The 72,089-nt window shown below is 43.0% G+C and overlaps 2 protein-coding genes, 1 long non-coding RNA gene and 1 pseudogene across 6 annotated transcripts; 3 read left to right on the forward strand and 1 right to left on the reverse strand.

The window, feature by feature from the left end:
- Positions 1–282: 282 nt before the first annotated feature.
- LOC115191549 (uncharacterized) lies at positions 283–971 on the reverse strand. Its single transcript, XR_003877734.1, has 2 exons — positions 750–971; positions 283–490 (listed from the first exon to the last, which is right to left on the reverse strand). It is a non-coding gene; the product is annotated as an uncharacterized LOC115191549 (long non-coding RNA).
- Positions 972–1,672: 701 nt separating this feature from the next.
- Positions 1,673–29,289, forward strand: LOC115192618 (histone-lysine N-methyltransferase, H3 lysine-79 specific). Of its 4 annotated transcripts, none has more exons than XM_029751335.1 (29): positions 1,673–2,010; positions 13,046–13,089; positions 13,205–13,279; positions 13,694–13,757; positions 13,960–14,188; positions 14,291–14,385; positions 14,478–14,540; positions 14,636–14,691; positions 14,846–14,928; positions 15,337–15,405; positions 15,512–15,618; positions 18,625–18,666; positions 18,826–18,909; positions 19,057–19,279; positions 19,402–19,515; positions 19,613–19,704; positions 19,908–20,009; positions 20,115–20,252; positions 20,425–20,550; positions 21,654–22,102; positions 22,203–22,305; positions 22,452–22,577; positions 22,681–22,723; positions 22,831–23,390; positions 23,554–23,756; positions 23,854–23,927; positions 26,395–27,072; positions 27,878–28,579; positions 28,747–29,289. In XM_029751335.1, exons 1-28 carry the CDS (start codon positions 1,930–1,932, stop codon positions 28,462–28,464), a joined length of 4,710 nt encoding a protein of 1,569 aa, XP_029607195.1. In that variant the 5' UTR covers positions 1,673–1,929; the 3' UTR covers positions 28,465–28,579; positions 28,747–29,289. The 4 variants fall into 4 exon arrangements, with proteins under 4 accessions (XP_029607195.1, XP_029607196.1, XP_029607197.1 ...); XM_029751336.1 differs by having other exon boundaries at positions 14,849–14,928; XM_029751337.1 differs by lacking the exon at positions 27,878–28,579.
- Positions 29,290–35,181: 5,892 nt separating this feature from the next.
- LOC115193048 (uncharacterized) lies at positions 35,182–37,543 on the forward strand (annotated as a pseudogene).
- Positions 37,544–47,580: 10,037 nt separating this feature from the next.
- Positions 47,581–61,136, forward strand: LOC115192620 (ornithine decarboxylase antizyme 1-like). The gene is given in 6 exon segments (XM_029751339.1): positions 47,581–47,796; positions 58,364–58,421; positions 58,423–58,509; positions 58,608–58,783; positions 60,384–60,469; positions 60,551–61,136. Coding segments are annotated over 6 exon segments (657 nt in total). The 5' UTR covers positions 47,581–47,677; the 3' UTR covers positions 60,682–61,136.
- The last annotated feature ends 10,953 nt before the right edge of the window (positions 61,137–72,089 follow it).

A 72,089-nucleotide genomic window follows, 5' to 3' on the forward strand; every position in this document is an offset into this window, starting at 1 on the left:
ATTTATATATTCCTTAATTCCCTTTTAGGTTTGTATGTATTGTTGAGAATTATATATTACTGCATTGTTGGAGCTAGAAAACAAGCATTTCGCTACACCCGCAATAACATCTGCTAAACATGTGTATGTGACCAACTTCCTTTTGATTTGAAGGCCGACTGGGGTACTCCAGGCTGCAATTAGCAACTAAATTATCATTATTACTTTTTCTGTGTGCGATTTTAAAATAATTGGTTCCAGGAAATACATCTGGTCTATTAGAAGCAATTATTGGTAACATGATTATCTTCAACATTTTTATTTACAAGATTGACCACGAAGATCGCCATGTTTCGATTCACAATAATGGGGGATCCTGTTTTCTAACAATGCCGCAGTACCATGGTTGGCCTTGAACTCCCTGGCTTCAATGATAGGGGGTAGTCGTTCACCCCTGCTTGAGTTCAAGGGCCCAGGGTTCGACTGCTCCTACAGTTTTTCTTCGGTACTGCTGTTTAACACAGAGCAGTAGGATTTGAACATTGCTAATAAGACACATTAAGCATCACCTTTGTGCTCAAAACATCCATTGAATTATTCAATTTTTCTATCACTCACAGCCGAGATCAACATTTCTATTCATACAATGTCTGCCATGTTTTTGGATGACGTGTTGACGTTGTGCGCATTTTACGTTGGTCCATATAAACCGGATGCAACCCGGATATAGCCGGTCCATGAATCGCCGTATACGAACGTGAGTAGATTACCTTGAAAACAATGGTCAGATATCTTGGGTGCATTCTCCAGTTGTTCTTATACCGCGGTGCTTAAATTAGTCAATGCGAGGGGGCAGCGCTGACCTAGCCTGTAACGTCACTTCCTGGAGCAGCTCAAACGGTGCACGTTATGGGTGCGTTCCTCTGCCCACTCATTGCTGACACATGCCATCTCATGTTAAAGTATTATCTTAGTCGATGACGTGGCATGCAACCATTGGTTGATGTATGCAATGTTTGAGCAGGGGACACAATCTTTGTCTCCATGAGAAACCATTTTTAGGGGCATATCTAGCTGGGATACAGCTTTTGTCAAAGTGCATATATATATATTTTTTTGGGGGGGGATTTTAGATCATCCTAACCCGCTGCGTTAATTCTCATGACCTGCTGCACAAATGATCCTAAGCCTGCTTCAAAAAGTTAATTTTGACAAAAGCTGTAACCCTTCTAGACAACTCATTTTAATCGACTTAATTTGGCATCAATGGCTATTGAGTCTAAACATAGGAATGAATGGTGTCACGTGATCAATGTCCATTCATATTATATACAGCCATTGGTTCCTTGATAAACACACTTTACGTAAATTGAGGAAAGCAAACGACCTCGGTCTGCTCCATCCAAAACATTGTTTTTATTGTTCATTGTCATCACATGCAGTGAGTAGTCGAGTAAAATGGTATCTCCCGCCAGTTGTCCGTTATTGGTCCCGGGAAATTCTAATTCAAACTGTTGTATACAGAGGAGAATGGTTGGTTGTTTTCGTCATACTCATCTTTCGAAAAGTAACAATCCGGTTGTACAGCCCCGGTAACCGTTGATACTTCCCATGCTCCGACTGCCGCCCCCCCACATAGACATTAAAACAGGTTCCCCCTCCCTGGCGTTTCTGTCCCTTTGGTAGTGACCGATTTTCACGCCGGGCAAGATGGCGGCTGTACTGCCGAGGTGTAGGAGCCGCTCGGCATGAAGTCATTTTTTAATAAATTGATTAAAATCAAACAAATATTTGAACACCGGCCTACAGGGAGCGTGTACAACTTACCACTCTTAACTTTCATCGACGTCTAATTTTATATGTTGTGATAAGGATTTTTTTCTGACAAAATGATAATTGTAGTAGCTCGCTAAACTAGCTAACGTTAGCAAACGCCGGAGAAAGTGTAGAATGGGAGAAAAGCTAGAACTCAAGCTGAAGTCGCCAGTTGGAGCCGAAGCTGCTGGCTACTCGTGGCCATTACCAGTATACGTGAGTATTTAATTAAATCAACCAAGTTGTCAGCTATAACTTGGCCAAGTGAGGATTAGATGTAGCTATTCATCTCGTAATGTACCTACCTAGCTGTTGTTAGCTAGCTATGTGTATAGCTACTAGCTTGTGTGTTGGCTAAGGTTACATGCATACAGGCCAGACAGACGGTCCACCACAGGGCTAGCCAGAAGCTGTTGGAAGTGGGTAGCGTTAACGTTATATCCACCGATTCTCAGTGGAGTGTATAGCCAACAATGTGGCTACTGACTGTGCGGAACACCTTACTTGTAACTAGATAACTAACGGATTAAAGTACACACATCGTTAGATGGATCATGACAAATTACACACGAGAAGCGCTGCACACTTGGCTAGCTAACTACACTACAGTCAGTATGTTAGCTAGTTATAGGTCCCGGTAACTCTGTCTAGAAGAAGCTCTCCACCATTTGGCTTCTGTTGGGTCAGTAAGTTAACTTAGCTAGGTACTGTAGCTAACTAGTTAAGGTTCAACCACAGAAACGGTTAGTTATTAATATATTTGGTAAAACTCGGCTAGCTAGCGTTCTTAACGGCTTTCTTTGATTCGCATTATAGTTATGAGTAACGTTAAGCATTTATTTAGCTAATTTCGAACGCTAGCTCGCTAACTTTTTATTTTATGCACCTATCCATGATTTAATGTAACTAGCTACCATGCCAGCGTTTTGAAGTGAGTCAGAGCGATGTTTTAACACCACTTTCATTTGCAATACGTGTAATTCGACTCATGCATGCAAGGAATTTTGCCAGAACCTAAACAATATATCAAATATTGTACAATATGTTTTGCAAAATATTTTGCTGAAACATTATTACTACAGTAGCTGGACTTCAAATGGCTCTCTGCCTGGTGGTCGCTGCCTTTATCTACTGTTACTGTTATTGCACAGAAAGATTGTTGCATACTCCAGTCTGACTGAATCTAGGGTATAGCTGCCAGCTGGAATTGCTCCTAAAATCCTGCACTAATGATGCAATCCTGCACTCATGCCAATAGGGTACAATCTGAAGGTATAATTTGCGTTAACATAGCAGGAACACTACAATTCCCCACAACTCTAGACCCTTATATGGATATATAAGTTGCTTTTCCACTAGGTCCAAGTAAACAAATAAATAGGGCTTCTGGAAACTACCATCCCATATGACTCACATGTGTCTCACATGGTTTGACCAGTTATCCATCCCACTTCTAAAACCAGTTCCACAAATTCAGTGGATTAGCTGACAGACTTGAAACCTAGTTTCAACCACAAATGTGAACATCCAATACTGTTTTGCAGTATGTAGCTTACTCAAAACATGTTTTAGTTAGTGCAGAGGAGATTGCTAACAGCCAACTGAAAGGGTGTTAGACAGAAGCCTAATTACAACTATTTTGGGATCCAGAAGATAGCCTGTATACCTTGAAAAATCTTTGGAGGACTAGCCTACGTTTTGTTTGTTCGACGCACATGCCACTGAATAAACCAGTAGTGTGGGTTGACTGTGGGCAAAGGCCTACTGAATTCCACTTCATTTTTTGGTTTTTACTTTTGCATGCACGTCATGTGTAGATTAAAAACAGTGAATCATTGCTGTGTATTATGACCAAGCTTCTCGATCTTCCATAGATTGCTTTTTTGTTGTTGCATGCACACACTATGATGCTGTAGTATTTTAACCTATGTGGATCTTTCTAGATATGTTTTTACATATAGCCTATTTGCCTAGTTAGGCCCTAATGTGTTAAGGCAGAGTTGATTGTGTTTGCACCTTGAGTGTGTGCAGCATGCTTTGAACATATATATTTTTTTAGCTGAAGTTCATGCTATAATTTGCCAGATTGTACAAAGGGGAACGGAAATGGAAGCAGATGAAATAATTGTGGTTTCTCTGGTAGCTTCAAGTGTGTTTCAGCTGTTTTACTCATTTATAGTAAATTGTGGTAAGACGGTACTGGGGGGGACTACCTGAAAGTGTATTTCTCAGAACGGCGGAGTGTTGTCTGTGGCGCGTCTAGTGTTCTGTCACACTGGGTAATACCCCTTAACGTCAGAGTTCAGGAACTAAGCAGTGCTGCTGCTGACACAATCCTCTACAGTTGGCCTTGGCTGACTTCACTCCCATTACACCAGAGACTGATAACCGGACTGTTGCATGACTGGAATCCTCAGAAAAAGGCAACGCAAACAAATCAATCATATTTTATGTCACATGCTTCATAAACCGTTGTAGACTAACAGGGAAATGCTTGCTTACAGGCCCGTCCCAACAAAACAGAGAATAGTAGAAAATTAATAACACAATCAATATGTACTGGTTTGGTGCTGGAGCTGCCTCACAACTGCTTCTGTGTAATACCATGGCATTGTTGAATACTCGTTTCTAATTGACTTGAAGGGCATTATAGAGCGTGCATTATTTAAGTGATAATGCCTGAGAAACTGGTGTTTGGAGGATATATTGGCATGAGACTGCTTCGAGGGCATTATCACTTTTACACAATGGGTTACCAACATATTCAAATAATGATTGCCATATTTTCATAAACTTTATTTTGATGAATTCATTCATACTATTTCATCCTTTCACAAGATACAGTCCCGACAAATATAGGGTTGCTACCTAAGCCGGCTGGTCGTCCATTCTATCGTTTCGGTTGCCAGGGACGCGTACCAGTTTTTGTTATAAATCTATGGACGTGACCAGATTGTTTGTTCTAAATGTTTCGTTTCCATGATGCTGGCACCATTTATATCCCTTTCTAGCTAGCCAACTTTGGCTAACACAGTCATGTCAAACAGTGCAACCAGAATAACAGCGAAGTAGCTGCAGTTGCATTTATTGTAGCAATATGTAACTTTTTGGGCAAGCAATCAAATTCACATACAAATGATACTTATGGATCTCTCATTTTACTTGAAAGCAAGTTTAAGAAGCGGTAAATCTGTTCTATGTGCGCTATTTCTATGCTTCCCGTTAAGCACAGAGTTGTGGGGTGGCAGGTAGCCTAGTGGTTAGAGCGTTGGACTAGTAACCGAAAGGTTGCAAGATCGAATCCCCGAGCTGACAAGGTAAAAATCTGTCGTTCTCCCCCTGAAAACTGTTCCTAGGCCGTCATTGAAAATAAGAATTTGTTCTTAACCGACTTGCCTAGTTAAATAAAGGTAAAAAACAAAAAAATTGTCTTTAACATTCGGTTTTGTACACCAGCTTCAAAAAGCTGAAACAACATTATTTTTGGTTATGGAAAATATATTTCACAGCGGTTTTGATGGTACAATGATAATCTGAACTATACTAGCTTATTTTGTCACATAAACTGAAGTGAGGCAAACTATTAGTTTTAACAACCAGGAAATGACGGAGCTATTTCGGTATAGTGTAAAAAAAAATTGGGGGGTGGGGGAAACATCCAAAACAATGCATGAGCTAGTGATGTGCAATTTCGCCTGGCATAGAACATGTTCTCTCTCTCCAGGCCACTCTTCAGAAGAGAGCCAACTAACACAATCACTTCAAACTGAAGCTGGAATGACAGCATACTTGCTGAATTTCATTTTTTCTTTTGACATTTCTGTGTATATATCCATAAAATATTATGCCAGCTTATTCATGATTTTTGCCTGGCTGAGAAGCTGCCAGCCTGTCTGTTTCGTCCTAACTCCCAACACGTTTACCATAGGACAGATGGAGATCGAATTTCAATATTAAAACAACGTTGCAGATATCGGAGAGACACAGCATGGTTATTACAAATCTCTGCTGTTGAAAACCAACTGCTCGTCGAACATCTCATTCCAAAATCATGGGCATTAATATGGATTTGGTCCCCCCTTTGCTGCTACAACAGCCTCCACTCTTCTGGGAAGAATTTCCACTAGATGTTTGAACATTGCTGCGAGGACTTGCTTCCATTCAGCCACGTGTATTAGTGAGTGCGCGCACTGATGTTGGACAATTAGTCATGGCTCGTAGTCGGCTTTCCAATTCAGCCCAAAGGTGTTCGATGGGGTTGAGGTCAGGGCTCTGTGCAGGCCAGTCAGGTTCTTCTGCACTGATATTGACAATTTCTGTATGGACCTCGCTTTGTGCACAGGGGAATTGTTTCAGCATGACAAAGGGCCTTCCCCAAACTGTTGCCACAAATGTTGGAGGCACAGAATTGTCTAGAATGTCATTGTTTGCTGTAGCGTTAAGATTTGCCTTCACTGGAACGAAGGGGCCTAGCCCGAACCATGAAAAACAGCCCCAGACCATTATTCCTCCTCCACCAAACTTTACAGTTGGCACTATGCATTCGGGCAGGTAGCGTTTTCCTGGTATCTGTCAAACCCAGATTGGTCCATTGGACTGCAAGATGGTGACGCGTGATTCATTCCAGAGGATGATTTTTCACGCCCTTCCTGTTCTGTGAGCTTGTGTGGCCTACTACTTTGCGGTTGAGCCGTTGTTATGCCTAGACGTTTCCATTTCACAGTAACAGCACTTACAGTTGGAGGAGGAATAATGAACTGGGGCTGTTTTTTCATGGTTAAAGCAAACAATGACATTCTAGACAATTCTGTGCTTCCAACTTTGTGGCAACAGTTTGGGGAAGGCCCTCCTGTTTCCAGCAAGACAATGCCCCTGTGCACAAAGTGAGGCCCATAAAGAAATGGTTTGTTGAGATCAGTGTGGAAGAACTTGACTGACCTGCACAGATCCCTGACCTCAACCCCATCGAACACCTTTGGGATGAATTGGAACGCCAACTGCGAGCCAGGCCTAACTGCCCAACATCAGTGCCCGACCTCATTAATGCTCTTGTGGCTGAATGGAAGCAAGTTCCCGCAGCAATGTTCCAACATCTAGCAGAAAGCCTTCCCAGAAAAGTGGAGACAGTTTTATATTAGCAAAAGCAGGACCAACTCCATATTAATGCCCATGATTTTGGAATGAGATGTTCCACGAGCAGGTGTCCACATACACTACATGACCAAAAGTATCTTTCTGCATTTTCTAAAGGCAGATCTAAAATGCTTCTAATTGTAATTTCCGTACGACATCGGACTAACTGGATTCCAGTCTTTATCTGTGTGGCGTTCTAGCCATGTTTTTAAAATAAGGGCCTCCTAGACTTCTCAATATGCACCACTGGGACTGGGAGGGGCAGAAGATAAGACCAGCGTTACAAAGCACTTGATTAGCTGCAGATCCTGCCCGGCTCTGCAGTCTACACATCACAAGCCTGTGGATGTTTCATTGGGGAGGTTTATTTTTTACAGTTTGATCTATTGAAGATGACTATGTGACGAACTCCTGAGCATATTAATGTATAATGGTGCAATATTTTGGTATTCATTGGGTTGAAGGGGTGTCACTCATTCCATAGATGACCTAGTGTCTGTTGGTTTTTGATTTTTCCTTTCAATGAAGACTTAGACAACCAGGTAAGGGGAGTTTCATACTAATCAGTGACTTTTTAATTCATGAAGTCCAAGAGAGGGGTGGAATCCCGCAGATCCTCGGCCCTCCGTGGAATGAGTTTGACACGTGCGTTAGGCCCAGTGCTCCTGCCCAACCAAAAGATGCTGTACATCATTCATATTCCAGTACTTCTGACCAAATTGCTCCACTCCCCCCACAGAGAAGGAACGTGCACTGTTCTGTTCACTGCACAACATAATAGTAATATATGCTGCTGCCTTGTCTCCCCACGCTGAAGCTGCTACCAATCACATGTTTAATGCTCATTCTCTCACTGTCAACATCTGCGGATTTTAAATCTGTAACTGCGTCCATATGAGGAACAGTTTTTGTGTTGCAGAGCCCTTTGTTCAATTATTTTCTTGGCTCTAACTAAAGCCAGAATGCTTTCGCACCAGACTGTATTTGAATCGATGTTATCTTGCCTATTTTGTGTTGTCAGATGTGTTTCTACCTGTGTTGAAGTGAAACTAACAAGCCATACATCAATGAATTAAGAAGCACTCCTTGGGCCAACATGTGACCTGGGGTGTTATCAGGGAAGATCAGGCATGTTAAGGCAGTTCTGCCTAAGAACTAGACTGTGATGGATGGGTTGACGCAATCAGTTTTTGTCTGTGGTAATATCGCTGCTGCACCTGGTTAGTTATTTGTTCATTGGTCGTGAGTAATGCGTAGTGGAGCGATATTATTCCCCGGCAGTGCGTCATGGTGAGGTAACGAGAGAATGAAAAGGCGGGGAAGGTAGTGAGTGGTTGAGTCAGTTCCTTCGTCGTGCCCACAACAGGGGGCTAGGAGGGGAAGAGCGGATGATTGGCTGTTAGAGTGCCTCTCAGGCGTCACACACATTCTTTCTCTAAGCCAGCATTTATTTTTAGAAGCAGCGCTGGTGTTGCTGCGTGCTGTCTGTGTGTGAGCGGCAGGAACTCCCCCTCTCGCCGCCTCCACATACACACATACTGTGAAGAGGCCGATTTGTATGTGCACACGCTGTCTGTCTGGGACCAGCACATTAACCCTTCACACAATTGTAGCACAGTAAGCTCATTGGAGCCCTCTATTTTTTGCTGCATGTACAGTGCCTTCAAAATATTCATACCCCTTGACTGACTTCACATTTTTTTTACAGCCTGAATTCAAAATGTTGCACCTGGATTGTGCAACATTTGCCTTTACATTTTTTTAATTTATTCTTCATGCTCTGTCAAATTGGTTGTTGATCATTGCTAGATGAACCATTTTCAGGTCTTGCCATAGATTTTGAAGTAGATTTAAGTCAACTGTAACTCTGCCACTCGAACATTCACTGTCTTCTTGTTAAGCAACTCCTGTGTAGATTTGGTCTTGTGTTTTAGGTTAATCTCCCAGTGTCTTGTGGAAAGCAGACTGAACCAGATTTTCCTCTGATTTTGCCTGTGCTTAGCTCAGTTTTTTTTTTTTTTTTTTATATATCCTGAAAAACTCCCTACTCCTTGCCAATGACAAGCATACATGTAATATGATGCCACCATCCTCATGCTTGAAAATATGAAGTGGTACTCAGTGATTTGTTGTTGGATTTCCCCCAAACATATAATTATCAGGACGTGAAGTTAATTTCTTTGCCACATTTGCTGCCATTTGAAACGGCATGCATGTTTTAGAATATATTTTTATTCTGTACAGGCTTCTCCATTTTCGCTATGTCAATTTAGATTATTGTGGAGTAACTACAATGTTGTTGATCCAGTCTCAGTTTTCTATCACAGCCATTAAACTGTTTTAATGTCACTACTCGCCTCATGGTGAAATCACTAAACGGTTTCCTTCCTCTCCGGCAACTGAGTTAGGAACGACTCCTGTATCTTTTTAGTCACTGGATAGTGTATCAATTCACCCAAAGTGTTATTAATTACTTCGCCATTCTGTAAGGGATATTCAATGTCTCTGTATTTTTACACATCTACCGATAGGTGGCCTTATTTGCGAGGCATTGGAAAACCTCCCTGGTCTTTGTGGTTGAATCTTTTTTTTTTTTATTCACTGCTCGACTGAGAGACCTTTACAGATAATCGTATGACTGAGGTACAGAGATGAGGTTGTCATTCAAAAATCATGTTAAACACTATTGTACAAAAGCTGAAGAACATGCGCACATCCAGGTGCTGGAGTTGTAGGCAAACTAATGGAAAACGGAGAGGAAAACGCTGCTTATGCTCCCTGGTGCTTTTATTTATAACATTTCGACCCTTAGGTCTTCATGGGGCATCCATTTCCCAGACGGGTTGAAGGTCCTATACAGTGCCTTAAAGTATTCAGACCCCTTGAATTTTTCCACATTTTGTTATGTTACAGCCTTATTCTAAAATGGATTGAATACATCAAACATCCTCATTAATCTACACCCAATACCCCAGAATGACAAAGCCAAAACAGGTTTTTAGAAATGTTTGCAAATGTATTAAAAATAAACTGATACCTTATTTACACAAGTATTCAGACCCTTTGACACTCTAAATTGCGCTCAGGTGGTCATACTTGATGTTCCTACAACTTGATTTGGAGTCCACCTGTGGTAAATTCAATTGATTGGACATGATTTGGAAAGGCACACCTGTCTATATAAGGTCCCATAATTGACAGTGCATGTCAGAGCAAAAACCAAGCCATGAGGTTGAACAAATTGTCCATAGAGCTTAGACAGGATTGTGTCGAGGCATTTCTGCAGCATTGAAGGTCCCCAAGAACACAATGGCCTCCGTCGTTTTTAAATAGAAGAAGTTTGGAACCACCATGACTCTTCCAAGAGCTGGCTGCCCAGCCAAACTGAGCAATCGGGGGAGACGGGCCTTGGTCAGGGAGGTGACCAAGAACCTGATGGTCAATCTGACAGAGCTCTACAGTTTTTCTGTAGTGATGGGAGAACCTTCCAGAAGGACAACCATCTCTGCAGTACCCCACCAAATGAGGCCTTTATGGTAGAATAGCCAGATGGAAGCCACTCCTCAGTAAAAGGCACATGACACCCCTCTTGGAGTTTGACCAAAGGCACCTAAAGACTCAAACCATGAGGTACAAGATTCTCTGGTCTGATGAAACCAAGATTGAACTTTTTGGCCTGAATGCCAAGCGTCACGTCTGGAGGAAACCTGGCACCATCCCTATGGTCTAGCGTGGTGGAAGAAACATCCTGTGGGGATGTTTTTCAGCGACTGGGAGACGAGTCAGGATCGAGAGAGAGCTGAACGGAGCAAAGTGTGTAGCTATCCTTGATGAAAACCTGCTCAGGACCTCCAACTGGGGGAGAAGGTTCACCTTCCAACAGAACAATGACCCTAAGCACACAGCCAAGACAACGCAGGAGTGGCTTCGGGAAAAGTCTCAATGTTCTTGAGTGGCCCAGCTAGAGCCTCAACTTGAACCTGTTCTAACGTCTCTGGAGAGACCTACAAATAGCTGTGCAGCAACGCTCCCCATCCCACCTGACATGGCTTGAGAGGATCTGCAGACAAGAATGGGAGAAACTCCCCAAATATAGGTGTGCCAAGCTTGTAACGTCTTACCCTAGAGGAATCAATGCTGTAATCGCTGCCAAAGATGCTTCAAAGTACTTAGTAAAGGGTCTGAATACTCACGTAAATGTGATATTTCAATTGTATTTTTAATAAATTAGCAACATTTCTAAACCTGTTTTTTGGTGTGTAGAGATGACCATTTTAGAATAAGGCTCTAACACAATGTGGAGAAAGACAAGGGGTCTGAATACTTTACAAAGGCACTGTATAGGGGCAGTACCCAGTGACCTCACTTCCTGAAATAGGTGGTAAATGTAACATGGGTTCACAATATTAACATTCAATGTATCAAAATATATTATCATAAACCCTTGACTTTTTCCACGTTTTGTTACGTTCCAGCCTTATTCTAAAATATTTTTATTTTTTTCCCTCCAATCTACACACAATACCCCATAATGATGATGCGAAAACAGGTTTTTAGATTTTTTTGCAAATGTATAAATTAAATAAACTACCTTTATTTACGTTAGTATGCTATGAGACTTGAAATTGAGCTCCGGTGCATTGGGGCGGCAGGTAGCCTTGTGGTTAGTGTTGGGCCAGTAGACAAAAGGTTGCTAGATTGAATCCCCGAGCTGACAAGGTAAAAAATCTGTCCCTGAACAAGGCAGTTAACCCACTGTTCATAGGCCGTCATTGTAATTAAGAATTTGTTCTTAACTGACTTGCCTAGTTAAATAATAAAATTATGTTTCCATTGATCCTCCTTGATGTTTCTACAACTTGATTTGGAGTCCACCTGTGGTAAATTCAATTGCGTGGACAAGATTTGGAAAGGCACACCTGTCTATATAAGGTCCCACAGTTGACAGTGCATGTCAGAGCAACAACATAATTCAACCTTGACATTATGGGGTGTAGGCCAGTGGTGTCAAATCTCTATTTAATACATTTCATTCTGGCTTTATGACACAATGTGGAGTAAGTCAAGGGGTGTGAATACTTTCTGAAGGCACTGTATTCATTTCTTATTTTCTTACTAGGCTATTCATAGCAGCGTTTGCTCCTTTTGTGAAACGCTTTGCTTCCCTTGTGGCTAAATATATTTTATTTCGTGGCATGCTCTCTGGTCCTGTAATCTCAGACCTGATGTTATTGTAAGTGTTTTCCTGGCGGAATTTGTTAAGGTATTGGGCAGGAAAAGCAGAGCCCTGTAATTGTAGCCTGCTGTTGTGCCAGAACCAGTCTAGCTGAGTGCAGCTAGGCCTGGCTTTCTACCTCCTTCCCTTCTTCCTTCCATCTGAGGCCCTCCCAGGAGGTCCCACATTAGAGCAGGGAGCAGAAAGTAGGTTACTGGGTCATCTTAGGCTGCTGGCAACCAGTCTGACTGGAATCCTGCAGTTCCTCCCATGTTGCAATGGCAGTAGGTACAGCAGTGGCCTGACAACCCAGCTAACTAAGTTACTGAGCTTTAAATGCACTCATTCTCCCAAACCACAGCCATTTTAGAGAATGTCAGCTTGATAAGTGATACACTCAGTGGTCTCTTGAATTCTTATGCTGGCAGTCCTAGTGAATGAGTCACACTAACTACTGTGGTTTGCACTGTGTGGATTATTAAGTCATTGAGTGCTGCTGGCCTTATATGAGCCAGTTGTCTGAACTCGTGTTGGTAGCTGTTAGCATATCTGTGTACATTATTTGTCTCTATTTGCATTCTGACTACTGTCTGACTACTGACTAGGGCTGTTATGGTGACTGTTACCGCCACACCGGCGGTCACAGGTCATGAAGGCAGTCAACAAATATGATCTTAGCAACTGTTCAAGCAAGAATCATATTGTTTAGTGTATGGGAACCAAAAAAATCATTTTGTTTGGAAGTAATTAAAACGTGAATCTAGGCTATGTTGAATGGCAGCAGTAAGAAAGCCATCTGCAGCCAAGAGTCGTGTGTGTGTGAGACGTCAGTGTGTTATGTACTGGGAAAAGGGTCTATACAAACCCACTCTTTTCTCCCCTTTTTGTTTACTTTATCTCCAGGATAAACACCATGATGCTGCTCATGAAATCATTGAGACCATTCGGTAAGTAACTACCACCTTTCTATCTCAAAAGCATGGTGCATTGAGTGACTGCACTTCTTGACTGAGTTAGGCTAGGTCTTTGTAAACTAACCCCTGTATTGATCATTGTTCTCAGGTGGGTGTGTGAGGAGATCCCAGACCTTAAGCTGGCCATGGAGAACTATGTCCTCATCGACTACGACACCAAGAGGTGAGCTGAGCGTCAGACTATGAAGAACAAGGACTGTGATGCTGATCTTAAGCACAGTCTACCAGAGCACCCGTAGTCACAGTCCAATACCATAGTAACATCCAGAGTATGAACAGAATGGACTTGCACTCCACTTTTTTACATGTAAATGTTCTTCCCAGGGGGGTAATGCTAATGACAGGGATGCTCATTTAGGAATATTTTGGTTTGGTGTGGCAGCAGCCCAAGAGATGAGTCTCGTAGAGTGGAGGCAAACTGATATGCAATTAGCATTCTTGTATCCACGGTCCTGACCAAACTAACATCAGCACAAAAATACAAGTCATGGGCTGCTAGCTTCCTTGTCCATGTCTTGTCATAAGGTGTTGATCGTCATGCCCACCCATGTTATTTCTTTATTTCTGTGTGTTACAGCTTCGAGAGTATGCAAAGACTTTGTGACAAATACAACAGAGCCATCGACAGCATCCACCAGCTGGTGAGTTGGAATGTCTCCACAGTTTAGTCGAAAGCTTATTTCTGAACACGTTATGTTAAAACGCTGAAATGTTACATTTAATGATCTTTCTTGTTGCCGTTTGTCACCGTAGGGAAAACCTAGCTCACTTGTGCACAGCGATATGTTTATAACCTAGCTATGTAATATAGTCATACTGAACTCCCTGTCCTGTGTGTCACAGTGGAAAGGCACCACCCCGCCCCTGAAGCTGAACAAACGGCCGTCCAACGGGCTGCTCAGACACATCCTGCAGCAGGTGTACAACCACTCGGTCACGGACCCAGAGAAGCTCAACAACTATGAGCCGTTCTCCCCCGAGGTGTACGGTGAGACTTCCTTTGACCTGGTGGCCCAGATCATCAACGAGATGGAAATGATGGAGGACGACACCTTCGTAGACCTCGGCAGCGGTCAGTGTTTACCTCAATGTTTAGTTCCTAATGAGATAATCAGTCTTAATGTGACTCGCAGCCCGGTGCAATATTTGCCATCTTAATCATCTGTAATTGCAGGAGTGGGACAAGTGGTGCTGCAGGTTGCTGCAGCAACAAACTGTAAACACTACTTTGGTGTGGAGAAGGCAGACATTCCAGCCACTTATGCGGAGGTAAGTTCCTAACATCCCACACCGAGCTTGATGGGTTTTTGTCATCTATTCCAGATGGTTGTCATAAAAGTAATGTGTGCTTTTTCTTTCAGTCCATGGACAAAGAATTTAAGAGGTGGATGAAGTGGTATGGGAAGAAACACGGGGACTACTCGGTAAGATTCTGAGTTGATCTGACAGAAGTGTCATTCAGAATCACACAAATGGTTTCAGATTGCAGACGTGCAACTTATAACTGTTTATTTTCAAGCTGGAGAGGGGCGATTTCCTGTCTGAAGTGTGGAAGGAGAGGATAGCCAACACAAGGTACAGTACCTCTATATAATCTGGAGGCTTCCACTCCCACTGAGGTGTCACTGTGTATTTACACATGTCTGAACACAAGGGAAACGTCTGCACAGCTTCAACTCTAAATCGTTTTCTCCTCTTCTCCCTTCTCTCCTCTTCCCTGTTTGTCTAGTAGTGTAATTTTTGTGAACAACTTTGCTTTTGGTCCAGAGGTTGATCACCAGCTGAAGGAGCGCTTTGCTAACATGAAGGAAGGTATGTAGAAAAATGGCCCTTTTGTAACCCTGTGTCAAGCCCACCCTGCCATATTGTTACAGCGAATTAAGAACCTTGGATCATTTCAATAGGTTATTGATTCAGCTGCTTTCATTAATAATAACAAGAGGGTAACATGCAGGTAGCTAATGTCAGCTGTGTCAATACCACACACTTGACCTCTGAACCCTCAGTCATTTGACCTCTCCTCCACATGACCCTTGTGTTTTAAAGCTAGACATGAAAGCATGATCTATGATGTCATTGATTATTTATTGCAGCCACAAACACAGATCAATCTGGGACTCAATATAGATGACTGTTTGTATTGTTTAGTTTTAAGCTGTCATTCTCAAATAGCCTTTTGTGAAGTGCCTTCATGGGAAGATCATGTTTTTTCTCTTTTAGGTGGAAAAATTGTATCCTCAAAACCTTTTGCACCTCTAAATTTTAGAATCAACAGTCGAAACTTGAGTGGTAGGTTTTCATCATGTGCATATCATTCTTATGGATCTCCAAAGGTTCTAGTGTGTTTTCATTAACTAAATGGATTGCCTTTCTGCACTTGGTTTCTCCTTTTCAGACATTGGCACAATAATGAGAGTCGTCGAGTTGTCTCCGTTGAGGGGTTCAGTGTCCTGGACGGGAAAGCCAGTTTCCTACTACCTTCATACGATAGACCGCACCATAGTGAGTCAAGCTTTCCCCTCTTATACTCTCATCCCCTCCGTCCCAATACACTCACAATGTTGCAATGGCAGTTGCTCTACAGTGCCACCATTTTACTCATATGCGCCTAAATATTTTGCTGTACGACCTAGAATTTTTATTTGGGAGCATAAAAATAAGGATTCTAGCTTTATTACCTCCAATATGTTTTATTGTGCTCCTACTCTTCTGTGTGTGCCTACATGTTCCAACTTAGGTGCACATGTGCTCCTTGTAAAAAAAAATAAAAACATAAAAAAGGTCTGTTTATAGTAGGGAAACTTTGAATTGAATGAGAGCTCTCAATCAGTTCATGTATATAAAATACCAATGCGTACGGTAGCAGTATTCAGAACATGTTTAGTCGGACATATCCCTGCAGGAAACAACTGCATCTGCTGGTATAGCCCTGCAGTGGACAGAGGACAGGTGATACTGAGACAGGTGATGGCGCAACCAACATTACTACCTGCCTACATGTTGTACCATGAGTGTTTTCAACTTGTTTAGAAACATTAAAAACAGGACTTGCTTGCTTACTTTTGCACTCAGTTAGCCTGACTGCAAGCAGGAAATCTTCACTTTTCTGCCTGTTGGTCGTGGCGGGCATATTGTGCCAGTAGAACCTAGAACAGGGCACTCCAACCCTGTTCCTGGAGATCTATTGTCCTGTAGGGTTTCTTGCCAATCCTAATGTAGCACACCTGATTCTAATAATTATACTGAAAAAAAATATAAACACAACATGTAAAGTGTTGGTTTTATGAGCTGAGATAAAATGTCAAATTTGTTCCATATGCACAAAAAGCTTAATTATAAAATTGTCCATGAATTTGTTTACATCCCTGTTAGTGAACATTTCGCCTTTGCCAAGATAATCCATCCACCTGACAGGTGTGACATATCAAATAGGTGCAGCTTGTGCTGGGGGACAATAAAAGGCCACCCTAAAATGTGCAGTTGTCACAACACAATGCCACAGATGTCTCAAGTTTTGAGGGAGCGTGCAATTGACATGCTGACTGCAGGAATGTCCACCAGAGCTGTTGCCAGAGAATTGAATGTTCATGTCTCTGCCATACGCCGCTTCCAATGACGTTTTAGATCATTTGACAGTAGGTCCAACTGCCCTCACAACCACAGACCACGTGTAACCACGCCAGCCCAGGACCTCCACGTCTGGCTTCTTCACCTGCGGGATCGTCTTACATGCTGACTAGACCGGGGCGCTCACATGTTGATTTCTGTCCATCCAAGCCAGATGCGATCAGGACACGCAGGTTGAAATATCAAAATTAACTCTGAGCCAACTGATTTGGGGACAGGTTGAAACGCATCAAACATTCATTCTAATTTGTCCTGGGACATAAACATTGGGTTATTTTACCAGAAATGCACAAGGTCCTCTACTCCGACAATTAATCCACAGATAAAAGGGTAAACCTAGTTAGTTTCTAGTAATCTTTCCAGTCTTCTGTGGAATTTATATGGCAGTTGGCAACCAACTTTAAGGTGCATTACCACCACCAACTGGACTGGAGTGTGGACCTCAGTTAATCTTTCAATCATCCACGTGGGTATATGCTCCTAAAACCCAATGAGGAGATGGGAGAGGCGGGACTTGCAGCACATCACTCTTAAAAAATATACCAAGTTCAGTGAGCAGTTTGGATTATATGATTAAATAACATGTGTACGTTTTATTTTGCAACTTGCACGTAACAAGAGGGGTGTGGTCTGCATGTTAGACCAGCTACATGGACAGCTGATGAAACTGAGTATATTTGTTCGTAATAAAGCCCTTTTTGTAGGGAAACGTCTGGTTGGCTGGGCCTATGGCTGTCCAGTGGCTGGGCCTATGGCTGTCCAGTCATGTGAAATACATAGATTAGGGCCTAATGAATTTATTTAATTTCACTGATTTGCTTTATTTGAACTGTAACTCAGTAAAATCATTGCATGTTACTTTTTATTTTTGTTCAGTATTGCTGGTTGATAGGATGAATCAGGTTCGTAAGAACTTGGGTTGAAGCGAAAACCTACAGGACGGTAAGATCTCCAGGAACAGGGTTGGAGAATCCTGACCAAGAAATGTGTCCTTCTGTTTAGTTATGTTTCGTCTTGATACTGGTCTATACCGGTTTGTACCATCTCAGTGCAAGTGAAACAACTGGCTAAGTCTTTAATCCTTAAATCTATTGACGCATCCGTCAGTTTTAAGATGGAGATATCTGTTTTTTTGCATGGGCTGCGTCTCAATCCACCATCTGCCTATGTCGGCCTTCCGCATCTGCGGTGGAAGGTGGCCGAGCTACAGCGGTGTTTGTCAGACCATGAGACATCCTGAAAATCGGTCTTCTCACAAACGTCTCTAGCGCCCGAACGGTTTGGCCTACAAACTAATATGACCCCTCTATGGAAAGATGACTTTTTGCTCTACGACCCCCACAAGTGTCACGGGACTCGTCTGAAGGTAACCCATACAAACAAATAGAAGTATGGAGGTAGTTTAGTGAACAAAAATAAGGGGTTTAATGTGTCCAGAAAACAAATATTTCCTGAGCTTTCTTATATCCTTGATTATAGGACAGACAATTCAAAAACGTATTCGTTAAGATTTATCTTGATTGTCTTTTGACATTTATGAAGGAGTTATTCATTGCATTTCTGTGGGCTGTAGTAGCCTATTTATTTTTAATATTGAATTAAATTGGAATAGTTAAAAAAGAAATGACTAGGGGCCCTAAAATTCAAAATAAAATGGCTAAATGATCCAATGGCGTAGACTTAGGTTAATGTATCCATTCACTGGAGGCAGTGGAAACGGTGAGGTCATCGCTGCATTGTTTCTGTAGCTCCTCACTAACTCTCATGCACGTGTTGGAGGGCTTATGGACAGTGTCAAACAAGGTCACTGCACTTAGATAGCAGAGGTCACTCTCCCCCATGTCCTTGTGCAATACTTGATCCCTTCTTTTTCCTTTTCAGCTTGAAAACTATTTTCATAGTCTCAAAAATCCTAAACTCAGGGTAAGCTAAACATTTTTTGTTCCTTTTGCACTATTTTATATTGTCATTACTTACTCTGTGGGCAATCTTGGTCACCTCCCAGCTTGTCTTTACAGTTGCTCCTAGTTCATGCCCTGCTGAACGATTCACATGGTAAACAATGTTCCTATGTGTTTTTAGGAGGAGCAAGAAGCAGCTAGGCGTCGTCAAGAAAAGAATAGTAAAAGCAACACCACCACACCAACCAAGTCAAAGGAGCACAAGGCAAGTCCCTTTGAGTGACTTAGCTGACTTTAGTCTTTTCATGTCTCTATGCTAAGTTCTTGTGCTTTTCCCTATGATATGAGATCATTTCTAGCAGCTCTAGGTCAGATTTTTCTCTCTCATGCTGGTTCCCTGTATGTCTCTCAGGATTCCTGTGAGGAGGTTGAGCGACCAGGCCTGTTGGCAGTCGTGAAGGCGCCACCCAAACCACGGCGCGCCAAACTCCTCAACAAGGGCCGCAAGCTGAGTGCTCGGAAGCGCGGGCGTCCCAAGAAGGCTGCTGTGGCCGCAGCTGAGCGAAAGAGCAAGAGCAGCCAGAGTGCCCTGGATCTGCTGCATGCCAAGACCCTCTCAGCAGCACCCCCTCAGGGTGAGTCACCTGCTGACAGTTTTACTCAGGGCTGTGCCCATATACCCTTGTGTATTTGTGTTATTCAGCCTTTTATTCGTTGTGTTCTGTGTTTGTTTAGCTGACTTTCTGTGTTTCTACAGATGCATACAGGTCACCTCAAAGTCCCTTCTACCAGCTACCTCCCAAAGTTCAGCACTATGCGTCTGGCCAACTTCTGCTGGGCCCCAGTCCTCCTGGCCTACAACAGCTTCTAGGTGAGCCCCGCTACCCTGACCCCCACCCTTAGTTATCACATCCATCAGTCAGTCAGAGCCAGCAGTCCTGATAAGCCATCTCTCTCTCCTCACACAGACAACATTAAAGTCCAGTACCTCCAGTTCATGGCCTACATGAAGACACCTCAGTACCGCAACAACCTGCAGCAAGTCCTGGAGCAGGAAAAGGTAAATGGAATGTCCAAATCACTCACTCCATCTTGTGAACTCTGACAATCACTCTAATGGTATCGCCACCTTTTGAAACAGTAATACTCTCAGCCCTCTGTCATGTTGGATGAGACTGTCCTTCTGGGAATGTTGCCTCTGATTTAGCTTCAACCTGTGAACCTTCCTCTCTTGTGTTCCTCCTTCCGTCTCCACCTCTCCAGCTCAAACACAGAGGGCTTTCTGGGCAGGCGGAACATCTGCAGACTGTGTGTCAGACCCACAAAGAGAAAATCAAAGGGCTCTTCCACACCAAACTGGATGAGGTAGGCAGACAGTGGTGACTGTCTAATGAAACGAGCTGATATTGAGACGCAAATAGTGGTTGAGTACTCGATCCCTGAAAGTCGTACTCTGTCTGTTCCACTCAGCTGGGAGTGAAGGCCCTCACCATGGAGGACCTATTGGAGGCCCAGAAGGAGATCTCGGCCCACAACCGTCAACTGAAGGAGCAGACCAAGCAGCTGGAGAGAGACATGGCAGAGCTGAGGGATCACAGCCTGCTCCTGGTGAGACCTCTCTACCTTTTTGTCATTTAGCAGACGCTCTTATCCAGAGCGACTTATACTGTACACCTGGCTGGCTTCTCTCTGGCCGCTTTCACATTGGATTTCATCTGCATGCTTGACACTGTTGGACCAGAGGCATGTAACTAACTGGAAGTGTCTGTTTTTGTCTCAGTTGAAGTCTCGGTGTGAGGAGCTGAAGCTGGACTGGAGCTCTCTGTGTCTTGAGAGCCTGCTGAAGGAGAAGCAGGCCCTGCGTAGACAGATCTCAGAGAAACAGCGCCACTGCCTCGAGCTGCAGGTACACCTCTCACCTGTACCCAGGGCTCTAAAGAGCAGCCATTTTGGTCGCTTATGCTCCTTAAAATTTTACTGTGCGTCCTGGAATTTAATTTGTGAGCACGCGTGCGTCTAGGGAAAAGAAAGCCCAGATAATTGTGGTGATGAGGCTTTTCTGTACTGTTGTTGCGAAGTGTTTTAAAGGGGAAAAAACAGCACAGATTCGTAGTGTTGTGATTGCTACATAGAAAACAGATTGTTGCTAGCCAGTTCAAAAGATTAATTTGCTTAAGTATATCATAAGACATGAACAGAATGCATCAGTGATTTTGTATTTCCTGCAACTTTCTGAAGAGGCAACACACAGGAATGCCCGTCTGCGGTTTGAGTATTTCTACCACTTTGTGTTGCGACGTTAATGGTAGATTTAAAGGCTTTCTCAAAAACCCCCTCAATTAAAAGTTAAGTACAATGTAGCTTATGCCTACCTGGCAGCAAGACATCATGATTATTTGCATCCATTTGTTTTGCAAACCCTGCAGACGTGAGCTACAGAAACACTGCTAACCAAACAATAGTCTGCTATAGAGGGGCATGGTGCACACTTAAATGAAATGTTAACTACACTCAACAAGTGGTCAGCTGATGTGGTTTAAGCATAGTTGTGGACGTGGAACATCCTATTTAGTTTTTATTAAAAAAGGGTTTTGTTTTTTGAGAGCACAACCTGACAACTTACATACCCTACTATGTAGAAACCTAATATTCAACAAATTACTAGGTAATTTTAATCAGTTATTTGTATCAACATTTTTGCTATTTGTAATAAGCAGATGTATTTACAGGGTTACCTTTTAGGTTGAAGGGCACAACATGTGCTATAGGCTATATCTCAATCTATTTAAAGAATCGTATTTTCTGGTGCTCCAACCTTTTAAAAAAAAAAAAAAAAAATGTATAGCCCTGCCTGAATCCCCTCTTTCCTCCCCTGCCTGTTTCTACTGACATACTCAGAAATAATTGAAGGAATCCGTCAACTATTATTGTGAAGCAGTGGCATGTTCTCATAAAGCTGGGTTCCTCTCCTTACCTTATGCAATTGCTCCCCCTGTTGTTGGTTCTCAGATCAGCATTGTGGAACTGGAGAAGAGTCAGAGGCAACAGGAGCTGCTCCAGCTCAAGTCTTACAGTCCCTGTGAGGGCTCCCTCTACCACAAGGGCCTCCCCGGCCTTGAGGCCCTCCCTCGTCCTCCCCTGGACCACCACACCCCCAAACTCAGCCTGGCTGCGGCCGGCCTCAGCGGTCTCAGTCCCGAGCTGTCCATCAACGGGATCGCCTCGCCCTGCTTCCACAGGGGTGGTGGGGGGACCAAGGGAGAGCTGCTCTCCCGCTACCTGCCCATCTCGCCCGACCACGAGATTGTACCCCCCACCCCAGATGCCCGGCACAGGCAGCTGGGTCACCCCCTCCCCGACTACACCCGCTACTCCCCAGCTAAGATCGCCCTGCGCAGACACCTGAACCAGGACTGTAGTATGGCACACTTCAGAGGCCTGGGCTTCACTGGTCTCAGGTTAGTCAGGTTTAAAATCTACAACCACTGTAGGGACTCTGCTAATAGGTTTGTTACATGTTTGTGGAGTACTGTATTTCTGACACTTCTGTTCCTGCAGGGGTATGGTTGCCGTCACCTCTCCATTAGGAGCTAAACTGAGCTGCCTGTCTCCCAACTCATCAGACAGTCCGCAGAACAACACACCCAGGAGTGCTGAGAGGGTAAGTGTCTGTCCACTCTGTTCCCTCACTGTCTCACTCCGTCTGTCCCCTGGCCTGACACACAGCCTACCATGCTGACTCAAACACTATTTACTCTCCCTGTATGTTCCTCCCTAAGTCGTCCTCTGTCTGTGTGTGATATCCAGGGGGGCCAGGGTGACACCATCACCAGCCTGCCCATCAGTATCCCCCTCAGTACGGTGCACCCCAGCAAGCTCCCTGTTAGCATCCCCCTGGCCAGTGTGGTGCTGCCCAGCCGAGCTGAGAGACTGGTGGGTACATGTGGAGCTAGGGTTTGATTTTGGACTGGGTAATAGAGGTCACGTGTGCTGTAATGAAACACTGTTGACTCGAATGCTCTGTTTATTTTTGTAGAGGAGCACACCGAGTCCTGTGTCCCAGATGGGCCAGACCAATGGTAAGCAGCCCCAAATACACTAGTACCTTAACCACATCCATTGAAACCTGCATGTGTTGACAGACATCTCCTGAAGGACCAGCGTCTAATGCTCTGTCCTTCCTCAGGGTACTCCTCTAGCGCAGGGCTGATGAACGGAGGCTCTCACTCTGAGGACCAGGACAGTGCTGCACCCTCCCCTCCCCCTCACGGTGCCCCTCTAACGGGACCAACACAAGGCCACAGCCCCCCTCTCAGCACCGGGGGGGTCCTCCAGTACGCTGACGGCCCCCCCAGAATCCTCCCTGAGGACTGGGCCGAGCGGCAGGGCGAGTCTGACTCTGAGCCCCAGGACAGCGAGTCCAGACGCCGCATGTTCTTCTCTTCCTCCTCCTCTTCCTCGTCTTCATCCTCTTCAGGGGGCGCAGCAACTCGCCTACACCTCGGCTCGGCCAGGCAAGGCAAACATCACCACGGCAACCACAACACCAGTAACCACCACCACTCGCCGGGCTCCCAGCACGCACACTCCCACGGCCATGGATCACAAGAGGGGCGCAAGCGTGGGAGGAGAAAGCGCAGCTCCACGGGGGCTCAACCTGCCAGCGGCTCCCCAAAGAGGAGGTCCTTTCCTGGGCTCAGCTCCACTAGCCAACCCTCAGGATCCCCACTCAACATCAACTCCATGGTGAGTCAAGTTGCTTCCCTGTCCTTCAGTACGTGGTCCATGGCTAAGTTGGTTGCAGCGTGGTACTTGCTACAGGAGTTGTTTGATTCCCAAATATCTACTCTATGCATATTTTAAACAAGAGTTGTATGTTTGATTCCCTAATGTTTTCTGTGTTTGTCAGGTGAACAACATTAACCAGCCTCTGGAGATCGCTGCCATTTCTTCCCCGGAGCAGTCTGGTTGTAGCCCCTGTGGGCCAGACATGGACCAGCCCCCCGTACTGAAGAGAGAACGCCCTCTGGAGATCAACGGCTCAGGACACTACTCCTCTGCACCCAGCTCCGACGACGACTCTGGCTACCCTGCTGACAGCTCCAGCTCAAGGTATAGTAAATGGTGAAGCAGAAAAGCCACGTGGCTGCATCTCTACACAAGAGTACATTTGAAGTTTTGTATTTTCTTTAATTTGTATTTTTTTTAGAATTGAAAGGAAGATTGCTACTATTTCCTTGGAGAGCAGAGATGGAGCTGGCAGACCAGGGAACAGCGAGCGGGGTAAGGAACGTCCAAATGTGACCGCTGAAGCCTGCATAATAAACATGATATTATAGAGCTGGCCAATATGGACAAAGAGCCATATCATGATAAATGTTACTATTTTGTTCGATAACAATAAATTCAATGATAAAAATGTTTACTTTACAGGGCTCTTTTTCAGTCCCAATTAAGACAACTGAGATCGTAGCCTATGGTTTAAAAAGTAAGCTATTTCATCTCACATATCCAGGGAAGGCATGATTAAACAGGGTCCAGAATGATCTGCATTCTAATTTTGGGGGGCTCTTCAAAGAATTTGCTGACATCTTTGTGCATATTGGCCTTTAGACTTTATTATTCACCACCTGAGGAAGTGGGAACTCAAAATACAAGCTCGATTGCTAACTCAAAATATTATATTGTTGCTATACAGCCATGTAGGCTAATACATTAATCTATCGGTAAATGTAGGCTGATGACTTACAAAAAAACGTATAGAAACCATGTTTCATTAGCTGAAATAAAATATCCCAGAAATGTTCCATACACACTAAGCTTATTTCTGAACTTTTGTGCACAAATTTGTTTACGTCCCGGTTAGTGAGCATTTCTCCTTTGCCAAGATAGTCCATCCACTTGACAGGTGGCATATCAAGAAGCTGATTAAACAGCATGATCATTACACAGGTGCACCTTGTGCTGGGCGCAATAAAAGGCCACTATAAAATGTGCAGTTTTGTCACAACACAATGCCACAGATGTCTCAAGATGTGAGGGAGCGTGCAATTGGCATGCTGACTGCAGGAATGTCCACGAGCTGTTGCCAGATAATTGAATGTTCATTATTTATCTACCATAAACAGCCTCCAATATTGTTTTAGAGAATTTGGCAGTAGGTCCAACCAGCCTCACAACCCCAGACCACGTGTAACCACACCACACCAGCCCAGGACCTCCACGTCCGCTTTCTTCACCTGCGGGATCGTCTGAGACCAGCCACCCGGACAGCTGATAAAACTGGGTTTGCGCAACCAAGAATTTCTACGCAAACTGACAGAAACCGTCTCCGGGAAGCTCATCCGTGTGCTCGTCTTGACCTGACTGCAGTTCGCCGTCTTAACCGACTTCAGTGAGCAAATGCTTACCTTCGATTGTCACTGGCACACTGAAGAAATATTTGGATTTATGATGGATCTCTATTAGCTGCTCCCAAGGTAGCAGCTACTCTTCCTGGGGTCTGGCAAAATTAAGGTAGTTATACCATTTTTAAAACATGACAATACATTCATAACAGATTCCACAACACACTAAGTGATTCCCGGTTTCAACTGTACCGGGCAGATGGCAGCAGTGTGTATGTGGGTGAGCAGTTTGTGGATGTGAACAGAGTGCCCCGTGGTGGTGGGGGTATGGGCAGGCATAAGCTACGGACAACGAACACACTTGCATTTTGCCGATAGCAATTTGAATGCATAGAGCTACGGTGACGAGATCCTGAGGCCCATTGTCGTGCCATTCATCCACCGCCATCACCTCATGTTTCAGCATGATAATGCACAGCCCCATGTCGCAAGAATCTGTACACAATTCCTGGAAGCTGAAAATGTCCCAGTTCTTCCATGGCCTGCATACTCACCAGACATGTCACCCATTGAGCATGTTGGAGATGCTCTGGATCAACGTGTACGATAGCGTGTTCCATTTCCCACCAATATCCAGACACTTCCCACAGCCATTGAAGAGGAGTGGGAGAACATTCCACAGACCACAATCAACAGCCTGATCAACTCTATGCGAAGGAGATGTGTCCAGCTGCATCAGGCAAATGGTGGTCACACCAGATACTGACTGGTTTTCTGATCTATCTATATATATATATATATATATAGATATAGATATAGATATAGATAGATTTTTTTTAGATATTTTTTTTTTATTAGGTATCAGTGGCCAACAAATGCATATCTGTATTCCCAGTCATGTGAAATCTGTAGTTTAGGACCTGATTTAATTTATTTCCATTGACAGATTTTCTTATGACCTGTAACTCAGAAAAATCTTTGAAAATGTTGCTTGTTAGGTTTGTTTTTCAGTGTAGAACCAAAGTAGTTGCTTAAACTGTATTTCCCCCACAATTGCATTTTTAGCAACAGTCATCCTTGTGCTTCTCAGAAGGCATCTCTCCGTGCTCTCTGAGTGGCTTGCTCACACAGCAGGCGATAGTGAAACGGGGACAGGCAGATACTGTCATAGCAGGAATCAACATAATGTATAGACTATTACTGTTGACCAAATAATGGTTTTAGAACAATCTACACGAACATTGTGTAGAAAAATTACCGACGTACACAAACTGCTTCGGAAAGAGGAAGGCCGCGTCAGTAACTTTCAGTTTATTATTCTAGTTCTGTCATTTGTCTGACGTCTACTGTCCTTTTGCTCTTTTTTTATCCCACTTGACTTTTTCTCTCTATTGGGTCAACAGGAAGGAGATCGGGAGGCAGCAGCGGGAACAGCACCGGCAGTGAAGTCTCCTCTTCATCCTCATCTTCCAACAGCAAGTGGAAGTCTACTTTCTCCCCCATCTCAGACACCAAGCAGCCCCCAGGCGAGCTGAGGCAGGGGGGCTCCCCCTTTGGTATGGGGAGAGAGCCACCGGGCCTAGGCACCGACTCAGACTCTGATCACAAACCGCAGCAGAGGGGGGGCGAAGGGGGTGGAGGCGAGTCCTCAGCATCTCAGTACATTCCCCCTAGCCCCTTCATCAGCCATGAGCCTGGTGGCCGGCCAGGGGCAGGCCCCCAGGGAGGAAGCATCACTGAGAGGCAGGCTATGCCCAAACAGAAGCCCAGGGGGGAGTGGGAGCTGAAGACATCCAGCAGCCTAGGAAACAGTCAAAACCTCTTCATCTCTGCGGCTGCCAGCGGGGGTATCCTGAGCGGGAAGGTGGGGGGAAGCCCAGTAGCTGTGTCCTCAGCCTCGGGGGCTTCTGTGGGACAGTACCTGGGGGCCCAGTTCCCCCTCGGGGGGGCCTCTGTCCTTCAATCCCTGTTTGGGGCCCAGACGCCCAGCACCTCGGTGAGCGGGGCCTCTCGCCTGGTCAACGGACACTCTTCCCTGGGGAGCTTCTCCAGCGCTGGGCTGGCAGGCGGAGCAGCTGGAGGTGAGGCCCACTGACATTTTCTAACCAGTTACCTTCCCTTCAGCAGCACTGTTAGCTATTGGTTGGGATAGAGGATTTCGCATTTATTAGGATTCCCGTTAGCTGAAGCAGGAGCTACTCTTCCTGTGAGATCAGTCCTCAGATAGGGTTGCTGTGTTAGACAGCTACAGAGGGATTCAATGGACAGGCCTGCTGTTGGACGCAGGTAAGTATGGGAGCCCTGTGCTGCTGCCTGTCTCAATGCCATTGCTGCTTTGCTTTGCCATGGACTGGCTGTACAGAAGCTGAGTTAGACACCCTTGGGAAATGCCTAATACTTCAATGAGAGTACAGATCCTTAAGATGACAAACTTGGTTCATGAAGTCATGGCCACGGACATGGGAAATGTCCTTTTAATATAATAAAGACATACTGCATCTGTGATAATCTGTGTTGGTAAGATGTAGATCTCTCAAGCATTGAAAATTGATGAATCAAAGAAACCTAATCAACATGGTCATTTTCTATGGGTGTTGGTGTCACTGGTTTTCTGTGTAATTTAGAGACATTTCACTATGATTTGCCACATTGCTGTTTTATTAGAACTCAACAATACATTTAAAGCAGAGGAATGGCCATTGAGCTATATTGTAATACTTGATTGAGTTGATGTTTCAAAGTGAAATGTCTGTCTGCTTTCTGTGTGCTTGTCTGTATGACTTGCTTGGCGCTATGCAAATCCTGGCTCAGCCCCTCTGTCTCTCTGTCCCGCCCCCCCATCTCTCTGTCCTCCCCCCCATCTCTCTCTTGCTGTTTAATCCGCAGGTATTTTTCACCACGTGGTGCCCTCAGTGTCGTCCCATCAGTTTGGGACTGTGCTGCCAGCCACAGGAGGCCTCAGCTCTCTGCTCAGTCTCTCCTCCTCCCAGCAGCATCAGCACATTGTCCCCCACTCATGTTCCTCCTTCCTGGCCTCTGTGTCCTCCAACCTGCCCCTCTCACAGGCCCAGCACAGCCGCACCCAGACAGTACTGCACACTCCTCTGCCCCCCATGCGCTCCCTTCCACCTCCCCCGCCTCTACTTAATATCTCCTACTCTTCCTCTGTCCCCTTTTCCTCTGAGCCCACTCCCTCATCTCGCTCTGAGTCCTTCCTCTCCTCCCGACTGGTCGCCTCTTCCCTCCAGCATCAGAGGGTACAGTCCTCCTCCATCTCTCTCTCTGGCTCCTCTGCTGCTGCTTCTGCCCCCCTTCCTCCTTCCTCTCGTAACTTCACAGTACACCACCCCCCTCACCTCCCCCCTCCAACCCCGGCCAGTATATCAGGAGGTGGGGGCATCATGTGGAGGACTCTGGGCTTGCCTGCTTCCTACATGTCGTCCTCTCAGCACACCGGTTCCCGGCCTAGATAGGGCACGGTGGGGGAGGGGGGAGAGGAGGGGAGGGGGGGGGGTGTCAGTCAGAGGGATAAGGAGGAGAGTTCTGGTTGTCCCTGTTCTCCCCAAGCTGCTATTCAGTCCCAACAAGGTAAGTTAGACTCCTACTGTAGGTTTGTAAATAGATTATTAGCTCTCTGATAAATGCGTTCTTCATGAGCCGTCTCATGTCTGCCATGTCCTATCCTGTTATGTGCTATTGGTCACGGCAGAATTTTGTCTTGTTTTCTGAACCTGGCTCTTTCCTCTCCCTGGCAGGTAACTGAAGAATATCTACCTCAACCCAACGTAACCTATGCAAATGGCCAGGTGTGGACCAATGAACTCTCTCACTGGTGCTCCTAAGCCTGTTAAATTGCCACTGATTTGGGACTCTATATACACACACACACACAGCTGAGAACACACACACACACACTCACGTTGACACACACAGCATGGCATCCTGAGCGGAGTTGCGCGTTCACGGGGGTTTTTGTGTCGTGGGTTGAGGCTGACCGTAATCCGTGAGCTGTGTACCTCCCATCCTGAATGAATTGGTATGCTGCCTGCTCTGAACATTAACGTTATAGAGACACAGGACATGCACTGTTTCCATGGCAGTAAGTTGTACAGGTACATCACTGTCACCATGTAACCTGGTGCTAAGTATGAAATATAGATAACTATATTGAGCTTTAAGACTCAATTCAGACATTTGATGACAGAAGAAAGCACAGTTAGCAGTGTAGTTGTACATGTTATTTTACTAAAGACAGCCTGTATATGGCGGAAGACTCCTGTGGTACCATCATCCCAGTATCATCTTTGTTCTGTCATTATCTGACCACCAGGGTGCTTTCTTAGTCCCCCCCCCCCTACACACGCGTGCATGCGCACACGCACACACACACACACCCACAGGCTGCGTTTACACAGGCAGACCAATTCTGATGTGATTGGTCAAAAGACCAATTAGTGTAAAAACAAAAAAAGATTTGTCTGCCTGTGTAAACGCAGCTATATATATATATATATATATATATATATATATATATATATATACACACACACACACACACACACACACACACACACACACACACACACACACACACACACACACACACACACACGACCAGTTTAACCCGACTCTGTACAGGACTAGGGACCATGCAGCTGTGACTCTGCATCTCTATCGCTCTGCTAGCTAACCTTTAACCCTGATCATTTCTTCAGTGAATTAAATATGATTTGACCACATTAGCTTTTGGCTACAGTATGAAACGAGAAGCTGTTGGTTCAAACACACTGGATAACATATCTGTGTACCCTCACTGTGGCAACAGCACTATAGTCAGCTCAGAGTAAAAACGTTTTTGGTGTGATCATTTATGTGAATAACGACAGTTTCTGGAAACGTAATAGTAGGGTGTTCTCATTCATTTGAATGCTGTGTCAAAATGTATGGAAGTGAACAGCAGAAAGACTTGAGGATGTAATGGGGAAACAGGATTCAATTACTGAGACAGTCAGTTGATAATCACTACTTATAGAGCCAGCTAGGGAGTAGGGATCTGCAACGCAATGTGCATTCTTCACAAGTAGGAATCTCAACTACTCTAACTTAAGCTTCTTGGTTTTATAGCCCTGCTGAAACACTGATACAATGAAAAAATGCAGGTGTAATTTTGGGACTCTTAATATTGTCCGTGTTGTTTTCAGGCAAGTCTCTGGAACCCTACCTCACGGTGTTCACAGGGGACGGGTAAAAAAAAATTTTGTACGTGTTAGCTTTGGTCCACTGAAGGCTGTAGTGGTACTTTCTGCATTCTGTCCAACCTTCACACACTGGTATACAAACATCCTCACCCACACACTGGTATACAAACATCCTCACCCACCCACACACTGGTATACAAACATCCTCACCCACCCGCGCGCACACTGGTATACAAACATCCTCACCCACCCGCGCGCACACTGGTATACAAACATCCTCACCCACCCGCGCGCACACTGGTATACAAACATCCTCACCCACCCGCGCGCACACTGGTATACAAACATCCTCACCCACCCGCGCGCACACTGGTATACAAACATCCTCACCCACCCGCGCGCACACTGGTATACAAACATCCTCACCCACCCGCGCGCACACTGGTATACAAACATCCTCACCCACCCGCGCGCACACTGGTATACAAACATCCTCACCCACCCGCGCGCACACTGGTATACAAACATCCTCACCCACCCGCGCGCACACTGGTATACAAACATCCTCACCCACCCGCGCGCACACTGGTATACAAACATCCTCACCCACCCGCGCGCACACTGGTATACAAACATCCTCACCCACCCGCGCGCACACTGGTATACAAACATCCTCACCCACCCGCGCGCACACTGGTATACAAACATCCTCACCCACCCGCGCGCACACTGGTATACAAACATCCTCACCCACCCGCGCGCACACTGGTATACAAACATCCTCACCCACCCGCGCGCACACTGGTATACAAACATCCTCACCCACCCGCGCGCACACTGGGAAATGCATGAATAACAACAAACTACTGGGCAATTTTCACATCTTTTGATTTATTTCATTTCTGTAAACATTGTACTGTGAATGGGAGACATTCTGACTGTTTAATTGTGTATAATTTTGATTATATTTATGCTGTCACGTTTTTGTTTATTTTGTTCTCCTGAAATGTGTAACAGTGTAGAATGCAATAGGTATAAGTGTGTACTTAACGTAGTCTGAAAACATTGGTGCTACAATCTGTATAACTCTGGACTGTGCCTAATTTTATTTATACAATATTAAGAACATCAACTGTCGATACTTGGTGCTTCTTGTACACAGGGACGTTTTAAATGCCATTTTCTGGCATTCTTTCTTGTATTTAAAGTGTAGTTATCAGATTTTTGAATTGTTGTACTAGTGTACAACTGCAGACGATTTGGCTCAGAGTTAAGACAACAGGTAACGCTCTCATTAGATGCGTTTTCACACAGTATTTTTGGCGTACTGCGAAACGCCCTTTTGCTTTCAGAAACTTGCCACTTGTTCAGGACTATTTGTAAATGTTTTTTTTATTTTTTATTATTATTATTTTAATTAACCGTTAAGTTTAAGGGTGTGTTGCTGAATAAGAAATGCCTAGATTGCTTTGGGGTATTATTGAATTATTATCTTTTTTTGGGGTGGGGCTGCTTCTACAACCTGTCAAACAGGTTGGGCCAGCACCCAAGGGAGGCAGAGTTGTTAAGCCAGTGCTTTAATAGTGAGAAACACCATGACTATTCAGTGTCAATGAGGGCTCCTCTGAGATGTACTGTACCAGTTAAAAGTTTTGACTTTTTTTTTTTTTTTGGTTACTACATGATTCCATATGTGTTATTTCATAGTTTGATCTATTCACTATTCTACAATGTAGAAAATGGTAAATAGAAACCCTTGAATGAGTAGGTGTGTAAACCTTTGACTGGTATTGTATATATTTATCTAGAGAAACTCAACGCTTGTACTATGTGCTTAACACATGCTGACAGATTTTGTGGTGAAATTAGACTGTCTGGATTGTATCAGATTTACTTTATGCTTTTTAAAGAAAAACGTATACTGGTGCTCTTTCAACCACACAAACCGATTTCAGAAAATGTTCTGGGTGCATCCAAAAACCAAATGTCATCTCATTTCTACTGTTTGTCCTGGGATATGTCTTAAAACTGCCTCCTTCCCATAGCGTGAGCATATTACATCTGTTTGTAATTACAAGTTAATTGTTCCAATATAACTGGTAGTAGAATAACTAGTAGGTATTATGTGAGTTTGCAACAATCAGGCTTCCTTTTGATCTGATTGCCAAATGAGTCTTTAGTAATTGAGGACGTGAAGCAGCAGGATATTCATTTCTCTTCATTGTTTTGTTTGTTTCACCTATGCCCTCAAAGAAAAATTACTCCAAAGCATTAGTCACAATGTGGTCCGGTAGACAAGTGCTTTGTAACCAGGAATGTGTATATCAACCCTTCTGTTCAAGTGAAGTGAGGACAATGATTTGTTCATGTCAGACATGAACCGAAAAGCGAATTCCATTGTTAACAGCGCTGACAGGCCTGTTTGTAATTGTTGTTTTCATTTTTTTCCTTGGTGTTTGATATAATTGCAGTTTATCAATTATGCTTTTACTATGACAAGATTCAGATCAAGTTTTAATACTCTTAAACAGACAGTGCGGTGCTCTCCTACACTTAAAATGAGGGAAAATGCAGCTATTGATCAATACACTTCTCCTGTTGTGCTAGAGGGGAAAGGTTTAAACTTCTACACAGGCTCTCGTTTACTTTTTAATCTGAAAATATACTTCCTAGTTGGCTGGCGTGGCAATGTGTGTGGGAGTGAGAATAGTATTGGATAGTGAATATTGTTACATCAGGTTTCAACAAACTTTTACAACATGCCCCATTTCCTAATATGTCCACTGAAGAACTACGCCTATGATCTCTCTGGCAAATATGGATGAATTATATTGAACTCGTATAGTGCTCTATACATTTTCTCAATGAATAACTTTACATTTAATACTTTTCCACATACCAAGACTGAATCCTGCCAAGTGTCTCTCTCTCTCTCAGGAACTTATCAGATATCTTGAAATGCTATAACACTTTGAATACTGTATATTTTCATTTGTCTTTAAACTGGGACTTATGTTTCTCCCTTTCTCAGGACCAGGGACCACGTTTATATTTTGATGTAACTTAAATTGGTGCTTTTGAGTTGACAAACTGCCTTAGATGTATGTTTTGTCTCCTCAATTTCTCACTGTCACACACATCCAGCCACACCAGCAAAAGACTGCAGGTTTGTTTGACAAAGCTGAAGATGTAGTGGAAAAGCCTCATCTCTTCCTACTCTCTCACACATGTCTCAATCCCTCTCGTCTTTCTCAAAATGAAATGTCCTTTGACCTTCAGTGTTGTGATCCTTACATAGGAGAACGCTGTGTAGTTGAAGGAATTATTTTAACTCTCAGTAAAGCCAGGGCAGGTTTGAGGTGCAATAGGCAAACCTACTTTCCAAAACACCCTGGGTTGTCATGGAAACTCTTGGTGTTGGTGCTTTATCTTAAATATGATTAATGACAAATTGAAATTAGTTTGGCCTTGTATGATTAATAAAATGTTTTCTTAGTGTTTCATTTGTGTCTCTGTTTATTGGTGATATTATGCATATTAAAAAGGTGAGTTTCTTTTTTTATATAAAAAAAATATATAGGCTTTAAAGTGAAGGAGCCCGACAATGACGCAATGTAGGTGTGGGATAAGTTCATAATGTTTCTACTTCTATTAGAGTAGTACATTCTGTACAAAGCTAGGCTTATCGGTTTGCCCAAAAATGGACAGTAGTGTTTGAGAAATTGCTCTTCAGTCTGTAGTGGGGAATGCACATTTCAGAAAAAAAATGTCCACAATTGGGGAAATAATTGACTTTTTTACTATTTCCTGTAGGCCTAGTAAATAAAAGCAATATTTCATGTCATGTTCTGGGATTACTCAAATACACATTGTTAAATAGTGTTTTGCATTGTGTGTGTTTGCAAGCCGTTAAATTATCATTATTGTAATTTTTGGGGTGGATTTGTGAATCCCTGCAGGAATTTGTAAATGAACCTTGGTTTTATCACTTGGCACGGTTGACCAAGCAGGACAGACTCAACTCAATGACCTTGGTCGTCTGCAAAAGAAGGCTGCAGCTGTGGAATTTGTCCATGAGGCCCTTCTCAACCCCAGAGGTCTCAACAGCAGCATCTCATGGTCTGGCCATCAGAGATCCTTTAATCGGTCAGACGTAAAGAATGCTCCTATTTAGCACACACACTTGTAATCTATCTGGCATGTAGCACATCCATACTCCACCCCACTGTCCTTAGAATAACTGCTGACAGGACTTTTGAATGCAAATGTATCTAATCTATCATCCAATTACAGTCATCTTTAAAAGCAGCCACTTGAGGCAATTCAATGAACATTCCAATATGTTTGTGCATTGGAAGAAAAAACATTGTGTAGAAAAACTAAAAAGGCAGGAGATTGAAACGATAGGATAGTGTTTAGAGTCGGCCAGTTGTCTATGAAAGGACTTTAGAAATGTGATTACATTCATGTTTTTCTGTCTCCTTCAAACGTCCTTATCTTTGTTTAGGTGTTCGTCAGTCCCCAGTCCATCCTCACCCACGGGGAGGACAGGTGTCAATCTGCAACACACACAACGCTCCGTAGTCTTGTGCTTCCTTTCCATAGCTTTCTCAGCCCACCATAGTATTCACAACATTGGGCGGCAGGTAGCCTAGCGGTTAGTGTTGGGCCAGTAACCGAAAGATTGCTTGTTCGAATACCTGAGCCGACAAGGGGAAAAATCTGTTGGTATGCCCTTGAGCAAGGCACTTAACCCTAATTTGCCCAAGGGGGGCCGTACTACTATGGCTGACCCTGTAAAACAACCCATTTCACTGCACCTATCCAGGTGTCTGACAGACCATTTATTTTTAGCATACTGTTCCTCTACATGTTGAGGAAACAATGTTTCCCCCATCTTTCAACGGACACGTCACATGGTATTGAGGCAGTGTACAACACAAAACCCTTCTCCCTTGCTGACCTGAACCAAACCAAGTGTTAGATCCAGACATGACGGGCTGCCATGAGGCTGTGGTGTGCATTCTGCCTGATACTGATGCTCTCCAGTGTGGGGACACTCCATATTTTGGAAGTACACCAGCTCATGTAGAGGTAGTTGAGGATATGCTTTCAGCAATTTGTGAAGTTTAGGTCCATGAAAGCGAGCTGAGAGGATTTGACTTGCTTTTGGAGTTTGCTCACACTGATGGTGCTCCATTCTAGCTGAAGAAGCCAACGAAGAGAAACATGGGCTACATGTTTGGCACCCAACCAGATATGGATCTGATTCTGAATGAAATGGTATGTTATGTCTTGTCTACTCTCCGCCTCCCCTCCAAGATCAAGTTCATACTGCTCCTTGCCTTTAGAAACACTAGAACAGCAGCCTTAAGCGCCATCACTTTCACCAGTCAATCTACAGCCTTACAAACAGGTTAGAACTCATTACCTACTAATTTACAACATTACTGAATTTCTTGTCTCACATTTTAGAAGTCTCTTGTCTTACCATAGACCATTTAAAGACTGGTGTGATGCTGTTGGTATCAGACTCCCACCTTTCCCCATTTCAGACGGTATGTATTTTAAGGGAACACAGTTCCTCATCTTAACAGGAAAGCTATCAGAGGGCAAAAGTCACCTGAAATGGCAAATCAAAGTTGACACAAAAACACCAGGTACAGGTAAGATGAATGCTTCATCTTGTACAGCTTATCGCGTTCCAAGTTACACGCTGATGGAATGAAAGCATATTGTAAAGCTTATTTACCCTTCTCAGGGCAAAATTTGTCTGAACTACAAAGTATCACGAAGGAGCAAGAAGTGATGTCGGTGTCATTCCCCTGGTGCTTTTCTCAAAGGCTAAAGGAATTAATGAAAAGGCAGTTGGCTTTGGCTTTAAAAAAATAATAATTATGAATACATTTTCTTAAATATTTTAAGTCATCGATTCTTAAATTTGTAATTGTCCTTCTCCCAGTGACAAGTCAAAGTCCCTCCCCTGCTTCCTCCAGGACCTATGCTTTTCTGTGTGAGCTGCAGGAGTTCCTCAGTGCTGTCCAGCCACCACAGACGCAGTCACAACTACGGGTTGCTCCGGTCCCGCTGTATACTCTGCATTCTCTCCCCATCCTGTCCCTTGGGCTGTCATCCAGTGAGACCGTCCTGGCCGGGCTGCTCAACTCCTCAGCTCTCACACTGTTCTCCTTTCCCAAACTGGGCTCTGTTCCAGGGGCACCACAGGGAGCTGGCCCTACAGCCTGCCCTGCTGGAGGTGCTCAGGCAGAGGCTGGAGGAGGTTGTGGTCCAGATGAGGACGGAGGAGGTGGGCAGGGATGAACGGGCGGTGGAGGCTCCGGGAACTGTGTTCTTCCCAAAGAAGGTGAGGAACCACTAGCAGGTGAGCAGGCCTCAATGTAAATTCATGATACATGTCTGTGCATTGATTGCATTGCCAAGTCATTTAAAATATTTTTTTCTTTCACTCCCATAGGTGTGGAGAGGGGGCAGCAGGCCAGGAGGGCCCAGGGAAGGGACACCTGTGTCGGCTGCACAGCCTCAACGTGTCCCTGGAGAAATTCCGGCTGGCTCATCTACAACTACCAGGGAGTCTGCCGCTTTCCCCTGACCAACGGTAACAACCAGGCCCTCCTGATCAGCCAGGTCCAGAGAGGCCCTGGAGCGCTCACCTTTGTGTGCCTATAAACACTGAGGACCTCAAGGTGGTGGAGTTGGCTCAGGATGGAACCAAGATCTCCATCAAACCCAACATGGTGGCCAAGGAGTATGGTTGCCACTGTTTCCTCCATGTGGTCCAATGACCGTAATAATGGCAAGGGCCAGGCCAACTGAATGGGTGGACCATTACTCATAAGTCAATTTTGTTTATTGTAAATGCATCATCACCACATCTAATTCTCAATTTGTGCTCAATCATGTTCTGCCAAATATTAGCTGATTTTACATTTTAATACACTTTTTGTTACTCGTCAATTGCAAACTCAATGGCACAGTGCACATATTGGATCTTTCAAATACCATTTTATCATTATCAATTTGCATCCAATGAAAGGGCATATTAAAGGCTAAAATAATATTTCATTGAATATGAAATGGGAACCAGCAAATGTTATTAATTTGTATTGATTTTTGTATACCCTCTAAATATGAAACATATTTATGCAGACAGATTATACATGATCAGATAAGACTTCATATAAGACTGTATGGGTCTAATTTAAAATCATTGTGAAGTATGTGTGACTTACTTTTTGACTCTGCATTGTTGGGAAAGAGCCCGTAAGTAAGCATTTTGCTGTAAAGTCTACCCCTGTTTATATTTGGCGCATGTGACAAGTAAAATTGTATTTCATATTTGGTAATTGTTCTGTAAATTGTTTCTTTCTACAGTAGTAAACTACTACTGTAGATAAGTTATATATATATATATATATAACTTGTTTTTGATAGAATAAACACCGGGCAAACTGACATTATTTGATTATTCTTTCTGAAAATGTCAGCCTATTTGTTGTATTAGCCTCTTTACCATTCTCCATAATGCTCTCTATCATTTCTTCACAGCCCTTAGACACATCTCTATTTCTGATCCTCAAGACTCCCCCTCTTCTCTTTGGTTTTCCTTTTGTTCCATGGTCTGATCCCCAACTCGGCAAACTGTCCCACAGAGAGGCTGGAGGGCGAGAAGAGGAAACACCAGGCACGCAACATAAGGTTCCAAAGCAGAGCACTTATAACTAACACACTGAATAACAAATGAGAAGGACACAGAAAATACACTATTATACAAAACATTAGGAACACCTAATGCTCTTTCCATGAGACTGACCTGGTGAATCCATGGCAAAGCGATGATCCCTTATTGATGTCACGTTGCAACTCAGCTGACATCACAAAAACGGGTCAGAAGTCTGTGTGTAGTCAATCTGGATGGCCAGAGAGCTAGCAACGATGACAAGAAGCTGCCATGTGAGGAATCGTAGGTGCTTGTTCATGTTGTTTGGTATACTCAGTTTAAGCTAGAAGTCCCAGTACCTGAGCTGTGCCATCTGGCTGTGTATCTGTGCCTCCAAGTAAGATCTGAGTAAGATCATTCTCCTCTAGAAATACTTCCGGCGCATCTAAACCACAAGAGATAATGCATGAGCTAGTTTGTGTGCATGGATTATATTTTTAATATCATACGTTTCAACGCTCACCATGTACTTCATTCACCCCTGAGCTCACAAGCACAATGATGATGGCCAACACTATGCAACGGTTTAGAGTAATGCCTTTCCATGGGTTCTCAACCTGCTTCAAACTTTGGATGGACAAAATACCTTCATATGACACTAGAAGTAGACAGAGTAGTAGGTCAATATGGGACAAAATATACTATTACTGAATGTAGAAATGGAAATGTAATGAATAAGGATTTTATTACTGCTAAGACACTCAGATGATGATGTTCTGGATCTGTTGTGTCCTGTAAATTCAGGTAATAATTGGTGTTTTGTTAATGCAAGATAAGGTAAACTTATTAAACATCCCGGTGAAGGTATAGATTAAATCTTTTATTTTCAGAATGTTAACTCAACTGAACATTTTCTCTAAAATCACATAGGCAATGAGGACTGAGCACAAACAAGGATTGGGGTTACGGTGCCTTCCGAAAGTATTCATACCCCTTGACATACTCCACATTTTGTTACAGCCTGAATTCAAAATGGATTAAATAGTTTTTCCTCACCCATCTACACACAATACCCCATAATGACAAAGTAAAAACATGTTTTTAGAAATGTTTGCAAATTTAGTGGAAATGAAATATCTCATTTACTTATGTATTCACACCCCTGAGTCCAATACAGGGGTAATTGGCAGCAATTACAGCTGAGTGTCTTTCTGGGTAAGTCTCTTAGAGCTTTACACAATATTTGTACATGATCATTTTTAAAATTCTTCAAGCTCTGTCAAGTTGGTTGTTGATCATGGCTGGACAGCCATTTACTAAACCTGCCATAGATTTTCAAGCCGATTTAAGTCAAAACTGTAATTAGGCCACTCTGGAACATTCAATGTCATCTTGGTACTGTAAGCAACTCCAGTGTATATTTGGCCTTTTGTTTTAGGTTATTGTCCTGCTGAAAGGTGAATTTGTCTCCCATTTTCTGTTGGAAAGCAGACAACCAGTTTTTTTTTCTTCTAAGATTTTGCCTGTGTTTAGCTTTATTCTGTTTCTTTTTATCCTAAAAAAAACTCCCTAGTCCTTGCCAATGACAAGCATACCCAGAACATGATGCTGCCACCACCATGCTTGAAAATATGAAGAGTGGTACTCGGTGATGTGCTGTTGGATTTGCCCCAAACATAACGATTTCTTTTCAGGACCAAAAGTTAATTTCTTCGTCACTTTTTTGCAGTTTTAGTTTTGTGCCTTATTGCAACAAGGGATATTTTTATTCTGTATAGGCTTCCTTTTCACTCTGACAATTAGGTTAGTATTGTAGAGTGACTACAATGTTGTTGAGCCATCCTCAGTTTTCTCCTATCACAGCCATTAAACTCTAACTGATTTCACCAGTGGCCTCATGGTGAAATCCTTGAGCAGTTTCCTTCCTCTCCGGCAACTGAGTTAGGAAGGACATCTGTTTCTTTGTACAGTAGCAGTGGAGGATGCTGAGGGGAGGACTGCTCATAATGACTGGAACGGAGCAAATGGAATGGTACCATTCCACTAATCCCCTGCTCCAGCCATTACCATGAGCCCATCCTCCCCAATTAAGGTGCCACCAACCTCCTGTGCTTTGTATTGACTGGGTGTATTGATACACCATCCAAAGTGTAACTAATAACTTCACTATGCTCAAAGGGATATTCAATGTCTGCTTTTTGAATTGACCTATCTACCAATAGGTAACCTTTGCAAATCATTGGAAAACCTCCCTGTTCATTGTGGTGTTTGAAATTCAATGCTCAACTGAGGGACCTTACTATTATTTGTATGTGTGAGGCACAGAGATCATGTTAAACAGTATTATTGCACACAGTGTCAGTCCATGCAACTTATGTGACTTATTAAGCAAATTTCTACTTCTGAACTAATTTAGGCTTGCCGTTAAAGGGGTTGAATACTCTTACCAATTTCAGCTTTCCATAATTCCACTTTGACATTACAGGGTATTGTGTGTGTGTGTGTGTGTGTGTGTGTGTGTGTGTGTGTGTATACCAGTGAAACAAATTCTCAATTTAATACATTTTACATTAAGGCTGTAACACAACTAATTGTGGAAAAAGTCTAGGGGTGTGAATACTTTCTGAAAGCACCATGTTTATGCTGATGTCGAGGACACGATCAGTCGCAATAAAGCCTGAGGCATAGACCAATAAAACATTTCTTAAAATAGACATCAGTCAAATAACAGTCCTTGTTAAATTATTCTCAAACTACATTCTAATGCAAACCTAGAAGAACTCAAATGACAGAATGAGTCTTACCTGTGTTGACCTTTTTCTCCTATGGAGGGAGAAGTTTGTGGATAGTGATTTCAATTCACTGGTAAGTGTCTTATAGCCTGCCCTGCTTTAGATGCCTTTGTCCCTGACAGGCAGGCACAGCTGAGAGCTTTTGAAAAAAAATACAAATATAGCACTGGAGAGATTTAAAGTGCATTCGGAAAGTATTCAGACCCCTTCACTTTTTCCACATTTTGTTATATTCTTTTTTGGGGGGGGGGGGTTTAATCAATCTACACACCAACTGACAAAGCAAAAACAGGTTTTTAGAAAGGTTTGCAAATGTATTACAAATGAAATCGATCACATTTACATAGGTATTCAGACCCTTTACTCAGTACTTTGTTGAAGCACCTTTGGCAGTGATTACAGCCTTCGAGTCTTCTTCGGTATGTTTCAAGCTTGGCAGTGGTGGGAAAAAGTAACCAATTGTCATACTTGAGGAACAGTAAAGATACCTTAATAGAAGGTTACTCAAGTAAAAGTGAATCACCCAGTAAAATACTACTTGAGTAAAAGTCAAAGTATTTGAGTTTAAATATTAAGTATCAAAAGTAAATGTAATTGCTAAAATATACTTAAGTATCAGAAGGTATAAATCATTTTACGTTCCTTTTATATTAAGCAAACCAGACGGCACAAGTTCCTTGTTTTTTTTAATTTACGGATAGCCAGGGGCACACACTCCAACACTCAGACATAATTTACAAACAAAGCATTTGTGTTTAGTGAGTCTGCCAGATAAGAGACAGTAGGGATGACAAGGGATGTTGTCTTGATGTGTGTGAATTGGACCATTTTCCTGTCCTGCTAAGCAATCGAAATGTAACGAGTACTTTTGTGTGTCAGGGAAAATGTATGGAGTAAAAAGTACATTTTCTTTATGAATGTAGTGGAGCAAAAGTTGTCAATAAAAGTAAAGATACTACTTAAGTCATTTTTTGGGGTATTTTAAATTATTTTAACTCTATTTGGACACTTTCTCCCATTCATCTCTGCAGATCCTCTCAAGCTCTGTCAGGTTGGATGGGGAGTGTTGCTGCAAAGCTAGTTTCAGGTCTCTCCAGAGATGTTCGATCGGGTTCAAGCCTGGGCTCTGGCTGGGCAACTCAAGGACATTCAGAGACTTGTCCCGAAGCCACTCCTGCATTGACTTGGCTGTGTGCTTAGGGTCGTTGTCCTGTTGGAAGGTGAATCTTCACCCCCAGTCTGAGGTCCTGAGCGCTCTGGAGCAAGTTTTCATCAAGGATCTCTGTACTTTGCAGTGTTCATCTTTCTCTCAATCCTGACTGGTCTCCCAGACTCTGACGCTGAAAAACATCCCCACAGCATGCTGCTGCTACCACCATGCTGCTGCTACCACCATGCTTCACCGTTGGTGATGGTGCCAGGTTTCCTCCAGATGTGACACTTGGCATTCAATCTTGGTTTCATCAGACCAGGGAATCTTGTTTCTCATGTTGTGAGATTCCTTTAGGTGTATTTTGGCAAACTCTTAGCGGGCTGTCATGTGCCTTTTACTAAGGACTGGCTTCCGTCTGACCTCTCTACCATAAAGACCTGATTGGTGGAGTGCTGCCGAGATGGTTGTCCTTTTGGAAGGTTCTCCCAGCTCCACAGAGGAACTCTGGAACTCTTTCAGAGTGACCATCGGGTTCTTGGTCACCTCCCTGACCAAAGCCCTTCTTCCCCGATTGCTCAGTTTTCCAAGAGCTGGCTGCCCGGCCAGAGTCACTTCTTGGTGACCTTCAATGCCGCAGAAGTTCTTTGGTACCATTCCCCAGATCTGTGCGTCGACACAATCCTGTCTCGGAGCTCTACGGACAATTCCTTCGACCTCATGGCTTGGTTTTTGCTCTGACATGCACTGTCAACTGTGGGATCTTATATAGACAGGTGTGTGCCTTTCCAAATCATATCCAATCAATTGAATTTAACACAGGTGGACTCCAAGTTGTAGAAACATCTCAAGGATGATCAATGGAAACAGGATGGACCCGAGCTCAATTTAGAGTCTCATAGCAAAGTATCTGAATACTTATGTAAATAAGGTATTTCAGTTTATTTGTATTTTTAATACATTTGCAAAACTTTCTATAAACCTGTTTTTTAGTTTTATTTTTTAAATATTTTTTTAACCAAATGTCTAAAGTCTGAATACAATGTATACTGTTGATTGCTGCTACAGACTATCAACTATACAACAACAAAGTGTTCTGTATGGTGGGGAAATTACAAGATTGTTATAATGCTGTTATTGCATCAAATTGTTTTTTGCAACAGAATAGTGGGTTCTTAGAACACTTTCATCTGTGTGTGTTCTACTGAGGATGTGCCTCTGGGAGATTTAACACTGACAGAATATTTACGATGCTTTGGGTGATAAACCTAACAAGACCGCTTTCCATAGCATGAGTTGTTGTTTCTGTTCTTTATTAAGGTACAATGGAGATATGGCTCGGTGCCAGACCCTGGTCTCTACACAATGAGGACAGTATTTACAGCAGATACTGTTTGCTGTGAATTATTAGTAACCTTGTGACCCATTCCATACTTCTGTTTGTCATGAACATCCAGGAGGATGGACTTTGCTATAAAATGCTCGTTGATGAATGTTTTCTTTGAGAGGGACATGATTTTAGAAACTACACTGCTCAAAAAAATAAAGGAAACACTAAAATAACACATCCTAGATCTGAATGAATGAAATAATCTTAAATTATTTTTTCTTAACATAGTTGAATGTGCTGAAAACAAAATCACACAAAAATAATCAATGGAAATCCAATTTATCAACCCATGGAGGTCTGGATTTGGAGTCACACTCAAAATTAAAGTGGAAAACCACACTACAGGCTGATCCAACTTTGATGTAATGTCCTTAAAACAAGTCAAAATGAGGCTCAGTAGTGTGTGTGGCCTCCACGTGCCTGTATGACCTCCCTACAACGCCTGGGCATGCTCCTGATGAGGTGGCGGATGGTCTCCTGAGGGATCTCCTCCCAGACCTGGACTAAAGCATCCACCAACTCCTGGACAGTCTGTGGTGCAACGTGGCGTTGGTGGATGGAGCGAGACATGATGTCCCAGATGTGCTCAATTGGATTCAGGTCTGGGGAACGGACAGGCCAGTCCATAGCATCAATGCCTTCCTCTTGCAGGAACTGCTGACACACTCCAGCCACATGAAGTCTAGCATTGTCTTGCATTAGGAGGAACCCAGGGCCAACCGCACCAGCATATGGTCTCACAAGGGGTCTGAGGATCTCATCATGGTACCTAACGGCAGTCAGGCTACCTCTGGCGAGCACATGGAGGGCTGTGCGGACCCCCAAAGAAATGCCACCCCACACCATGACTGACCCACCGCCAAACCGGTCATGCTGGAGGATGTTGCAGGCAGCAGAACGTTCTCCACGGCGTCTCCAGACTCTGTCACGTCTGTCACATGTGCTCAGTGTGAACCTGCTTTTATCTGTGAAGAGCACAGGGCGCCAGTGGCGAATTTGCCAATCTTGGTGTTCTCTGGCAAATGCCAAACGTCCTGCACGGTGTTGGGCTGTAAGCACAACCCCCACCTGTGGACGTCGGGCCCTCATACCACCCTCATGGAGTCTGTTTCTGACCGTTTGAGCAGACACATGCACATTTGTGGCCTGCTGGAGGTCATTTTGCAGGGCTTTGGCAGTGCTTCTCCTGCTCCTCCTTGCACAAAGGCGGAGGTAGCGGTCCTGCTGCTGGGTTGTTGCCCTCCTACGGCCTCCTCCACGTCTCCTGATGTACTGGCCTGTCTCCTGGTAGCGCCTCCATGCTCTGGACACTACGCTGACAGACACAGCAAACCTTCTTGCCACAGCTCGCATTGATGTGCCATCCTGGATGAGCTGCACTACCTGAGCCACTTGTGTGGGTTGTAGACTCCGTCTAATGCTACCACTAGAGTGAAAGCACCGCCAGCATTCAAAAGTGACCAAAACATCAGCCAGGAAGCATAGGAACTGAGAAGTGGTCTTTGGTCACCACCTGCAGAACCACTCCTTTATTGGGGGTGTCTTGCTAATTGCCTATAATTTCCACCTGTTGTCTATTCCATTTGCACAACAGCATGTGAAATGTATTGTCAATCAGTGTTGCTTCCTAAGTGGACAGTTTGATTTCACAGAAGTGTGATTGACTTGGAGTTAGATTGTGTTGTTTAAGTGTTCCCTTTATTTTTTTGAGCAGTGTATAAGAGGAAATTGTTTGTCACGCCCTGATCTGTTTCACCTGTCTTTGTGATTGTCTCCACCCACCTCCAGGTGTCACCTGTTTTCACCATTAGTCCCCTGGTGTATTTATCCCTGTATTTCCTGTCTCTCAGTGCTAGTTGATCTTGTTTTGCCAAGTCAACCAGTGGTTTTTCCTAGCCCTCCTGGTTTTGACCCTTGCCTGTCCTGATTCTGAATCCGCCTGCCTGACCACTCAGCCTGTTCTGAACTCGAGTCTGCCTATCCCCTTGTACTGTTTGTTCTTGGACCTGATCACTGAACCTCTGCCTGTTCTAACCTCGAGCTTGCCTATCGCCTGGTACTGTTTGGTCTCTGACCTGGGTTATGTACTCTCACCTGTCCCCGACCTTCCTTTTGCCTATCCCTTTTGCTATAATAAATATCGGAGCTCAACCATCTGCCTCCTGTGTCTGCATTTGGGTCTCGCCTTGTGCCCTTATAGTTTCTATAACTTTGTACAAGTAAGTAGTCACTGCGCCCTTGAGTGAGGTCCGAGAGTGTCAGCCTGACAGAGCCGCCCCTTTTGAACAAATTGTATAAAATGATGGGTTAAGAATTAACATGGCAGACTAGAAAAATGTTGAGCTGCAGCTCACGTTTTAAAGTGGTTTGAACTCAGAATCTCAACACAAGGTAGAGATGATAGTCACCTCCGGGACAATCACTGGTACGGCTGATTAGCTGTCCTAATAAAAGTATCTAGAAAAGCAAACTGAAATGGAACCATTCTACTACTCGGCTCAATCCACCGTAGTACGCTACTCTCATCACCCCACTGGGAACCATCTACACCGCTGGCTAGCCAAATCTTCAAAGAAGCATCTTTCAGAGCGAATGGAAGTAAAATAAACTCACAAGTCACCGGATACCGGACTACTGCAGAGGAGAACAACAGTATAAGATGGGTGGGGACCTCTTTCGGATAATCAGAGCCTTACAAGCGTGCCGCGAAAAGGGCCAACACTTTCCAAGAAGGCCTGATTCCGACATAAATACACAAAGAACCACAAACCTCTTACTCCAAGCGGGCGGGGGTTCGTGTGCAAAGTATATGATTACTGTGAGAGTAGTTTCTAAATGTACCAAAGTATTATGTCTGTCTCTCTGCCCCCCGCCAACCTCTATCTCTTTTGTACAAGCAGCCATGTTGTGGTCAGTCCGCTAGGGACCTGTTTCTAATGTATTAAATGTGTATGTCTATCTATCCTGTGTTACCATTTTAATTAGCTAGTAAATAAATAATTAAACCAATTTGTGTAGTACTGAATCATAAGGCTCAGGTTTTTGCAGATGCATGAGGTTACGACTCTTCAGAATAATGATTTGATACGAGGTTATGATAAGTTGACTGTTTATGGATGTGATAGATAAAGATCTTTTTTAGAGTTTTTAATTCAGGAGATGGTAACTCTTTAACCTCTACGGGGTGGGTGTCCCTAAACCGAGACGGTTGTTGCTAACGTGCGCTAATGTGACTAGAATGACGTTGTATACAACAGCCAACTTTCCGGCACATAAACGTGTCTTATATGGCCAGAAAGCTTAAATTATTGTTAATCTAAGTGCAGTGTCCAATTAACAGTAGCTATTACAGTAAAATACCATGCTATTGTTTGAGGAGAGTGCACAACAACAACAAAAACCTATCACGGCAACTGGTTTGATACATTCATCTCTGAAGGTAAATGATGTACTTACATTCAGTAATCTTGCTCTGATTTGTCATTCTGAGGATCTCAGAGAAAATGTAGCATAGTTTTATTTGATACAATCAATGTTTATGTTCAAATGTAGGAACTGGGATCTACAGTTTGACCCCACTGCTGTCTCTGGCTCCACACCCACCCCGCTCGGGCCATCTAGATTTGTGAAAGTTAGCTTATACACTAATGATCCATTATGTATGACATTTCTGTAAACTTACATTTTTTATTACCATAGCATTTTTGTATGTTCTCAATAGTTATGTACTTAAATGTATAAATTGACCAATTCGGCACATTTGGGCAAACTCCTGGCAGACTTGATACAAAATATTGTGCAGTAATGTAATTATTCCCTGGATCAGTCTGAAACTTTGCACACACTGCTGCCATCTGTTGGCCAAAATCTAAATTACACCTAGACTCCTATCTGAAAGTATGGCTTTTCTCTTGCATTTCAAATGTTTTTTTTTGTTTGTATTATCTTTTTAACGGGTCTAATGTATTATTTTCTCCTACATTAATTTCACATTTCTACAAACTTCAAAGTGTTTCCTTTCAAATGGTATCAAGTATATGCATATCCTTGCTTTAGGTCCTGAGATTCAGGCAGTTAGATTTGGGTGTCATTTTAGGATACATTTTTTTTAAACGGTACGATCCTTAAAGGACCGCTCTTGTGGTCCCCCAAATACTAATGAGTTAATTGTTACATGATTCATTTAATCGGGTAATAATTCAACCTAGTTAGTTGATTAGATAAATAAGTCATCAGATTCATGAAAAAGTAAAGTCACGACAATAGAGATCCTATTAAATAATTGCAATTCCCAATTCTATGGTTTAATTCCAAATGTAAATTCATCAAACGTCATGGTTTTAGGACACTCCTTTTCCTTTGTGACTGCTGACTCGAGTAGCCCTCCCCTTATGCTCTGGCAGCCTGAGCCAACGATAAAAATTATTTGGTGAGGAGAGAAGCAAAAGGCATCTGCAGTCTTGGACGCTGTTGGCCTTATGGTTAAATCCAACCTTCAGACGATATTAAATAGCCACTGTTTTGTCAGAGAAAAAGAGAAAACCACATCCACAATGCCAGTTAACGAACTGCCCGGTAATAACCCCGAGAGTGAAAGGTAAGTTGAGATCGTGTTGTAATTGTCAGAAGGACTATGATTACTCATTGAGTCAGTAGCCACAGAGGCCTAGCTAACTGTAACGTTTACTTAGAAAGCATAACTTGTTTACTGTTTTTACAGTTGATATTATGTAAGTCAGTGGAACAATATTGTGCTGAACTGCCTTTTTATCTCAAAGTTGGCTATATTTAGCTGTAATCGAAGTCTGTATAATTTGTTATTAAAGTTGGTTGCGGTTTATTTCGAACAAATTGTCATTTAGCAGTATGCTAACGTGTTAACGTTAGGTAGCTAGTTAGGTTACCAGCTAATGCTAACTAGCCAGCTCGTTCTTTAACTAGCTACCTTTGGCTTTGTCAATGCACTGTTTAACCCTAATTGCTTCATTTGCGATGCATTAATAAACCAACAAACGTTAGCCACGGCAACATGTTTTCACAATAATGTTGGGATAATTGGAGTGACACCTTATTTCGTCGAATGTTCTGGAAGACGTCTGTCGACGTTAGTAGCTAGAAACGTAGTGACAGTGCGTTTTATTAAGCAATAGTCACACAGCCAGTTAGCTAACGTTAGTTAGCTATTACTAGCCATTGCGGCAAATATGTAGCTTGCAACGCTTCAACACTTGTAGCTTCTCACCTGCAAGTATCAATATATATGTGCACTCACATATGTTTGGCCAATAAAAACCCTTGACGACTTGACTAGGTCGACAATATACTTTCGAGCTAGGTAACATGAGTGACAACTAGTTAACTTACCTATTGGCTCAGTTCCCAGTCAGTACTTGTCTAAAAACTAAAGTACAGGATGTGCAGTCTAAAAGTAGGTTATTTAGCTAAGGAACAGCAGTGTACCCGTCGTACACTATCAGAATTTACATCCCTTCTCATCTGTGTGAATTAAAATTAGTATAGACCAATAAAACCCTTGCCCTAATACAAGTAGGCTCACCATGGAGTATTTTCCATTGATTATTCTCAATAGTTGCAAATCGTCATGATTAGCCTCGACAGTCTTGAGTTCTCACTAAGTACAGCTACTGTTGACTGGTGTAGTATGGTTATAATATTCTATCAGAATGGACACAGCACTATTTGCACGTTTTGGTCAAGTCTGTGCCCAATGGGTGTGAAATGCTGTTATGGTTTGTTGTATGGGTGGGGCATTGAGCAGCTGTCTGTTACTAGAGGAAGAGGGCTCTTGAAACTTAGTCCCCAGCATCACCATTTAAGTGCTTTGAGTACAGGTTGCAAGGTGTCCATAACTGCCCCAAAATCATTCCCCTTTGTCCAAATATCTAATCTATTTTTCTGCCAGGCAGTATTTTTCCACATCAGATTCATTCAACTGGTAAACGCTGTTATGCAAGTGGTGGGGACTCATCTCCCACCTGACTAAGCCAGCTGTCAAGTTAAGGTGCTTCATGAATGGTTTGTGTCTGGGGATTTTGAGGAATATTGTGAATGGCGTAGAATAGAAGTGCAGTTGAATCTGTGAGAACAATTTACAGGTGGAATGTGAACGGCCAGGGATTTTACATAAGGATGCTAGTTGGATATTATTTGCAATTATCTGGTCAGGTTGTTTCCAAAGGAACCTCATCCTTTGGAATATCACTTACTCTGATTTTGAGCTCCAAGGTTGACAATGGTTCTTACTTTGCTTTCACATGTCTGCTCCACATATAACACTGGAGTGGCGTTTGCATATGAGAGTCTGTGAACAGTAACACCACCGCTAATGGGTTATGGGTTTTGTTCCGGCTCGGAGAATAGACCTACTCTCAGCTCTGCTAGCGCAACCCCAACAGAAAAGCTTATTATGGACAAGATCACACTGTTGTGGCTTAGGCAAAATGGCTGATCAGTGCAGTCGGTAATCTGGGACATGTCTCAGTGATGTAAGAGGTTGGCCTTTTTGTCACTAGTGCAGACTTTAATTAGGTTAAGAACTCCACCTTTTTTTGCCACCCTCATTTAGCCTGGGTAGCTGAAATTGTTCTCAGTATTTTTCCATTAACGTTGTTTCCCGAAATGATGCCGACAGCGGCACTCGTCTCTTCCCCCATAGGCTACTCCCACTGTGACAGTTCACTCTGCTTAATCAGTGATATGTCAACAGGGAATCAGTCACCATGGCAGCCATCTCTGACAACCAAGCTGAGTGAAGGCAGTCATTTTGTTTATTGACTCATCACCAGGGACTGAAACTAACATTTTGGTCCACTTGCCACTGTGGGAGGTAGATTTGTTTTTACCAGCTGTAATTGTTTTTGCTATATTTACCCCCAAAAACCACATACGGATGAGCATGCTTTGAAATGTTTCTAAAACAATGCATGTATTAATAGTAAGAAGTGATGTGGTACAGTGCCTTCTGAAAGTATTCACACCCCTTGACTTTTTCCAAATGTTGTGTTCGACTGAATTTTGAATTGATTAAATAATATGTTGTCCCTGGCCTACACACACTACCCCATAATGTCAAAGTGGAATTATCTTTTTAGAAATGTATACTGAAGAAAAATATAAATGCAACGTGAAGTGTTGGTCCCATGTTTCATGAGCTGAAATAAAAGATCCCAGAAATGTTCCATAAGCACAAAAAGCTTATTTCTCTCAATTTGTGCACAAATTTGTTTACATCCCTGTTAGTGAGCATTTCTCTTTTGCAAAGATAATCTTCTATCCACCTGACTGTTGTGGCATATCAAGAAGCTGATTAACCTCTCTGGGCTAGGTGGGACACTCCTACTCAACAGCCAGTTGAATCCCGTGGCGCGTTATTCAAATACCTTAGAAATGCTATTACTTCAATTTCTCAAACATATAACTATTTTACACCATTTTAAAGACAAGACTCTCGTTAATCTAACCACACTGTCCGATTTCAAAAAGGCTTTACAACGAAAGCAAAACATTAGATTGTCAGCAGAGTACCCAGCCATAAATAATCAGACACCCATTTTTCAAGCTAGCATATAATGTCACATAAACCCAAACCACAGCTAAATGCAGCACTAACCTTTGATGATCTTCATCAGATGACAATCTTAGGACATTATGTTATACAATACATGCATGTCTGTTCAATCAAGTTCATATTTATATCAAAAACCAGCTTTTTACATTAGCAGGTGACTAGCATTCCCACCGAACACTTCCGGTGAATTTACTAAATTACTCAGGATAAACGTTCACAAAAAACATAATTATTTTAAGAATTATAGATACAGAACTCCTCTATGCACTCGCTATGTCCGATTTTAAAATAGCTTTTCGGTGAAAGCACATTTTGCAATATTCTAAGTAGATAGCCCGGCATCACAGGGCTAGCTATTTAGACACCCAGCAAGTTTAGCACTCACCAAAGTCAGATTTACTATAAGAAAAATGTTATTACCTTTGCTGTTCTTCGTCAGAATGCACTCCCAGGACTTCTACTTCAATAACAAATGTTGGTTTGGTCCCAAATAATCCATTGTTATATCCAAATAGCGGCGTTTTGTTCGTGCGTTCAAGACACTATCCGAAAGGGTAAATAAGGGTGACGAGCACTACGCATTTCGTGACAAAAAAATTCTAAATATTCCATTACCGTACTTCGAAGCATGTCAACAGCTGTTTAAAATAAATTTTTATGCAATTTTTCTCGTAAAAAAGCGATAATATTCCGACCGGGAAATCGTTTTTTATTACAAAGAGAGCGAAAGTAAAAGCATGGGATCCCCTCATGCACGAGCCTCAGTCTGATGGCCCTCTGATAGAGCACTTGCCAAAAGCGCTAGTGTGTTTCAGCCTGGGGCTGGAATTACATCATTCAGCTTTTTCCCGGGTTCTGAGAGCCTATGGGAGCCGTAGGAAGTGTCACGTAACAGCAGAGATCCCCTGTTTTGGATAGAGATGATCAAGGAGGGCAAGAAATGGTCAGACAGGCCACTTCCTGTAAGGAATCTTCTCAGGTTTTTGCCTGCCATATGAGTTCTGTTATACTCACAGACACCATTCAAACAGTTTTAGAAACTTTAGGGTGTTTTCTATCCAAAGCCAATAATTATATGCATATTCTAGTTACTGGGCAGGAGTAGTAACCAGATTAAATCGGGTATGTTTTTTTTATCCGGCCGTGCAAATACTGCCCCCTATCCCCAACAGGTTAAAACCTCTCTGGGGTATGTGGGACGCTAGCATCCCACTCGACAACAGCCAGTGAAATTGCAGTACGCCAAATTCAAAACAACAGAAATCTCAGAATTAAAATTCCTCAAACATACAAGTATTATACACCATTTAAAGATAAACTTCTTGTTAATCCAGCCACAGTGTCTGATTTCAAAAAGGCTTTACGGCGAAAGCATACCATATGATTATGTTAGGTCAGCACCTAGTCACACAAAAACATACAGCCATTTTCCAACCAAAGAGAGTCGCCGCAGAAATGGGGATAGAATTAATCACTAACATTTGATGATCTTCATCAGATGGCACTCATAGGACTTCATGTTACACAATACATGTATGTTTTGTTCGATGAAGTTCATATTTATATCCAAAAATCTCAGTTTACATTGGCGCGTTATGTTCAGTAATGTTTTGCCTCTAAAAAACATTCGGTGATTTTGCAGAGAGCCACATCAATTTACAGAAATACTCATAAACTTTGATGAAAGATACAAGTGTTATGCATAGGATTATAGATACACTGCTCCTTAATGCAACCGCTGTGTCAGATTTCAAAAAAGATTTACGGTGAAAGCACACCATGCGATAATCTGAGTACAGCGCTCAGCCACCAAAACAAGCCATACAGATACCCACCATGTTGTGGAGTCAACAAAAGTCAGAAATAGCATTATAAATATTCACTTACCTTTGATCTTCATCGGAATGCACTCCCAGGCATCCCAGTTCCACAATAAATGTTTGTTTTTTCGATAAAGTCCATATTTATGTCCAAATACCTCCTTTTCTGTTCCCAATGCAAAAGGCGCATGCACTAAGTTTAGACAAAGTCAAAAAAGTTTCATTACAGTTTGATTCTATACATCGTTTGACATGTTTCTACAATCTTTAGGATGTTTTTATCATAAATCTTCAATAATATTCCAACCAGACAATTCCTTTGTCTTTAGAAATGAAAAGGAACTCCGCTCGCTCTCACGGCTGCGCGCGTGACTTAGCTCATTGCATTCTGCCAGACACCTGGTTCAAACAGCTGTTATTCTCTCCCCATTCACAGTAGAAGCATGAAACAATGTTCTAAAGACGGTTGCCATCTAGTGGAAGCCTTAGGAAGTGCAATATGACCCCACAGACACTGTATATTGGATTGGCAATCACTTGAAAAACTACAAACCTCAGATTTCCCACATCCTGGTTGGATTTTTCTCATGTGTTTGCCTGCCATATGAGTTCTGTTATACTCACAGACATCATTCAAACAGTTTTAGAAACTTCAGAGTGTTTTCTATCCAAATCTACTAATAATATGCATATCCTAGCTTCTGGGCCTGAGTAGCAGGTAGTTTACTCTGGGCACGCTTTTCAACCGGACGTGAAAATACTGCCCCCTACCCCATAGAAGTTAAACATCATGATCATTACACAGGTGCACCTTGTGCTGGAGACAAAAGGCCGCAGTTTTGTCACACAACACAATGCCACAGATGTCAAGTTTTGAGGGAGCGTGCAATTACCATGCTGAGTGCAGGAATGTCCACCAGAGCTGTTGCCAGATAATTGAATGTTCATTTCTCTACCATAAGCCGCCTCCAATGTCATTTTAGAGAATTTGGCAGTACGTCCAATCGGCCTCACAACCGCAGACCACGTGCAACCAGGCCAGCCCAGGACTGCCACATCCGGCTTCTTCCCCTACAGGATCTTCTTGGACCAGACACACGGACAGCTGATGAAACTGTGGGTTTGCACAACTGAAGAATTTCTATACAGACTGTCAGAAACTGTCTCAGGGAAGCTCATCTGCGTGCTCGTCGTCCTCACCAGGGTGTTGACTTCACTGCAGTTTTGCGTCGTAAACCGACTTGAGGGAAAATGCTCACCTTCGATGGCCATTGGCACACTGGAGAAGTGTGCTTTTCACTGGTGGATCCTGGTTTCAACTGTACCGGGCAGATGGTGTCATGTGGGCTAGTGGTTTGCTGATGTCAAAATTGTGAAAAGAGTGCCCCATGGTGGCGATGGGGTTTTGGTATGGGCTGGCATAACCACGGACAATGAATACAATTGCAATTTATCGATGGTAATTTGAATGAAGATATGCCATGACGAGATCCTGAGCCCCATTGTCTTGCCATTCATCCGCCATCAACTCATGTTTCTGCATAATGCATGTCGCAAGGATCTGTAAACAATTCCTGGAAGCTGAAAATGTCCCAGTTATTCCATAGCCTGCATACTCACCAGACGTGTCACCCATTGAGCATGTTTGGGATGCTTTGGATCGGCGTGTACGACGGCGTGTTCCAATATTCAGCAACTTCACACCACCATTGAGGAGTGGGACAACATTCCACAATCAACAGCCTGTTCAACTCTGAAGGAGTTGCACGCTGCATGACGCAAATGGTAGTCACACAAGACACTGACTGGTTTTCTGATCCACACCCTTATCTTTTTTTTTTTAAGGTGTCTGTGACTAACAGATGCGTATCTGTATTCCCAGTCATGTGAAAGCCATAGATTAGGGCCTAATGAATTTACTTGAATTGACTCTTTTCCTTTATATGAACTTAGTGAAATCTTTGAAATTGTTGCGTTTTTGTTCAGTGTAAAATGAAAATCTGAAATGTCTTGAGTGTATAAGTAAGTAACTCCTTTTGTTATGTTAAGCCTAAATAAGTTCAGGAGTAATGTGCTTAACCCCCCAGAGTTGATTGACACACCGGTTGATTTCATGTTTGACCCTCATTGCCATTTTATGAATGTGTTATTCAATGCGTTTCTATGGGCTTTAGTAATAAAGGCCAAAATCAATATTTTATCAATTTAAAAATATATTTATCCGATACCGAAAGGGGCCCTAAAATCAAATACCTAAATGATCCATTGTATGACCATTTTTAAAACAATTCCATATGTCAGCTTAGCAACCCCCTTCCCCCAAAGACATTAAATATCCCTTTGAGCATGGTAAAGTTATTAATTACACCCAGTCACTACTAAGATACTGGTGTCCTTCCTAACTCAGTTGCCGGAGAGAAAGGAAACCATTCAGGGATTTCACCATGAGGCCAATAGTGACTTTAGAACACTGAGTTTAATGGCTGTGATAGAACTGAGGATCAACAACATTGTACTTACTCCACAATACTAAGCTAAATGACAGCTGGGGGGGCCTGTACAGAAAAAAAATATTCCATAACATTGATCTGGTTTGCAATAAGGCACTAAACTGCATCAAATTTGGTAAAGAATTTAACTTTGTCCTGAATTTGGCTGCATCATGTTATGGGTATGCTTGTCGTCGGCAAAGACTAGGGAGGGTTTTTTTTTTTTTTTTTTAGGATAAAAATAAACTGAATAGAGCACAGGGAAAACCAGGTTGCCTGCTTTCCAACACACTGGGAGACATTCATCTTTCAGCAGGACAATAACCTAATACAAGGCCAAATATACACGAGTTGCTTACTAAGATGACATTTGAATGTTCCTGAGTGGCCTCGTTACAGCTTTGACTTAAATCATATTGAAAATCTATGGCAATGGTTGTCTAACAATGATCAACAACCAACTTGACAGAGCTTGAAGAATTTTATAAAGAATGTACAACAATGCTGTTTTCACTTTGCTTCTTAATATAAATTCACAAGGGAAAGGGGGATACCTAGTCAGTTGTACAACTGAATGCATTCAACTGAAATGTCTTATGCATTTAACCCAACTAAACTCAGCAAAAAAAAGAAACGTCCTGTCATTGTCAACTGTTTATTTTCAGCAAACTTAACATGTAAATATTTGTATGAACATAAGATTCAACAACTGAGACCTGCACTGAACAAGTTCCACAGACATGCGACTAACAGAAATTGAATAATGTGTCCCTGATCAAAGGGGGGGGGGTCAAAATCAAAAGTAACAGTCAGTATATGGTGTGGCCACCAGCTGCATTAAGTACTGCTGTTCATCTCCTCCTCATGGACTGCACCAGATTCTCATGGATTGCCAGTTCTTAATGTGAGATGTTACCCCACTCTTCCACCAAGGCACATGTAAGAACCTGGGACATTTCTGGGGGGAATGGCCCTAGCCCTCACCCTCCGATCCAACAGGTCCCAGACGTGCTCAATGGGATTGAGATCCGAGCTCTTCGATGGCCATGGCAGAACACTGACGTTTCTGTCTTGCAGGAAATCACTCACAGAACGAGCAGTATGGCTGGTGGCATTGTCATGCTGGAGGGTCATGTCAGGATGAGCCTGCAGGAAGTGTACCACATGAGGGAGGAGGATGTCTTCTCTGTAATGCACAGTGTTGACATTTCCTGCAATGACAACAAGCTCAGTCCGATGATGCTGTGACACACCGCCCCCAGACCATGACAGACCCTCCACCTCCAAATCAATCCTGCTCCAGAGTACAGGCCTCGGTGTAACGCTCATTCCTTCGACGATAAACGCGAATCCGACCATCACACCTGGTGAGACTAAACTGCAGCTCGTCAGTGAAGAGCCAATAGATGATGGTGATGTCCGATGAGGACCTGCCTTACAACAGGCCTACAAGTCCTCAGTCCAGCCTCTTTCAGCCTATTGCAGACAGTCTGAGCACTGATGGAGGGTTTGTGTGTTCCTGGTGTAACTCGGGCAGTTGTTGTTGCCATCCTGTACCTGTTCCACAGGTATGATGTTGGGATGTACTGATCCTGTGCAGATGTTACACGTGGTCTGCCACTGTGAGGACGATCAGCTGTCTGTCCTGTCTTCCTGTAGCGCTGTCTTAGGCATCTCACAGTACGGACATTGCAATTTATTGCGCTGGCCACATCTGCAGTCCTCATGCCTCCTTGCAGTATGCTAAGGCACGTTCACACAGATGTGCAGGGACCCTGGGCATCTTTCTTTTGGTGTTTTTCAGAGTCAGTAGAAAGGCGTCTTTAGTGTCCTACGTTTTCATAACTGTGACCTTAATTGCCTACAGTCTAAGCTGTTAGTGTCTTAATGACCGTTCCACAGGTGCATGTTCATTAATTGTTTATGGTTCATTGAACAAGCATGGGAAACAGTGTTTAAACCCTTTACAATGAAAATCTGTGAAGTTATTTGGATTTTTATGAATTATCTTTGAAAGACCGGGTCCTGAAAAAGGGACATTTCTTTTTTTGCTGACTTTAGAAAGGTGTGGGGGCTGCCTTATTCGACATCCACGTCATTGGTGCCCGGGAACAGTGGGTTAACTGCCTTGCTCGGGGGCAGAACAACATATTTTTACGTTGTCAGCTCAGGGATTTGATCCAGCAACCTTTTGGTTACTGACCCAACGCTCCACTAGCATTATATAATTACACTATTAGTTTGTGTTTCTTACATCTGCAAATGGCTAGTTTCTTAGAGTTGAGCCTAAGTTGTTAGCTGCTAATGCTAATCGATAGTTAGCCGGCTGAATAGCTAGCAAATAAATGTACTGAGTCAGAGCAAACGTCACTAGCTATACAGCCTGATAATACCAGTGATGGTGTAGACCTACATCAGCATGTGCAACCGTATCTTCTAAATCAAAGAGGAATATGCGAAGCATGAGTATGTTAGCTACATGAAGCAGCTAAGAGAACATTCAATGTAGCCAAAGATTATAGATTCACCTAGTCAACAATTTGGTTCTTACCCTGTCACAATAACTCCTCCCTGGTATTTTCATTCGTTGTCATGTCAAACTCTGTATTCGAAGTGCCCGCTATTATATTCTAACTATAGAATTAAAATAATCATTCTATTTCCATGATTCAAATCGGAATTGCAACATTTGGTTAAGAATAAGGCCTAGATTGTTTGCCCAAGTCATGCAGCCCTACATGGCAGTGTGGAAATTATTTCAAATGAGCACAAGAAATGGATAAATGCAAAAAACGATGGTTTTATACGGTTCAATTCAATAAAAATGGAGAAAGACACATTCTAAGTGATTTCAATGGATGTGTTGCCACCCTAGGTTCACGCACCACTTATAAAGTAAATTTAGAACTTTCATTATTGAAATACAGCCATACTGTCCAATCTCTTTTAAACACAGTGATATTATATTTTGGCCATATCGCCAGCCCTAGACTTGGGTGTGAATACGATATTTCTTTATTTCATTGTCAATAAATTTGGAAACATTTATAAAAACATGTTTTCACTTCGTCATTATGGGGTATTGTGTAGATGGGTGAGAATTAATTGAATCCATTTTGAATTCAGGCTGTCACAACAAAGTGCGGAATAAGTCAGAATATATTCATACCCCTTGAAGGTGCTATACATTGCTCAATGTAAAAGTTGTATGACTCCTTTAGTAATAATGGCTCTGTGTTCTTCTTCTGTGTTCTCCAACACCTCCAGTCAGAGGCGGTGTTCCCGCTGTTGCAGTAACCCCTGTCCGGGGCCTCTGTGGTGTTCCTGATGCCCCTCGCCCACCCCTGAAGATCCCAGGTGGGCGAGGAAATGACCAGCGGGATCGCAATCTTTCAGCTAAGCTATTCTACTCTGTGAGTCCACTCTCCTTCACATCCTCTGGCATTAGGATACATACCTGTGTCAAACCTCTCTTCGTACCCGCTCATTTCTAAAAAAAGAAATCTTGCAGGATGCTCGGTTGCTGGTTCTTGAGGAGCCTCCACCCATCAACGGCAGAGTGCGTTTCCTGCTCTTTGAGCCCCGTCGCTCAGTGGGCAAGCACTGTGTCTGGAGGGGGGCGCTGAAAGGGAGGAACATCTACATCGAGATCCCCCCTGGAGCTCTGCCTGAGGGCAGCAAAGACAGGTCAGTGATCCAATGCAAATGCAACCTCTCTTTTGTCCTCTGGTTTCCTACATTGTCCTTTTCAGCTCATTTATCATCTGATTTACTTAAAGAAAAATCCACCCAAAACAACTCATTCCTTTTAGTTAATTAACACTAATATGTGAGAACAATATTTTGTGAACAATGGTTTCATTTTGGCGGTATAATAAGGTTGGTAGCAACGTGGTAAATTATTGTGGGAATCTGTTGCAGCTCAAGTCGACTACAAAATCCACAATGCAATGCTCTATTTATGGGCTGGCTAGGTAGCTAGCTAGAAAATGTAGCTACACACAATAATCCCAAAGATAATATCAGCATGTAAAGTAGCTAGTTAGTGCCGTTTGTTTAGGCAATTTTACAGCTATCAATTTAGGAGTCAACAATCCCACCATGTTCAACCTGCAAATCGATGTGCCTCAGTGGAGTCCAACATTCACAACTACATATACTTTTGAGGAGATGGGGTAACGTTGCCCATGCTACGTCAATGGGCTTGTGGTGCATTCTGGGCGATTCTGGGACAAAGAGCGCTCTCCTTCAAGGAGTGAATGGGAGTCTTGGCCACAATCTAAAAAAAAAACATTGGCACAAATTTTGTCAACAAGAAGTACAACATTACAAATCTTTTCAGAGATGTAAGATAACTATCTGTAACGTCGTATAGCTTTGGAATCGAGACATTTCGCAGGATATAGGCACGTTTCTTGACATATACCCTCACTTTGAGAAGGGATTGTGTGGCGATTAGCTTAGCAACTTTGTGATGCAGCATGACAACGTGAACGCGATTGGTAACCGCACCATACAATGCACCCTTGACTAAAGAGGCAGACATATAGGAACATTTGCTAGACCCTCTGTTAAATTACAGTTTTCTCAAGGTAGGAATATCGCAAAAAATATGATCAATGGCTCATTCAAGAGAAGGCATCCTCTCGAGTTACGACATCGGCCAGTATTGAAATCTGTCATGTATGATAGACGTTTTCGCAATCTAAAAGTCGTTTCCTATTAACTTTCAGTGTAATGAGAGGGACTTTATCGCAGTACTACATTATACCGGCTGGATTTCTGCCTGCTTGAACGCCAATAACTCAGATACACATGAAATGACCCCGGGAATCTATAGAACATCTATGAGATGCACAAAAACAATATAACGTTCAAAACGGGTGACCCTTTAACAAAAGGCACATCTCGATAAGTGGTCCAGGTATCCTCATGAAATAGTGGGCATTTACTCTTTTCTCTATTGTTCCTCAAGCAAGCGTGGAGGCCAATGACATCACCAATCCCCATTAGTCCAACTTGAATGTCCTACTCTTTCTGCAGTTGTCTAAAACCTTATTTTGTTCAAAATGTATTTTTTTTTTACCCTTTAGTGTGTTTTACTGTATTTATTTATACTTGGAATATTGCTTAACAACAGGAAACTTTTTTTTTTTTTAATCGCTGGATGATGTCTTTTAATACTGTTTTTGTTGTCTTTAAACCAGTTTTAAATGGTTGTTTCTTGCTAGATTGATTCTTTCTATTCCACTGCCTTAATAGCTCATGATTTGCTTCCCTTCTCCAGTTTTGCTCTCCTGCTGGAGTTTGCGGAAGAGAAGCTGCAAGTTGACCATGTCTTCATCTGCTTCCATAAGAACCGAGACGACAGAGGTAAGTGTGTGTCCGGTCAACCCTTTTTATACTTTCTTTTTTGTTATTAGTCTTCTCACACTACCTTCTCTCTCGCTCCAGCATCTCTGCTGCGTACCTTCAGCTTCCTGGGCTTTGAGATTGTGAGACCAGGTCATCCCCTCGTCCCTACCCGTCCTGATGCTTTCTTCATGGCTTACAGCATCGAACGAGACTCCTCTGACGACGAATAACTGATCACACACAAGTTTGCTTTTATGTACCCTTCCCCATCCCACTCTATCACTTAGGGAAAATGCATATTATCAAAACTCAGTAAGGTTGAGGTTTCCTGTGAAATTGTTTTTGTTTATTACCTTTGATGTGCTGTATTACAATGACATTTGCACTAGTGTGTAATGTTAAACCAGGAATGTACACATCTGGAAAATGTTTCCTCACCACTGTAGTAACTTCCATGTGTAGTGCTGATTTCCCCCTCCCCCATCCACCACAATGATAATCTCTAGGATGTAATATATATGGTAATTTCCATGCTGCATACTCATGTAACTAGTTTTTTTCTGGCTATTTCAAGTTGATTTTCATGTTTAGTTAAAAAAAAGTGTGCATGAATTTTGTTTTAGTTTTGATTCACTTGACTGAAATCTGCATGTAACAAGTGCGCGAATAAAAGTGCTCACCTTAACAAGTGGATTTTGATTTCTAATTATGTTGATTGGATACAGCGCAGTGAAATATGTAAAGAATTGTACAAGAAGTACAATTTTGGGATATGTAGACCAGAGGATTATACCAGTTGTAAAAGCATCATCTTTTGAAATTGATAGACAGTCTGTCAGTGTTGAATTTCACCTAGTGCACTGTAAGTTGATATTTTAAAATCATTACTGTGTGCTAATGGGGCTCCTTGGATCCATGAAAGGTTAAGTGCATATACACTGAGTAGAGAAAACATTAAACACTTCTTCTTTTTTTTAAATTTAACCTTTAAGTAGGCAAGTCAGTTAAGAACAAATTCTTATTTACAATGACGGCCTACACTTTCCATGACGTAGACTGACCAGGTGAATCCATGTGAAAGCTTTGACCCCTTATTGATGTCAATTGTTAAATTCACTTCAATCAGTGTAGATGAAGGGGTGGGGACGGGTTAAAGAAGGATTTGTGTCAAGGACTGCAACGCTGCAGTGTTTTTCATGTTCAACAGTTTTCCTGTGTGTCAAGAATGGTCCACCACCCAAAGGACATCCAGCCAACTTGACAACTATGGGAAGCATTGGAGTCAACATGGGCCAGCATCCCTGTGGAATGCTTTTGACACATTGTAGAGTCCATGCCCTGACAAATTGAGGCTGTTCTGAGGGCAAAAGGTGGTGCAACTGAATATTAGGAAGGTGTACATTTGATTAGCTTTAATTTGGGCTTTTTGATATGGTTAATATCCTTGGAAAACCCTTTCATGGAAAAAAAAAAAAGCTAACCTTTTATGTGTTCTAGATGCATGAAGGTTTAGTCATCCACATTTTACATTAGAGGATCAGTGAACTTTAACATATTTGAAATATGAGTATTGCTGTGAATAATGACAACTTCCAGTCCACTGTGGTCTAGTCTTAGTCGTGCGTTGGTCCTCCATCACAGTCCCGGCGTCAACGAAGGAGAGGTACTGCAGACACAGTAAGCATTCCCAATCCAGACTGCGCTGGTCCTGAATCAGCCCTATCTCTACCAGCTTCAGCAACAGAAGGGCCTGCTTGACTGACAGTCAGTTGTGCAGAGTGAAAGGTCCAGTGGGATTTAGCCTGAAGAGCTTAGTACGTGGACCCCAGAGCAGAGCCTGCAGGATCCAAACTACGTCTGCTATTTGTAGCCCATTACACCTATCCTGAAGCCAAGAGACAAGCTGGAGAAGCCATGGTAGATATGGGGAGTTCTAGGTGGCATCATCTGAACTCTGTGTCTGCTGAGAGGTAGCATTGTCAGGGAGGTAAAGGCAGTACTCTAGCAATGCTCAGAACTGAGACTATGGATGGAGCAGCATGAACAGGCTGAGAGTAAGCTTATAGATCAACACCACATGAGAGGCTCCCCAGTTTTTCCATAGGGTCTGAATCACTCCCTTTGTCTTTGCTTTTTCATACTCTAAGAACTCTTCACTTCTTCCACTTTCTCCTGCTTTATATGCCACATTGCCCACTTTCTCCTGCTTTATATGCCACTGTGCCCACTTTCTCCAGCCCTTATATGCCACAGTGCCTGGCGTTGATTGTACTTTTTTATAATTTGCCTTTCCTGCTGTTTCCTCTCCCTCTGTTTTCACCCCTTGGCCCTACCAGTAAGAAGCGCTGTGCCCTCACGCAGGTGGCTGCGTTGCTGCACAGGTGTTGCAACCCCAAGGCCAACTGTAGCAGCAGAATACTCACTTGCCTCTCATAGACTAGTAGTTCAAAGCTCTGCAGGACCCTTACCTCTTGTATAAAGTCTTCCAAAGTAGCCTCTGGTTGGTATATCTCTCCAGGGTTGGGGAGTCCGTTACACTTAAGGGATTACAAAAACGGTAACTGTGATTGGTTACGTTACCAGCAAAAATATTGTAATTAGATTAGAAACTTGTGAAAAACTAGATGATTACTTCGAGGATTACTTTTAAATTCAGAAATTATTTTTGCGAAAAATATGACACTTCTCTGTTTTCTCACTGACATTCAAATCAGCATTTAAAAAAAGGCGCAAATTGAATTTTGTTCCACCTGAGCGTGTCTGACCACAAATCAGAGACCTCTACAGTAGGGATGACACACCAAATGTGTTTGATGGATCGCGGGAAAAGAGCAGGAATAGGCTTTGGTAGGCTACAGTCCAAGCTATGTCTTCCAATGGTGCGAATGCTGTTGGCATCCAAAGATTATCCAACTTGAATAAACGCTTGGTGGTAAGGATGAGAGCAGTGGTGTAGTCTACGGCGATACGGATATCAATTATTATTGATATCTACAAAGCGCATTGATGTGAATCACACTGCTGCGATCTTATTTAGCTAATTGCGATTTACGTATTGTGGTTGATGTGAATTCAAGAAGTTTAAGCTGCCAATCAATCATTGTTTTTGAAACCAGTGGACTGCCATTGACAAATGCGTTCTTGCATAGTGCAGATCCCAGCCTATGGAATAAAAGTGTGGCTTTATTGCTCAATCTAATTCATGCTGATAATTATTTTTATCCATAGGTCTAATGGACACATGCTCAAACTAGCACACTTTTGATAAACTTAAATGGGCAATCTGTGGTTGCTACATCCATTTTTGGACTTATAAATGATATATATTAATGTACAGATATAATTTAAGCATATTATATGTAGTAGAAAGCAATGAGTTAGAAGAAGCCTACACAACCAACCCATAATGTAACATTTAACATCTATATATGGCCAGCTATGTAAACTTTAACATTGATTTATCCTGCAATAGATGTCCTTCAACTGGTAACATACATTGTTGTCTTCTTCTAATGCCTTTTAAGGGGAAAGTAATCTAAAAGTAACTGAATGTAATCAGCATAGGTGGGCCTAAGTCATTGTTTTACAAGTCACATGTACATCTTCAGTCTTAGCACCCAAGTCAAGACCGACAAGTATCAAGTCAAGAATCAAGTCCTAAACTTTGAGTTTTGAGTCCTAAACAAGTCATAATGTGCTCTTCACCAAATGTAGTACCATTTCATATTTTTAACAAGAGTAATACTTAGTATATTACATTTACGCAAATCATGAATGCTTTTAAAAATATCTATATTTATTACTTTCCAAATAAATGTTATATTTTCATGGAAATACATGGGTAGCCATGAGAAAGACCCCCCCCCCCCCCAATAGTGATCAACTATCAAGGATTGCTATTGGGCACAATAGAGCAATGTAGGCTTGTACACAATTGCCCAACCTTCACAAACACACACACACACACACACACACACACACACACACACACACACACACACACACTCTGTATGTGGTTACAGTAGGCTAACGTATGTCAATGGTTTTAGGAACAGCAGTAACATCAGGCAGAATTTAGGCCACCAACTGCCTGGCCAGTTGTAGCTCAACCTTGGGTGCAATGATCATGTTCCCGCACTGACTGACTGACTGTGTGGAGGCTCATTGATTTAACGTTACCTTAGCCTACATCCCATTATTTACGTTAGCCTACATCCCATTATTTACGTTAGCCTACATCCCATTATTTACGTTAGCCTACATCCCATTATTTACGTTAGCCTACATCCCATTATTTACGTTAGCCTACATCCCATTATTTACGTTAGCCTACATCCCATTATTTACGTTAGCCTACATCCCATTATTTACGTTAGCCTACACCCCATTATTTATATTTCTACTTTGCACTTTCTTCCACTACAAATCTACCATTCCAGTGTTTTACTTGCTATATTGTATTTACTTTGCCACCATGGCCTTTTTTGCCTTTACCTCCCTTATCTCACCTCATTTGCTCACATTGTATATAGACTTATTTTTCTACTGTATCATTGACTGTATGTTTGTTTTACTCCATGTGTAACTCTGTGTTGTTGTATGTGTCGAACTGCTTTGCTTTATCTTGGCCAGGTCGCAATTGTAAATGAGAACTTGTTCTCAACTTGCCTACCTGGTTAAATAAAGGTTAAATAAAATAAAATAAATGCTACACTAGCAAAGTTATAAATTATATAGCTGTCGGCTATATTAGTCACGACTTACCGTTCTTTGTGCAGCTTCAAATGTCAAACAAAGTTGGAAATTGCTACGCCTCCATCTGTAATTTTCTTCCCGCATGTTTTGCAAGTTGCAATCCGTTTTTTGTTGATACAGCGTTGTCTTTATATCCGAAAATAATAATTTGGGGTATCATCTTTCCAAGGGCTCCATCTGAATTCACCCGCTGACATTCCTCTGCACTGCCACGTACAACTTTTTCTCAGCTGGCACAATTTGTTTGGCTGCTGTCCGATTCAAACTGTAATCCGTTAAATGAAGAGTTGATGCGCTGCACACTTTTTTAATAGCATCGTTTTTAATATTTGGGTTTGGGGAGGGTATCAAGTCAGGTCGAGTCAAAAGGCTCAAGTCCAAGTTAAGTCACGAGTCATTGGTGTTAAAGCCAAAGTCGAGTTGCAAGTCATCATATTTGTGACTCGAGTCTGACTCGAGTCCAAGTCATGTGACTCGAGTCCACACCTCTGGTACTAATCAGATTACATTACTGAGTTTGGGTAATCCAAAAGTTATGTAACAATTTTGGACAGGTAACTAAGGGGAATACCTAGTCAGTTGTCCAAGTGAATGTATCTTCTACATTTAACCCAACCTCTCTGAATTAGAGAGGTGCAGGTGACTGCATTAATCAACATCCACAGCACCCAGGGGAACAGTGGGTTTACTGCCTTTCTCAGGGGCAGAACAAGAGATTTTTACCTTGTCAGCTCAGGGATTTGATCCAGCAACCATTTGGTTACTGGCCCAACACTAACCACTAGGCTAGAAACTGTACGGATTACATTTAGAAAGTAACCTACCCAACCCTGAGTCTCTCTCAAAAGTCACTGTGTGTCCCGTGTGCAATAGTGAAACAACTGTAGGCCGGGCCACCGCTGTCCTCAGATTTTTGTCTGCCTCAATTTGGTGATTCTGTCACAATGATCAGACTGTGAGGAGTCTGAAGTGATTTTGGTTTTGGTTCCAGGTTCTTTCTCCAGTGCTGGTCATGATGGGAAAGATACAATGACCTACTGGATGTTGACATGGGGCGACACTGAGGTAGGATGAGACGAGGGGGAAACTTCACTGTTTACCTGGGAATGAAACCAGCGAGAAAATATGAACATCCGAAAACCTTTCCTTTTGTAAACAAGTCGCATCAAAGTTGGTTGACTTCTCTATTGTACAGTCTTACAAAACAGCCCTTTCTAACCCATGGATGTTTGCTGTTGTCTTTGCAGTCTGTTGGGTTGCTCAACACCTGTTGGCAGTTCAGAGAAAGTGTATGTCACTGGGGTTTGAACATGTGAGTTAGGGGTTACCAAACTTGGCATAAGGGTGCAGATCATGACTGTGGCTTGAGGTAGAGTATAGAAATGCCACTTTTTGGTAATTATCTCCTATTTTTGATTGTGGCTGTTTGCTGTGTTTGCATTTTGCTTGATTTTTGCACTGTGCACATGACAAGTATGAATACTGTGTAGGCTATATATTATGAGTATAACCTATATATTATGAGTATAGCATCTTCCCTGGAAACGTTGGGGTATTCGGGCTGTAGTACAGTGAACCTGCTATCTGCATGGGCTGGTAGTTTTCACAGAACAGGAAATCTTTGAGCCGAAATGCACCAACTTATTCACTGGACTCTCTCATCAGGAGAACCCCAGCCTCCAGGTGCTGTGCCATATTTCTCAGGAACAGTAGGTGGCAATGCTGAATGCCTAGAGAAATATTCCCCTGATTGTAGAACTTCTGAAGAAATAGTGAAGCTGTTTGTCAGGTGTATCGAAGTTCAGTTGAGATAGGGGCTGCAAGTGGAGAGGGCTCTTCTGGACTGGTTTTTCTTCATCTCTCTCTACATGGGCCTGAGTGTCTGTGATGGGGACCGGCATGTAGAGAGTGTTGTCATAGTTTTGGTAACGGCAGGGTAGCAGGCACTGGGGAGATAGGACACAGATAGACCCCTGGTAGGGATAGAGTGCGAGCCAGCCTCTTCTTGGGCACTGGTGGTGGGGTACTGCTCTTTGAGAAAAATCTCTCTTGATCACAGTAAGAGGGTTCTGAGAGTTAGCGGTAAGTATAGAACAAGTCATCGTCAGAACAGAAACTTTCCAGAGAAATCATTGCCTAGTTTCACACTTTGACTCTCTATGATTATTGAAAACTTCTTCAGAATAAGGAAGAGAAAATACAGAAGAAGACTTCTACTTAAGCAATACGGCCCAGGAGATGTGGTATATGGCCATTACAGTGCCTGAATACAACTATTAGCTGTGGTATATTGGCCATATAGCACAAACTCTCGAGGTGCCTTATTGCTATAATGAACTGGTTACCAATGTAATCAATAATTAGAACAGGACAAATACAGTTTAAGTCGGAAGTTTACATACACTTAGGTTGGAGTAATTAAAACTTGTTTTTCAACCACTCCACAAATTTCTTGTTAAACTAACTACAGTTTTGGCAAGTCGGTTAGGACATCTACTTTGTGCATGACACAAGTAATTTTTCCAGCAATTGTTTACAGACAGATTATTTCACTTATAATTCACTGTATCATAATTCTAGTGGGTCAGAAGTTTACATACACTAAGTTGACTGTGCCTTTAAACATCTTGGAAAATTCCCGAAAATGATGTCATGGCTTTAGAAGCTTCTGATAGGCTAATGGACATAATTTGAGTCAATTAGAGGGGTACCTGTGGATGTATTTCAAGGCCTACCTTCAAACTCAGTGCCTCTTTGTTTGACATCATGGGAAAATCAAAAGAAATCAGCCAAGACCTCAGAAAAAAAATTGTAGACCTCCACAAGTCTGGTTCATCCTTGGGAGCAATTTCCAAATGCCTGAAGGTACCACGTTCATCTGTACAAACAATAGTACGTGAGTATAAACACCATGGGACCACGCAACCGTCATACAGCTCAGGAAGGAGACGCGTTCTGTCTTCTAGAGATGAACGTACTTTGGTGCGAAAAGTGCAAATCAGTCCCAGAACAACAGCAAAGGACCTTGTGAAGATGCTGGTGGAACAGGTACAAAAGTATCTATATCCACAGTAAAACGAGTCCTATATCGACATAACCTGAAAGGCCGCTCAGCAAGGAAGAAGCCACTGCCAGCCACTGCTTTCCGGAGAAATGTCCTCTGGTCTGATGAAACAAAAATATAACTATTTGGCCATAATGGCCATTGTTATGTTTGGAGGAAAAAGGCGGAGACTTGCAAGCAGAAGAACACCATCCCAACCGTGAAGCACGGGGTTGGCAGCATCATGTTGTGGGGGTGCTTTGCTGTAGGAGGGACTGGTGCACTTCACAAAATAGATCGCATCATGAGCAGGAAAATGATTGAAGCAACATCTCAAGACATCAGTCAGGAAGTTAAAGCTTGGTCGCAAATGGGTCTTCCAAATGGACAATGACCCCAAGCATACTTCCAAAGTTGTGGCAAAATGGCTTAAGGACAACAAAGTCAAGGTATTTGAGTGGCCATCACAAAAGCCCTGACCACGATCCTATAGAAAATTTGTGGGCAGAACTGAAAATGCATGAGCAAGCAAGGAGGCCTACAAACCTGACTCATTTACACCATCTCTGTCAGGTGGAATGGGCCAAAGTTCACCCAACTTATTGTGGGAAGCTTGTGGAAGGCTACCCGAAATGTTTGATCCAAGTTAAACAATTTAAAGTCAATGCTACCAAATACTAATTGACTGTATGTAAACTTCTGACCCACTGGGAATGTGATGAAAGAAATAAAAGCTGAAATAAATCATTGTCTCTACTATTATTCTGACATTTCACATTCTTAAAATAAAGTGGTGATCCTAACTGACCTAAGACAGGGAATTTGTACTAGGATTAAATGTCAGGAATTGTGAAAAACTGAGTTTAAATGTATTTGGCTAAATTGTATGTAAACTTCAGACTTCAACTGTACATGTTTTGTCATACCTGCGGTATACGGTCTGTTGTAAACTGGGTGGTTCCAGCCCTGAATGCTGATTGGTTGACAGCAGTGGTATATCAGGCCGTATACCACGGGTATGACAAAACATTTATTTTTACTGCTCTAATTACGCTGGTTACCAGTTTCTAATAGCAATAAGGCACCTCGGGGATTTGTGATATATTGTCACGCCCTAACCTTAGAGATCCTTTTAATTCTCTATTTTGGTTAGGTCAGGGTGTGACTAGGGTGGGTACTCTAGTTTTGTATTTCTATGTTGGCCTGATATGGTTCCCAATCAGAGGCAGCTGTATCTCATTGTCTCTGATTGGGGATCATATTTAGGCAGCCTTTTCCCACCTATTGTTTGTGGGATCTTATTTTTGAGTCAGTGCATGTAGCACCTCTGTGTTTCACAAAAATAAAATGTGGAACTCAGAGCACGCTGCGCCTTCGTCCTTCTCTACACTCAATTGTGACAGAAGATCCCACCACCAATGGACCAAGCAGCATGTCCAGGAGAAGCAGGGATCCTGGGCCTGGGAGGAAAGCCAGGAGTGGAGGACATCCGGGACTTGGGAGGAAATAATGGCAGGAGACAAAAGCCTGCCATGGAAACAGGCGGAAGCAGCAAAGGAGGAACGAGGACGACGCCAGGGTGCGCGGCCAGGACGCAAGCCCAAAAGACATCCCACATTTTCTTTGGGGAGTGGGGGGCTCACGGAGTAGTCAGCGTAGTCGGTCAGGGAGTCGAGTGAGTAACTCGACGAAAGATTCCAGACAGAGGTGTTGGCGTTGAGAGCGCTGCAGAGCGGGCATGCTGAGGAGCGTGACACCAGTCCGGTGTCATATGCACCAGTTTCACGCATCTGGCCTCCAGTGTGCCTCCCCAGTCCGGTACGTCCTGTGTCTCCGCCACGCACTCGCCCTGAGGTGTGTCTCACTGTTCCGGTACAATGTGTGCCGGTTCTACGCACCATGTCTCCAGTGCGCCTCCACAGCCCAGTGCGTCCTGTGCCAGCCCCCCGCACTTGCCGTGCGAAGGTGGTCATCTGTCCAGGACACGTTGTGCCAGCTCTACGCTCCAGACCTCCAGTGTGCTTTCACAGTCCAGAGCTTCCAGCGACAGTTCCCAGTCCAGAGCTTCCGGCGACAGTTCCCAGTACAGAGCTTCCGGCGACAGTTCCCAGTCCAGAGCTTCCGGCGACAGTTCCCAGTCCAGAGCTTCCGGCGACAGTTCCACGGTCCGGAACCTCCTGAGACGGCCCACGGTCCGGAACCTCCTGAGACGGCCCACGGTCCGGTTCCTCCGGCGACGGCCCATGGTCCGGAGCCTCCGGCGACGATCCTCGCACCAGAGTGGCCACCGAAGATGGCAGAGCGGGGTCTACGTCCCGAACCGGAGCCGCCACCGAGGCTAGATGCCCACCCGGACCCTCCCCCATAGAGTCAGGTTTTGCGGCCGGAGTCCGCACCTTTGGGGTGGGGGGGGTACTGTCACGCCCTGACCTTAGAGATCCTTTTAATTATCTATTTTGGTTAGGTCAGGGTGTGACTAGGGTGGGTACTCTAGTTTTGTATATCTATGTTGGCCTGATATGGTTCCCAATCAGAGGCAGCTGTATCTCGTTGTCTCTGATTGGGGATCATATTTAGGCAGCCTTTTCCCACCTGTTGTTTGTGGGATCTTATTTTTGAGTCAGTGCATGTAGCACCTCTGTCGTCACAGTTTGTTGGTTGTTTCTTTTTTTTGTTGTTGGTTGTAAAGTTTCACAAAAATAAAATGTGGAACTCAACGCACGCTGCGCCTTGGTCCTTCTCTACAGTCAATCGTGACCTATATGGCCAATATACCACGGCTAAGGGCTGTTTTCAGGCACTCCTGCCTTATTGCTTAAATATACCACAGCTTTCAGCTAATCAGCATTCAAGTTACACATTTCATGGCTCAAATCACCCAGTTTATAATTAAGCATTAAGGCTCGAGGGGGTGTGGTATATGGCCAAAACACCACGGCTAAGGGATGTTGTTAAAAAGGACGCGACGCGAAGTGCCTGGACACAGCCCTTAACCGTGGTATATTGGCCATATAACACAAACCCCCGGGGTGCCTTATTGCTATTATCAACTGGTTACCAATGTAATTAGAGCAGTAAAAATAAAAGTTTTGTCATACCCGTGGTATACGGTCTGATATACCACAGCTGTCAGCCAATCAGCATTCAGGGCTTGACCCTTCCAGTTTATAATGTCTCAAATACCACGGCTTTCAGACAATCAGCATCCAGGGCTTAAACTACCCGATTTATAATGAAAGAGATAAAAATGTTGTAGGTTATGTAGATTAAACATTTGACAGGAGCTAGTGTATTTAGTTGAGCTTGTGACAATGTTGTGGTTACAGCGGGCCTCTATCAGCATAGGTCTGGTTTTAGGTGTCACTTCCTTCAATTCATTTCACATGAGAAAAGGGAAGCAGGGCAAGAGAAGAAAGATAAATGAGAGGCTAAAAGACAATTGCTATTCATTTTTTTACTGGAAAAAGCAAATGTCTAAAGAATTGATATCCTTTATCCATTTCATAATTGAAATCAATTGAATAATATAATTATATAGTGACTGATAAAGTAAGCTGGGTGTTGTACACACCATAGTGCTGGTGTATGGGACACTGGGGTGCATGGCAGTCAGTGGCTGCAGAGCACACGTCTGTGCAGGTTGACCCTGGTGCTAATGGGGTCCCAATGGGCTAGAGACATTCCATCCAACTCCATATCTACACTGGAACCCACACTGAAACCCACACTGAAACCCACACTGAAACCCACACTGAAACCCACACTGGAGCCTCACGAGTAGAGACTCCTAAACATATCCACACAAACACCCACATGCATACACACATTACACACACAAAA

The sequence above is a fragment of the Salmo trutta genome, chromosome 4, assembly GCF_901001165.1.
Source record: "Salmo trutta chromosome 4, fSalTru1.1, whole genome shotgun sequence".
Lineage (NCBI taxonomy): Eukaryota > Metazoa > Chordata > Actinopteri > Salmoniformes > Salmonidae > Salmo > Salmo trutta.

Excerpts from the sequence above, each read along its gene's own strand:
- LOC115192618 (XM_029751335.1), top strand. The coding sequence starts at position 1,930 with ATGGGAGAAAAGCTAGAACTCAAGCTGAAGTCGCCAGTTGGAGCCGAA. Across the intron at positions 2,011-13,045 it reads CGTGGCCATTACCAGTATAC|GATAAACACCATGATGCTGC; the intron begins GTGAGTATTTAA and ends CTTTATCTCCAG. Across the intron at positions 22,724-22,830 it reads CCAGATGGGCCAGACCAATG|GGTACTCCTCTAGCGCAGGG; the intron begins GTAAGCAGCCCC and ends GTCCTTCCTCAG.